Source organism: Phacochoerus africanus, chromosome 2 (genome assembly GCF_016906955.1).
Source record: "Phacochoerus africanus isolate WHEZ1 chromosome 2, ROS_Pafr_v1, whole genome shotgun sequence".
Taxonomy (NCBI): Eukaryota; Metazoa; Chordata; class Mammalia; order Artiodactyla; family Suidae; genus Phacochoerus; species Phacochoerus africanus.
The window spans coordinates 169,147,408-169,202,950 of NC_062545.1; the positions used below are offsets into that span (position 1 = coordinate 169,147,408).

Below are 55,543 nucleotides of genomic sequence, written 5' to 3' on the forward strand. Positions count from 1 at the left end.
AATTCATTTAGGTGGAGGGTTAAGTTGTCAATTTGGGATCTTTCTTCTTTCTTGAGAAAGGCCTGTATTGCAATAAATTTCCCTCTGAGCACTGCTTTTGCAGCATCCCATCGATTTTGAGCGGTTGTGTCTTCATTATCATTTGTTTCAAGGTAGTTTTTAATTTCCTTCTTGATTTCCTCATTGACCCATTGGTTTCTTAGTAGCATGTTGTTTAGTCTCCATGCAGTAGGTTTTTTCTCTTTCCTTTTCCCATGGTTGATTTCTAATTTCATGGCATTGTGGTCAGAGAAGATTCTTGAGATAATTTCTATGCTCCTAAATTTATTGAGGTTAGCTTTGTGTCCCAATATGTGGTCGATTCTTGAGAATGTTCCATGAGCATTTGAGAAGAATGTGTATTCTGATTTTGTTGGATGTAGTGTCCTGAAGATATCAATTAAGTCTAACTTTTCTATTGTTTCCTTTAGGATCTCTGTTGCTTTATTGGTTTTCTGTCTAGAGGATCTGTCCATTGATGTGAGGAGGGTATTAAGGTCTCCTACTATGATTGTATTCTCATCAATATCTCCCTTTATGTCTGTTAATATTTGTTGTATGTATCTGGGTGCTCCTGTATTTGGGGCATATATGTTGACGATAGTAACATCCTCTCCTTGGATGGATCCCTTAATCATTAAGTAGTGTCCTTCTTTGTCTTTCTTTATGTCTTTTGTTTTAAAGTCTATTTTGTCTGATATGAGCGTTGCGACTCCTGCTTTTCTGTCATGTCTATTGGTGTGAAATATTTTTCCCCACCCTTTCACTTTCAATCTATATGTATCTTTTGTCCTAAGGTGAGTTTCTTGTAGGCAGCATATTGAAGGTTTTGCCTTTTTATCCACTCATCCACTCTGTGTCTTTTGATTGGGGCATTCAGTCCATTGACATTTAAGGTGACAATTGATAGATGATTATTTATTGCCCTTTGAACCTCGTGTTCCAGTTGATTCTATGGTTCTCCATTCTTCCTTTCTTTTTTTTTTTTTTTTTGGTTGGATGGTCTCCTGTTATTATCTGCTTGAGTGTATTTTTTTTTCATTTTTTGCAAATGCAATATTTGGTTTTGGCTTGTGGTTGCCCTGTTTTTTAAGTATGCTAACCCCTTCCCATAATTGTGTGTTTTAGCCTGATGGTCCTGTAAGTTCAAACACTTCATTACTATATTAAAATTAAGAAGAGAAACATACAAACAAACAAAAAGGGTTATTTACTTCCTAACATCCCTTGCCCACATTTTATGGTTTTGATGACTCTTTTTTATTTTTTCTTTTTAATTTTATTTTGTTTGAGGCCTGTTCATGATTAAATCTGTATGCTGGCTTATTTGAGTGACTGCTCTCTGATTGCAGTTTCCTCAGTCCTAGTTCTTCCTCTTCTTCTTTTTTTCTTTTCTTTTCTTTTTTCTTCCCTTTCCTTCCTTTCTTTTTGGTTTAGAGAAGCCCTTTCAATATTTCCTTTAACCTGGGTTTTGTGTTGCTGTATTCTTTAAGTTTTTGTTTGTTGGAAAAAATTTTTATTTCCCCTTCTATTTTAAATGATATTCTTGCTGGATAGAGTATTATAGGTTGTATGCTGGCTTATTTAAGTGACTGCTCTCTGATTGTGGTTTCCTCCATCCTAATTCTTCTTTTTCTCTTTTTTCTCTCTATCCTTTTTTTTAAAAAAATGTAGAGAAGCCCTTTCAGTATTTCTTTTAGAATTGGTTTAGTATTGCTGTACTCTTTTAGCTTTTGTTTGTTGGAGAAATTTTTTATTTCCCCTTCTATTTTTTTTTTTTTTTGGTCTTTTTGCCTTTTCTAGGGCCACTTCGGCGGCATATGGAGATTCCCAGGCTAGGGGTCTAATCAGAGCCGTAGCCATTGGCCTACGCCAGAGCCACAGCAAGGAGGGATCCAAGCCGTGTCTGCCACCTATACCACAGCTCATGGCAACGCTGGATCCTTAACCCACTGAGCAAGGCCAGGGATGGAACCCGCAACCTAATGGTTCCTAGTCGGATTCGTTAACCACTGCGCAATGATGGGAACTCCTTCCCTTCTATTTTAAATGATATTCTTGCTGGATAGAGTATTCTAGGTTGCAAGTTTTTCTTTTCAGAACTTTAAATATATCTTGCCACTCCCTTCTGGCCTGTAGTGTTTCTGTAGAGAAATCAGCTGATAATCTTATGGGGTTTCCCTTATAATTAATGCTTTGCTTTTCTCTTGCTGCCTTTAGAATCCTGTCTTTATCTAAATTTTGCAGTTTTTATTATAATATGTCTTGGTGTGGGCCTGTTTGGGTTCAGCTTGTTTGGGGCTCTCTATCCTTCCTGTACCCTGATATCATTATCCTTTAGATTTGGAAAGTTTTCAGCCATAATTTCTGCGGATATATTTTCAATCCCCTTTTCTTTTTCTTCTCCTTCTGAAATTCCTATTATGCATAGATTGGCTGGCTTTATATTATTCCATTAGTCTCTTATATTGCTTTCATGTTTTTTCATTTGGTTTTCTATCTGCTGTCCTGATTGGGTGGTTTCCATTGTTTTATCTTCCACATCACTAATCGTTTCTCTGCATTATTCATTCTGGTTTTTACTGCCCTTAGCTCAATTTGTATCTCTGCAAGTGAATTTTTCTAGTTTTTCTTGGTTCCTCCTCATATTTTCTAGTTCCTTTCTAAAGGAATCTGCATTACTGTTCATATCCTCTCTTAATTCCTTCAGTATTTTCAATACTTCCCTTTTGAACTCAATGTCTCTCAGACTGCAGAGGTCTGTTGCATTGTTGACTGCTTTAGGTGAATTCTCCTGTTACTTTAACTGGGAATGGTTTCTGAGCTTCTTCATCTTGCTTGTGTTTTTATTTTTCTGTGAGTTTGGAGAAGCCAAACTTAGTCTTGTAAGTCTACTTCTATGCAAGAATACCCCTTTGTATTTTTGTGGGGGTTACTATTTATTTTTGGCGTGGGAGTTTGAATATTTGCTGTCTCTTTCTTTGGTGCGAGCAGGCTGTTATCCCCAGGATGCTAAGTGTCTTTTCAGGGGTAAGAAGGCAGAGGGAAGGGCCAGCAGTTAGTGCCTGGCTCTTGGGCTATCAACAGCAGCAAGGACCTGCAGGAAGGTGGCACAGGGTATTCCTAGTTTTAGGGCCCTGGGAATTGATAATAAGCTCTAGGCAGATCTTCAAGGTGACCAGAGCATTTGGCAGTAGCAGCAGCAGGGTGCACGAGTTCCCAGGGAAGTGAGAGAAACAACAGCTTGTGTTCGATTGCAATGCCCTCCTCTGAGGTGATTGGAACCACAGATGGTGCCTGTTCAGGGACTCCTATTGGGAGCAGGCCATGACTATCTCTAGGTCGTGATAACTGCCGTGGTTTGCCCCTGCCACCTGTAGACCATGCATGAAGCAACCCGTTTCACTTAACCCACACATGAGGTGCTATACAGGGTGCTCCTAGTTGCAGGATCCTGGGAAGTGACAGAGATCAGGCATGTGGGTACTGCCAAGAATGTTTGGCAATGGCAGCAGCAGGACGCGTGTGTTCCCAGTGGTGCGAGAGCACCAACAGATGGTGTTTGGTCACAATGCCCTCCTCTGTGGTGCCCTTTAGGTAAATGGGACTGCAAGTGATTTTTGCTCAGGTATCTCCAATGGCAGTGGGCCATGCCCACCTCTGGAATCAGGGATAACTGCAGTGTTTTGCCCCTGCCGACTGCAGACCACGCAAGAAACACCCTGTCCCACTTAGCCCATGCAGGAGGTGCTGATTCAGCTGCTCCTAGTTGTAGGATCTTGGGGAGAGAGAGTGACCAAGTGTCTGGGTGCCACCCAGAGAATTTGGCAGTGGCAGCGGCAGGCGGGTGTGTTCACAGGGGAGTGAGAGCAACAGCGTATGGTGCTTGGTTGCAGTGCTCTCTTTTTTGCCAATCTCTGAGGTGACGAGGGTCGCAGGTGGAGCCCACTCACAGGCCCCCAGTGGTGTTAAGCCATGCCTCCCTCTGGCCTCTGAGATGACCACTGCAGTCTGTCCCTGCCACGTGTAGATTGCACAAGAGGCGCCACAACGCACTTAGCCCCCTGATGCCCTTAGCCCACACAAAAGATGCCTGGCCACCAGTGGCCTGCACATAAAGTGTCTAATCTCCCCCAAACGAGCAAGAGTCTTCTCAAAACCTGTAGCCTCCGCAGACTGCCCTGCCCACTAAGCCCAAGGGCACGTGAATGCTCCTGAGCAGGGAGTTTCCTATTGTGGCCCACCCCTCCTCCTCACCACCCCCCAACAATGGCGCCTTGCCTCTCCTGCGGGTCCAGAACTTCTCCTGGGTTCCCTCTGCAGTGGCGTTCCACTCCTTAGCCCATGGCACACTGCTCCTCATGCCATCCCCAGTCCTCGCCCCGAGACTGACCTCCGGAGTCTGAGTCTCAGTGCCCAGCCCCCACCCAAGCATCTCAGGCCGTGGTGTCCCGGCTGGTGGTTCAGATGGTCTGTGCAGCGATCATTCTGCTTTGCTGTTCTCCGTCCAGCTGCTGTGCTTTTCTCCACGACGTTGAGGTCCTGCCGACTTGGCTGATCTTTCGGCAGTTAGGTGGCTTCGCAGGAGGTGGGTTCCTTTTCTCTTTTCAGCTAGTCCCATCCCAATTCCTTTTCTCTCTCCCTCTTTTTTCTTTTGTTCTACCCAGTTATGTCAAGAGTTTCTTGCCTTTTTTGGAGGTTTAAGTTCTTCTGCTAGCATTCAGTTGATATTCTGTGCAAGTAGTTTTACAGGTAGATGTGTTTTTTTGATGTGTTTGTGAGGGAAGGTGAGCTGACCTCTTACTTCTCTGCCATCTTGCTCCGCCTCCCTGATTTGTTTTTAACTGATGGAGAAGAGAGTGAAATCCATCTGCTTGGTCAACACAGCTAGGGAGCTAGGGACTCTGATGATTTTCTCCAGTAAAGATGTCATATCTGGAATTTCAACAGCAAGTAGCATCACTGTCAGATTAAGTATGTGATTATTTATTGTCATTTTGTTACTTAATGGAAGTCCATGTGCCTGATGCACAGTGAGGCCAAAAATACTATAATGCTGGAGTTTGGAGCAGAGAAAGTTTTGTTGCAGGTCCGTGCAAAGAGACAGGTGGCTTGGATTCTTTGTTCTCTCTCATAGGACTGGAGACTTACCTTCTCATTGTTCTCTCTTCCTGCTCCTCTGTTCACTCAGCTCAAGCTAGCTGGGCTTTCCTGATTTGCTTTTGAATTCCATCCAGACCCACCTTCCTTATCCTTGCCCCACTGCTTTCAAATTCTTAGCTGATCTTTTAACTTTTCTACAGAAACCAGAGTCTTTCTAGCATTTCCGTCTCACTTTAGCAGTGCCCTGTATCTGTTGGTAAGTCTCATTTGGCAGTCCTGGTTCATGGACCTCTGCCTGAGCACGCAGCTGTCTGATGACCTAACAATCTGGCGGAGGGAGTATATTCCTGTTTTCCTCTATTGCACACATGCAAGCCTCCTGCCTCCCATAGCATCCTGCCACATTGCTTATTTCAAGCCAAGATTTCTCCCTTTGAACCTCATTCAATTTGTTTTCCCACTAACCTTGTGTCATTCCAGCAGTGTGATCTTCTGGTCCCTTGATGGCCCTCTGAGTCTCTACAGCTGGTGTGATCTGACCCAGACTTTTGAGGAAGTGAAGCTGCTGCTGGTGCCAAGGGCTAACAGTCAGGGTGCTGCAAGTGGAACTTATGCCTGGGTCACCTCGGTACCATCCCAGAAGATCCCACCAGAGGCTCTGCTCCCTGCCAGTTGCCCTCAGGAGCCCTGGGCAAAGGCTTGAAGAGCAAGGACTATCAGTGTCTGAGTAGGAGGACCAACCATCCCAGCTTGCCTGGGGTAGAGGTTTTTCAGGGCACATGACATTCAGTGCTAAACTGAGAAAATCCTGGTCACCCTGTGTCCTGGACAGTTTGGCCTCAACAGGCCAAAAGAAGGTTCTTTCACTTCCTATTTGGCATCAAGACCCCTCCACTGATTTTGTTCAACTGATGAGAGTGTAAGCAGTGGTTTTGCCTGAACCCAAAACTCTGTCCCTGTCCAAGTGAATGATGATAAGAGGCAGGCTCAGGCAAGCCCATGCTAGCCTTCAGTAGCCTGCCTAATGATAAGGAGACTCATATACGGGAGAATAGGGAAAGAGCACATCTGTTCTAGATAAGATTGCAAAGCTCCATCAGGACAAGAAAAACCCTCGGAAATAATGATACCACCCATTATCAGGTAAGTTTGCTGTCAACCAATGATGCCCACGTATGGGACCCTGAAGAATGCACAAAACAGACCTTTTCTTCAGATGAACACAGTGGGGGAAGGATTTGGAAATATGTTCTAGATGTTTCAATGTGTCTGCTTCTAAGGCTCCCTATTCACCCACCACCACTCCCCGTGCACATGCATATGCCCACAGACATGGCCACATCTCTTCCCTCCTCATGTACATCCCCACAGGCCCTTGACGCTCACTGCTCCTGTGTCCCACACCATGGCCCCCACTGGACTTTCAGATCCACAAAGGGAGCTGAGACGCTTGAGCAATTGCTTTCAAGACCTGATGGCCTCCCTGGCCTCACAGATCTCACAGATGTCCTCTTGTTGCCCTTTGGTGACTGAAGGATTGCTGCATCTATTCCGCTGCCCTAATCATTGCAGGGCCAGGAACTAGCCAGATAGCTTGGACAGCTCCTGTGCCCCAGAGCCTACTAAAATTATTCAAACTAAACAATCCTAGTCCTACTTACCCTTCCTCCGTGGAAACTGCATGGACACTGCAATAAAAGCTCTTGGCCACAGTTTCCTCTGCTCTCTCTGCCTTTTGTTTTCTTTTGTTTGCTTTTTGGGCCACACCCGCAGCATATGGAGGTTCCCAGGCTAGGGGTCGAATCGGAGCTACAGCTGCAGGCCTACACCATAGCCACAGCATCGTGGGATCCGAGTGGCATCTGCAACCTACACTACAGGTCATGGCAATGTTAGATCCTTAACCCACTGAGCAAGGGCAGGGATCAAACTCGCAACCTCATGGTTCCTAGTTGGATTCGTTTCTGTTGTGCCAGGATGGGAACTCCTCTCTCTGCCTTTTGACCGATCCTAGTATTTCTCTGTTTGGGCCTGTGAGGCATGGCACGCCTCTTGTTTCTAGGAATCTTCCTCTGTGACAGTCATTTCTGTATCTGCATGTTTTACCCTACCTGACAAGACAACTAACAGGTACCTTTATTATAGTTAGGCACACACCTAAGCATCACTATACATGGATCATTTTTTTAAACCTCAGCACAATTTGTGAGGTGGGTGCAATTATATTTTGCAGATGAGGAAATAGAGATCTGAATGCATACAATTAAAAGTAACACAGCCAGGATTAAGAATTCAGGCACGTCAATCTGAAAGGCTGCACTCCCAACTTCCACTCTGATCTGTCTCAATTATTACTGGGCAGTAGCCTTATTATTTTTATTATTGCAGTGGCAGGGAAGTCTGGTGTCCCTGTAAGTTCCCATGTGAGAGCAGGGGTCAGGTGGGAGAGCTAAGTCATGTCTCTGGTCCTGGTCCTAAGCAGCCCCTCTTGAGAGCTATATAGGGCCCATGGAGGGGCTGGACACTAGGTGGGAGGCAGTACTCTAGAATACCTTGTCGTGGATTTGAGGCTCCCTGGGGCATCCCCTACTTAGAACTCTATGTCCAGTGACTTATTTACAACTACCTTCTGCTCCCACCATCTGTCAGTCAAGGTTTAGGTTATGAGCAACAGACAACAGTTCTGGGTAACTTAAGCAACACTGATTAGAAGACTATTGGTACATTAAACCAATAGAGAAGAATTGATAGAGAAGTTGGAAAGTCAACATCAGAATCATACCCTACCAGGAGTTCCCATTGTAGCTCAGTGGTTAACGAACCTGACTAGTATCCATGAGGATGCGGGTTTGATTCCTGACCTCACTCAATGGGTTAAGGATCCAGCGTTGCTGTAAGCTGTGGTCTAGATTGCAGACATGGCTTGGATCCCTTGTTGCTGTGGCTGTGGCAGTAGTCCAGCAGCTACAACTCTGATTCGATCCCTCACCTGGGAACCTCTATATGCCGTGGGCGTGGCCCTAAAAAGATAAAAGACCAAAAAAATAAAAGAATGAAATAAAATCATAACCTACCAAAAGAAAATTGGTGGCTAGGAACACAACAAAGTCACCTTCAGGAATAGTGTGATCAGGATGCTACCTGGCACTCCTGTTCCTGGACTCTCATTGTTGCTTATCCCCATGCTGCTGTGTCTTTCTGACACTGACTCAAGATTCAAAATCAGTGGGTACTTTTAGGAATGATGGCTGTGTTCACTGTCCTCGTTGTGGTGGTTTCATGGATATATACATATGTTAAAACATATCAAATTGCACATATTGGTAGTTTATTATACTCTTAACAGCACTTTTTAAATATAGTCTGGAGAGAACCCTGGTGCCTAGAGCTGGGGAGTGGCCAGGAGGGGAGTGGAAGATGAACAGAAAGTTGGGAGTAAAGGTGGAGAAGCCAACCTCATGTTTGGTAGAGGCCAGACTTCCCAGCTCTTGTGGGGGCCCTAGACCACTCACTAGGTCATGGTTTGTCAATAGCAAGTTAACCCTGTAGCTGATCTTATCTTTGATGGTATTCTTCCTCCTTAGGCCTTACTCTCAGCTCCTCTAACCATCTTTCCTGACAGTCCCCTGAGGGAGGCCTCACGGAGCTGTAGCCACCAGCCTATACCAGAGCCATAGCAACGTGGGATCTGAGCTGTGTCTGTGACCCACACCACAGCTCACCACAACGCCAGATCCTTAACCCACTGAGCAAGGCCAGGGATAGAATCCGCAATCTCATGGTTCCTAGTTGGATTAATTAATCACTGAGCCACGACAGGAACTCCAGAAAGATCATTTTTAAAAATGTCCTTCACCCTCTACTTTAATTTGGCTACTAATTTTATCACACTGCTGTTATATTCTGCTTGAGACATATGGGGTATCCACCTGTGAGGCCTGTGGGGTGAGAGGAGGAGCAAGGAGAATGTTGAGGGTGGAGGTCAGTGCCCAGGAAGAGTCAGCTGACTGGTTTTGTGGGCAGGATCGCACTCTGCCTACACAGAACAGAATGTGGGGACTGGGAATGTGAAGATTGTTTAATCCAGGGACCTCATTCTACAGATGGGGAAACTGAGTCTGAGAAAGGAGAGACTCTCCACTCCATTAGCTTATATTTACCCAACATCTCTTTGTGCCAGGGCTTGCACCAGAGCATGGGAACACAATGCCAGGACTCCAACCTTGTTGTTGTTTTGGCTTTTTGCCTTGAAATAATTACAAATTCATAGGAAGTTGCAAATATGGTACAGAAAGGGCTTATGTACCCTTCACACAGTTTTACCCAGTGAGAGCATTTGGAATAAAACTACAGTGTAATATTAAAACCAGGAAACTGACATTGATATAGTCCCATAGTGTTTGCATGTACTACTCATTGTGTGTGTGTGTGTGTGTGTGTGCGCGCGCGCAGTTCTACATATTACTATCACATGTATAGATTTACCACGATTGAGATATGGAGCTTTTCCATCACCACAAAGGAGCCGCTTTTGCATCCCCTTTGTAGTTGTCCCCACTCCCCATTCCTGGGCCACTGCTAAACCACTTTCCATCTCAGACCTTGTATTTGAGAGGCTCACCTGCTAGGAGGGAGAGAGATGCAGATACAAATCTTGGTGATACATGGAATATTAAATGCCTGTATGAGTATAGGAATGAAATTATACCATGACACTTGGGGTGCAGTTAATGTCACACTCCTGAGACTACCTCACTCAGATTGAATCCATCAAAAGGGGGCCAGAAGTGGGGTGGTTTCAGCTACTAAAAAGAATGAGGTGGCATGGAGTGAGCTGACGTAGAACAGTCTTCAAAGCAGATGATGCAAGCAAAGGACAGAACTGTACACTCGGGGCGGGGGTGGGGGGGTGGAGAGAGAGAGCACACGCACGCGCTCTGTAATCAGATGTCCTGTGTACATACACAGACAAACACTGCTAATGGTATCCCCTCTGGAAGGAGAGACCAGGGCTGAAAGAGGGAGGAATACTCTTCTCCTTGTCTGTTCTCTTATGTTATTTCAGCTTTCACTACGTGACTTACTCTGATTAAAAGGAAAGGAAATCATTGTGGACCCTCCTTAAGCAAAGAGGAACATATCCTGTATGTTCTTATCCTCATCCGGTATGTTCTTAACCTCGTGTCATCATATCCTTGCTTTCTTCCCTCCCCTGGGTTTGCAAAAGACCCCCTAGGGATTTAGCAGTTGAAAAAAGGGGTCATGTTGCCTCTAATTGCCATGGTAGCCATAGCTCCTGGTGACAAAAGATGCAGGCCTGGGCTTCCCAGCCCTGTGCATGGGGGGCTTGGACACCCCGATCCTGGGACACTCATACCCCCACACTGACCTGGGTCCTAGATGTTTAAAAGATGATCAGTGCCAAGGAAGTTGGCCTTGTTGTTTTAGAAAAGCAGTATTCTGTGATCTGTGCTGCATGGTACACACTCTTTAAAGACAAAGGTTCTTTACCTAAAACTTTGTTACCCCTGCCTTGGAGCACCAAATCCCCATTCTCCACTCTCTGCCCCTACCCCAGGATAATCTGGTTTAACTGCCTTTATTGGTTTCTAAACACAACGTCCTATTTAGAGGTTGTCTTGCTAGCAGCCCATTCTCATACCAGGGACCCCTCCTAGCCCACCCAACTTCCTCTCTCAGACTCAAAAACAGGAAGAATTGTTTATTGTTCCCTAAGGGGCTGGAAAATCCTTATTGACTGTAGGAAGAAAACTGGGCCACCTTCCAGTGGGTGGAGCTCATATTAAAATGGCTTTTTTTTTTTTTCCTGGTAAGTCAATAAAAGCAATTTATGACAAATTAATTTCTTAACAAATTATTGTGATACATGAAATTCCCAATAGGTTCTTCTCCTTAAATAAGTATGTGTTGCTAGAATAAAAGTAAAGTGCTGTGAGAACTAGAGAATTAAATTAGCTTTCTTGGGGAGGAGGGGCTGGAGAAGGAAACATTTGTGGTGGCCCTTGATGGTTGAATAGGAGTTCACCAGGTGAAGAAATGAGGAGACCTATAATATGCTTGAACTAAAACCAGGGGCCTGACTCTTCTTTTTTCACATTTTCGATAATAAGAAATTGTGTTTCTGAAAAAACTTACAAGAGACTCAGCTCAAATGCAACATCCATTTTCTGAATTTGCTCTTGCCCCAACATCTCTGCATCTCCAGGATCAAAGGAGTAGATTCAGATGAACTCAGAGCCTGGAGAGAAGCCATATGCCTTCTTATCAGCTGGCTAGGACTTGTTCAGTCCAGATGGAGCCTGCAGTACACCAGTGTGCACTGAATTGGCAGATACTCGACTACTCTTATGGAACCACTGTTCTGGGAATAAGCTGGGGCTGCTGCCCTAAGGTAAGGTCTTGTCATTCGTGCTGTGCTTCCTGTGGGTGCAAATATGACAGGGTTAAAGGAAGGAAAGGGAGGGGAAGAAAAGAAAGGCAAGGCAAGTTTGCTTTGGGGAAGGTCTCAGTTCACAACTCATAGTGAGAACCAGAGATGGACAGTCTTCAAGACCTGACATCCAAGGCCCATGTTTCCTTCCTCTTGAACTCCCAAAGCCTGATGATTCTTGGCACCTCTCAAAAACAAAAGGCAAGAATAATATTTTTTATTTCCTCCAACAAAAAGTCTGAGTTAAAGCTACCAGCTTTGTTCTAAGAACCAATTCTTAGGAAAAAGCATTCACATGCTTTCTGGATCAGTCTAAGATTCTTTTCCCACTTAAGCTGCATGTACTCCACCCTGCCTTCCTCTTTGCATCTGAGTTGAAGTGTTCAGCCTAACATTTTCCAGTCACCCCTTCAGTGGTGGAGGCTAGTGGAAAGAGCCTGAATTAGGGGATCAGGGCTCTAGTCCCAGCTTCACCAACTCCTGAGTTACCTCCAGGAAGCCACATCCACTCTGTGGGCTTCAGTTTCTCCATTTAGAAAGGAAAGGCTACACTAGATCTTTCATAGGGAAAAATCTATATGCCCATTTTTGGAGGATTTGGGGAGTAAGTTAAAACCTTACCCATGTAACTAAAAATTAACTTTCACTGTTTGAAAGCCAACAGTATAAATTGTTTTCAATTACCCAGACCTAATTTCTATAGGTCTCTAGACTTTTCCACACTCAAAAGTGTAGGTAGAGTTGGGAGGAGGGAAGTGGATTGGCTTCTGCAGCTGAGTCCCCACAGCAACTCCCCCCCTCAACCATTGACCTCTTCTAAAAAAATGAATGTATTTCACACATGTCACCTGTCTCTTGGGCTGAATGGTGGTGGCAGCAGCAGTTGGCTCTTGCTTCATGTGTTTCTGATGCCTGGAGCAATGAATGGTCCATGCCAAGGCTGCAGAAGAGGGGAGTGGCTGTAGTAGAGGAGGAGAGGTTCTTACCCAGCCTCCAAGCTCTGCCCCACCCTCCCTAGAGAACAGACCCCCCACCCCGACCCCAGGAAGGAGAACGGAGCGGGTAAAGGAGTAGCATGTAGCCAGGAAGACCCACTGGAGTGTGCACTTGCAGGGTCTTAGTGGAGCAACACAACCTCATTGGGGTAACTCAGAAGGTTCCTGAGTCCAAGCTCTCACTGCTTAGTGCACGACAGGCCAGTCAAATGAGAGACGAGAGATGAGTTGTTGGGGCTGGAAGAGCACCTTTGTTCAGAAAGCCAGCAGACAAGGTGGTAGGCTAATGTCCCCAAAGAACTGTCTTGCCTGGGCTTGGCTGTTAGTTTCTTTTATAGAACAGAGGCAGAAGTGAGGAGGTAAAGTAAAAAAGGGAGATAAGTTGTTACAAATATGTCCTGATACCTGCCAGAGGAAATGTACTGCTTCTTTCCTGCAGCAATTCACAAGTGGGCCTGGTTGAGAAGTTTGCTTTGAGCTAATCAAAGGTATTTTAGCTTAACACCTGGTCTTGGGAGGCAGGGTTCTGGGAGATGGGTCATTATGTACACTTTAACTATAGAGGACATCCCTTGGGTGATTAACTTGTAGCAAAAGCAGCAAGGATTAAAGTAAAAGAAACATCCAATATAGTGTCAGATCTGTTTTTCCCTGTTTCAGGGGCAGTCCATTTTTATAGGTAAGAAAATCAAGGAGCAGGGAAAGGAAGCTCATTTACCTCAGGCATCAAATGGTGAGTCCAAAGTGCTGATTCAGAAGGCGGTAGGGTGAATGAAAGCCTCAGGACCATGACCCGTGGGTGGGCAGTTGGGGTCACTTGCACTCAGCTATTTCTGCTTCAAGAAGTCAAGTTAGGGTTCTTTTTCTGGAACTTGGGGAATGAAAGAAGTGGTTGAGAATAATCAAAATGGCCCTCTGAATGAGTGAAAATGAACTGTGTGTTCTAGGCTAGGTGCTTCCTCATTGTATTTCCTTTGATCCTCACAACCATGTGGTCTGGTAGGCAGGACGGGCACATGCCCACTCTACAGAGAACTCCAAAATGGCAGGGGGGCTACCAAGGAGGGCAGGGCTCTAGCCAAGGCCAGCCAGCCTCCCTCCCAACAAGGGGTCCACTGGCCATACTTCCTAAACAGCTGATGGTCCCACGTGTGTTCCTCGAGCACAGTCACCCACTCTCCCTCCCATCCAGGGCCCAGCACTAGGAACAGAGGAGATGCTCAGAACCTGAGCACAAGTGTTTTCCAGTCTATTGTAAAATATTTGAAGCCACTGTTTTAAACTGCCCTCCAAGGCCCCTCTTTCTACCTTGGTGTTCCTGTGTGCCAGAGTTGCTTCTAGCAGCTAAGTGGGAAAACAAGTCTTTCCCTTTAGCAGGAAACTATACCTTGGTGGGGTCTTAGAAGAAGAGCACTACGAGTACAGTACTGGAGCAGCCACAAGCTTGCTGTGTGCCTTAATTTCCCCATCTGTCCCAGATGAGCCTTAAGGCCACCTCAGGACCCATGACTTCTGACCCTTTTATGGGTAGGGCTTCCAGTCTATCCCAAGAGCAAGGCACTGAAGGAATTCCTTTCTAGGCTTGCCATCCAGCAGCAGCCACACACAGACCCTTTCCCTGTCATCCTCCCTGCTTTTCTCCCTAAAAATGTCCTCATTCAGCTTTGACCAGATCAAAGGGACATACATCACTGGAACTTGCTGGCCAGAAGCTGTCACTATTGACTTACCTGCTGGTTACAGGTGGTTTATAGCAGGTCCCATGGGGATATAGAGAATATAAGTCCTGTGAGGACAGGGACCATTGATCATCTATTTATCTCTTGGATGGCATAGAATATTTTTTTTTGTCCTTTTGCCATTTCTTGGGCCGCTCCCACAGCATGTGGAGGTTCCCAGGCTAGGGGTCTAATCGGAGCTGTAGCCGCCGGCCTACACCAGAGCCACAGCAACGCAGGATCCAAGCCACATCTGCAACCTACACCACAGCTCATGGCAATGCCAGCTCTTTAACCCACTGAGCAAGGCCAGGGATCAAACCCGCAACCTCATGGTTCCTAGTCAGATTCGTTAGCCACTGAGCTACGATGGGAACTCCCATGGAATATTTCTTGAAGTGAGAATGAAATAGCGAGTAAGTAAAGGTGGTTCTGTTACCAGCCAGAGTTCTTGGCCTTCCTTAATCAATAGAGATTGATAAGAAGCCAGACAAGTAATTTAGGCAAGACTTTATTCAGATCCCCTGCTGCAGTGGGGAGTGGGGAGGAAACAAAAGCAAGTAACAAGTCCCCTTGCTCGCCCCCCAGGTCGGGAGAGCTGATTCCTTATTTGGGGTAAAGATAGGGATGGGCCCAGGGGTCAGACTAGAGGGGTGGGTTAGGGGGGTTGCCCATTCCCTTGGTGGTGGTGTGTTCAGAGGACATGCCTAACACCCTGCTTTTGCTCCCGGTAACCTGTTTTTGTTTTTTGTTTTTTTTTTGTTTCCAGGTCTTCAGAAGTCCAGGTTGAATTTTTGGTCTTTTTGTATCTTGTCCATAATTTGCCCCAGCTGTGCGTGCATGCAGCTTTTTTTAGTCCCTTATATTTCCTTTGTAATTTGTTGCTAGAAAGGATGTTTGTCCAGGTGCAAACACTGCTGCAAAAGGTCCCAGGTCCCAGCCTGTCTGTTTTTCTACCTAGGCTAGTTGGGGAGAGAAGAGGTACACACACACACAAAGTTAAATAATGACCCAAGTGCCAAGTTACCATACAAAGCAATGATATGAGATGTCACAAGACAGTATATAATTCAGCCAAATTTTGGTAAAGACAGTAAGAGCTGCAGGAATATAGTGTAACTAACTCTGGGCTGGGGATAGAAGAAGAGCTTCCAGGACTTTTCTCTGGCCTTGAGCCCAGTTTGATGGGTGTGAAACCCTCAAAGGCTTGCCCTGAAGAAGACAAGGCAGTGTTGGAAGTGAGTAAAACCTGCTTTCTAACAGAGGCTGCATCTCTGCTATAGAGAGGAGAGACTGGGCAGAACTGGTGGGGCTCAGAGTATGCTGGTCCAGCTTCTGCCTCTCAGTTTGTCTGTCTGACAGATAGAGCTCAGAATGTCAACCTCCATGGGGTCTTGTTGGGATTTCCTGAGATGTATTTGCACAAGCATTTTGCATTCTGAGAAATGTTCTTCAGATACTCATTGTTATCCCAAGGCGAAACCTATCACCCAAGGCAGGCAGGGTGTTTGCTGAGGGACAGCAGCTCAAGGCCCAGGAAATGAACAAGAACCAAAATCAGCAACCGCTAGTGGACCTGCTACTGTGCATAGAGGCCCACAGAGGATACAAAGGAAGAAGACCGGTCCTAGCCTTACAGGGCTTGAAGAGGAGATGAGAAAAACTGATGAAAACTTAATATCCTCTGAGATTTTATGTGTCAATTCAAAATAATAATAGAGCTTTCTAGAGCGATGTTAGGTTTACTTAATTCTGCCCTGTTCTCCAAGAAGGTCATTTCAATCCCAGAGGGGTAAGACTGGGGTGAGGGGAGAGACCATATTCTATCTCATTAGAATCAATGCTAGTGACAGCAGCAGGAAAACTAAGCCTCTTCTTACTTTCCTTGGCCCCAGGGGTACCTAACTTGTGAACAGACCTCCAAGAGGAAAATCCTTCACACCACGTGGCCAGGGAACAGCTCTTTGCAAGCCTCTCTCCCAGAGACAAGGTGCATAATGTGGGTGAGAGCAAATGTGATGGCTTTAGAGCATATATCCCTATGTCTGCTCTTACACGGTATTTTGAGCCAGGGAGAACAGGAGAAAATCTCCATCAGATGGATGAGGGACTGAATCCTGAACAGAGGAGACTTTCCCAGGCCAGGCAGTGAGTAAGGCTGGGCATAGAAGCTCGCTCATCTCCTTAAGGTCTAGAACTGGTTGGCCCTCAGTTCCTGCCACTTGGAACCAGGATTGGGCATTGTGAATGGTTGACTGGAGAGGGAAGATTCCTCTGTAGGATGTTGATGAGGCTAGCCCTCTATAGTCATTCGCTAAATGTTGTGGCTGTTATAGTCCAGACACTGCTCTAGTCCTGAGGTTCATTTGAGAATAAAACACATACAATCCCTGCCCTCATGGAGTTTACCTTCTAATAAGGGAAGGCAGACAGAAAATGATAAATGGAATCAGGAAGCACACTATATAGTACATTAGAAGATGATACATGCCATGGGGAAAAAAAAGAGCATAGAGCAGGGTAATGGGAATCAGTAGTTTGGGGTGGTTGAGACCCAACTTTAAAATAGGCTGCTCAGCTCAGACTTCACTAAGAAGGTGCGAGATAAGTAAAAGCTTGAGGAAAATGAGGGAGTCAGCCAGGTAGATCTCTGGAAGATGAAAGTCCCAGGCAGAGGGAATGTTCAGTGCAAAGGCCCTAGGGCAGACATGGGCCTGGTGTTTTCCAGAAATTCTGAGATCAGTGTGTATGGGGCTGAGTGAGCAAGGAGAAGAGCCTGAGATGAGGGCGCACAGGTCATGGGTCCATGTCATAGAGCGGGGCTTTGTAGTTATTCTAAGTGGGATCAAAAACCATCTGAAGGTTTTAAAAAGGGAGTGATCTCATCTAACTTACATCTGTACAGGATCCTCAGGGTAGCTGGACAGAGAACAGACTATAAGGGGTGAGGTTGAAATAGGATTGAGTTGGGTTAGGGTGAGTTAAGAGGCTGCTGGAGTTGTCCAGGTGAGCGGTAATGGTGCCTGTGGCTAGGATGGGAGCTATAGAGAGGCAGGAGATTCTGTATCTATTTCTAATGTAGAAGTAGAGGCAGCAAGATTTGCTTGTTTGTTGGATGTCAGACATGGGGGAAAGAAAGTAATAGATGAACATTTCATAGTTCTTAGGGGTCATCTACAGAGATGGCAACACCAGGGTGGCTCAGAGTTTGGGACCCCATGAGTCTAGTTTTGGTCATGTTAAGTTTGAGATGAATATTGACATCCAAGTGGAGACGTTAACTGCCAGCTGGATTTATTGGACCACTGTTCAAGGCCAAGGTTGGGGTTAGAGACATGTACTTGTTGATGATGCACTTGAAAACCATGGAGCTAGATTAACTTAATGAGGAAGTTAGTTTAGATAGAAAAGATAGACTAAGCCCAGCTTATAAAGCTCAGATAAAAGGAAAGATCTATCAATAAGTCAGGACACGGAGAAGGAGACAGTGAGTTAGAAGGAAACCAGGAGAGGGTGGGATTCTGGAAATTTTGAGAAGATAGAGTTTCAAGAAGGAAAGAGAACTCAACTTTGTCAAATGCTGCAAAGAGCTGAGCATGATCTCTGGGCTTGGCCATGAGGATGTTGTTGGTAATCTTATTAAGAAAGGTTTCTTTGAGGGATCAGTCTTATTTGAGTGGGTTAAAAAAAAAAAAGGAAATGAGGAAGTGGAGACTGAGTATAAGCAACTCTTTCAGGAAGTTTTGCTTCAGGAAGGAGAAACTGGACAATAACTGGAGAAACAATGATCCAGCCAAGAAGAGGAAAATGATGCAGAAAGCAAGGGAATAATTGCAGGTCAAAATCTTTAAGTGGGTGAGGGTTTGCAGGCTCCAGGGCACAAGCAGCAGGGTGGCCACAGGGAGGACCACAGGAAGATGACCCATCATCTTCCCTACAGAAGGAGGGTGGTGGTAGCAGTGTCCCCGCCCTATAGTAAGCAGAGAAAATCCATGGCCTACAGACCTAGGACTTAGAATCAGGCCCAAGAATTAGTAAATAATCTGTTGTAGGGCTGAAATGAAGACTCATGCCTTTGACAAAAAATGTAGAGGGAAACTGCTTTATGGCAAAATTAACCAGTTGAGAGCATGTTATGTAATAAAGCTCTGTGTTCCATCCACAGTAAAATACTTTACCCAAGAAATGAGGAAGAGAGGTTTTCACCATTTTTCCTTCCATGCTTTGTTACTAATCAGACTGAGGCAAATAAAAGTTGAAAACATCATTTTTTTTTTTGCCAAATGGACAAATATTTTAAAGATTAATTCTTAGTATTCACAAGTGTTTGGTAAAACAGGCATTTTCTTAAAACTTGGGTGGAAACAAAAAATTCATTTAAGAGCTTTGGGAAGTGATTTGGCTATTGGCTATAACTGAAAGACTTAGATAATTTCATACTTCTTGGGCTCAGTAATTCCTCTTTTGGGAATCCAATCTGGAGAAACCATTGGAAACTTGGACAAAGATTTAATAACGAGATTTCTCACAAGTTTGTTTACGGTAATGGAATGAATATGAGACAATTAACTGTCCAAACAGAGACTAGTTTACAACATTTTGACACATTCAATAATTTGGTGAAATGTTTAATATGTGCTGGTAATTGAAAAAAAATTACAAAATTATTCCAAGTGAATTGTTCAGTAGTATCTTAGGGATTGTATATCCTCTCTTCAATTATGTCTAGACTAAAAATTATCCTATTTGTTGAATTATTTTAAAAGTTTAATGACAATATGTTTCTCCATATATCTACGTTAGGTTTTCTTTATACCAATTGGGCTGAATTCATTCCTGCCCATTTTTATTAAAGTTCTTATTCTTTTTTATGAATGTTTTTCTTTCTTTCTTTGAGGATTCTAGATAGACTTAATGTCTATTATTCTCACTTCTTACTGAATGAACTCCCCCTATTATTGGTTTAATTGGCTATCTTCTTAGCAGTCATTCTTTTTGAGTCTTTTGGAATACCATCTTGCTGACTCCTCTTGGGTAGGGGTGTGTGGGTATGTGTGCTGCATTTGTGTTCAGCCTTTCTCTAGAAGCTCTGCAGTTTCTTCCACCCAGCTTCCTGGTCCCCACAGTTCAATACTGGCCTTACCCTGGTGGCCTGGGGCTCCCAGCCTTGAAGAGCTAAAGATATTTTGGGTCCAGTAACCAAGCAGCAGTTGTCATGGTCCAGCTCTTAACTAGGAGGCTATGTTAACTTTTTTCGTAAGTACGAAATTTAAGTCATAGTCCCAGGCATTGGTCAGACACAGCATTTTCCAGCCCTCTCCCATAAGCAGGCCTTCCCCTTATCCCACAAGTTCATCTCCCTTCCCAGCAGTAGAACTCCTAGAAGCCTCTGCTTACCTCAGAACCCAGAGCTGAACAGGACTGGAGCCTCTGTGTTACTTGCCAGGGTATGTTTCTGCTTCATCTCTGGTTAACAGAGGTGTTTATCTTATTTTGAGAGCAGCTGTTTTTTAAATTTTAAAAAGTGTTTTACCTATCATTTTATCTATCATTGCTTTGTTTGTGGTACAGAGGAGGGAGCCTCAAAGAGTGAACATAATGCCATCTTAATCAGAAGTCCCAAGTCATAGCTTTTTGGACTCTGGCACACCCTTCATGATATGAATCCTGCTCCCTGCTCCAATTCTGCTTTCAAGCTTTCTCTCCACATGTCATTGTTTACGCTAAACAATGACCTGCTTATCATTCCCTGAACACAAAATGTATTCCTATCTTTATTTACGCCTTTGTATTTTATCTTCCAGCTGCTCTGAATGTTATTTTTCAGCTGGCAAACTCCTATTCACACTCTAAAACCCATCTCAGATCAGTCACTTAAACCAGGAAGTCCCCGGACATTCTGTTCTTGGCCGTCTCTCTCCAACCTGTAAATACTTTATTATCTGTCTTTATTGTGCTGGATAATTTTACCCATCACTGTAAACCCAGACAGGGGCACATGGTAAGCATTTCATAACTATTGTTGAATTAAGGTAGGTTTATTCATCCCACAAATGTACATGGAGTGCCCACTCTGTACTGAGCACTGTGCTAGTTTCCTGGGATTAGAAATTAATGGGCCACAGACCTTGCCTTTAGCTCACATTCCAATGGGATAGACAGAGAGACACCCACAGATAGTTATAATGACAATGGGATTCAGTCAGCTCTGTCTCACCTCTTCTCATTCTTCCTTTCTCCATTAAGTGGCCATAACTTGAAAGCAGAATTCATATTTTCTGTTTGGCTTATTTCTTCAAAAGATTTTACATTTCCTAAATTAATTTATGAAATCATATAATGTAATTCTTTTCTGTTTTTCTCTTCACTCTGGTATGAGGAAGACTATTTGAACAGTCAAAGTAGCTCCCAGATTGCTGCTTCCCAAGTAAGTAGTCACCCAGTGGCCAAAGGCAGGCAAGTCAGGGTCAGTGACCACTAGTGTGGTTGAGGATGAGTGGATGGGGGTCTGAGCTAAAACAAAAATCGGTTGAATCCTACACTGTTGATGGGAATGTAAATTGGTACAGCCACTATGAAGAACAGTATGGAGGGTCCTTAAAAAACTAAAAATAGAGCTACCATAGGCATATGATCCAGCAGTCCCACTCCTGAGCATATATTCCAAAAATATGAACTCTAATTTGAAAAGTTACATGCACCCCAGTGCTCATAGCATCACTATTTACAATAGCCAAGACATGGAAATAACCCAAGTGCCCATCAACAGAGAGTCGGTTTAAGAAGATGTGATAAACACACACACACACACACACACACACACACAGAGGAATATTACTCTTCCACTTAAAAAAAATGAAATATTGTCATTTGCAGCAAATGGATGGGACCTTAAGAATAGCATGCTAAATGAAGTAAGTCAGATAAAGACAAATATTATATGATGTCACTTATATGTTCGATCTAAAAAATAATACAAATCTATATACAAAACAGGAACAGATTCACGGACATAGAAAACAAACTTATGGTTCCAAAGGGAAAGGTGGGAAAGGAATAAATCAGGAATTTGGAATTAACACATTACTATACATAAAGTAAATAAGCAGCAAGGATTTATTGTATGGCACGGGGAACTATATTCAATATCTTGTAATAATCTATAATGGAAACAATCTGAAAAAATACATGTGTGTGTATATATATACACACAACACAAATATACATATATAGAAAATGAATATATATGTAACTGAATCATTTTCTGTAGGCCTGATTTACAGTATTATAAATCAACTGTACTTCAATATAAATAATTTTTAAAAATTGGTTAAACTCTATGACCCTGAGGTTGTTCCAATCCTGATCCTAAGACAAACAAGTCAAGCATAAACCAAAACCATGAGACTGAATTCCTAAAGTGTTTTCATCATAGCACAAACCCTGAGACAGTCCCTGTTGAAAGAAAACAGATGCTCCCATCTTCTCTGATACTTTGTCTTAAATCATTTGGATCCAATAGATATCTCTTGCTATATCAGAATGGAAGCACTTACAGAGGTCACCAGAATATCATCCCAGTTCTGCAAAACTTATCTTCCCTTGGGACTGACCCAAATGAGAACTCCTGAGCCTGTGAGCAAAGGAACATGTAAGTGACAGCAAAGGGTCTTGGGGGAGCGCTGCTGGTTCAGGGGCTGATGTGACTACCACCCAAGGAACCCTTTAAGTACCCCACCAGGAGCTGCAGAATTGGAGAAATTTCCTTAAAACAAAAGAAAATAATCATTTCCCTAATTTTGAAAATGAATCAGAGACAGTAGGATGTCCAGGGGCATTGTCCCAAGCTGGTCTCTTACCAGGCAGGACAGAAAGTAAAAAAACACTGAGAATTTTAATTGGAGGGTGGCTTTATCTAAGTAACTGTGTAATTTCTCTTAGTGTTTTAACAAATAGAGCTTTCAGATCTCCATTTTTTTCCAGGTCCCTTGGGCAGAAAACTCCTACACATGCCTGTCCAGCATATTTTTACATAGGCTCAGTTGATCTCCTGCAGGGTTAAATGCACAGTGTCCAGAGTCAGCCCTGCATGGGTTGAATTCCTGTCGAGCCACCTGGAGCTGTCACTTCACCTCTCTGTGCTTCACTTTCCTCATCTGCAGAGTGATGGTACTAACCCCCACCAAGCAGGGCTGAGTCACATATTAAATTGAGCAATAGATGTAAAGTCCTTAGCATGGTTGCATGGCTCAATGACGTGCTTTAACATTTTTGTTGGTAACTGACATTATTGTGGTGGACAAAGTCTCATGGAACCTTTTTTTTCACAGTGCATTTCTAGATCTCCCACCTGCCGGAGGGACAAATGGCAGATACTGGGCCAGATGGAAGACAGCCAACATTCTTCCCAGGGAAAGCCTCCACCTCCATTTCCCCACAGCACCAGACCTCCTTGGGATTTCTCTGGACCAAGCTGGCCACCAGCCAGCGCATGGATCCCTGAGGAGCTGTGGGTCTGAGTAGCTTTTTAGGAAAGTCAGGAAGAGGAGGAGCTGGGGAGTGGTGAACTGTGGGCTTCACGACACAGGCTGCTGTCCAGATAGCAATCTTTCTGGGACCTGTGGTCTAGAAGACAGCGGGGAGGATGAGTGTGCCGGGAGACACAGGCCTGCCACCTGAAGGCTGCAGAGGGTGAGTGGCTCATTTGTCTGGCTTTCCATGCTAGCAACAAGAGAAGGGCAGGTGTTCTTTGCCTTTGAGGATCCACAAAGGGTGACTGTGTCTGCCTGAGGCAGGTGTCAGGAGACCAGGGTCTGCTCTTGCCTGGTTACTAGCAAGCTGTGCAATCTTGAGCAAATCACCAGCCCTCTCCGGGCCTGTTTTCTCATCTGTAAAATAAAAAATTGGCCAGGTCAGACTAATAACAGTAGCTTACATTTGTGCAATGCTTGCCAGTTACACTTTCACAAATAGCATCTCATTGGATCCTCCTTGCAACCCTTCGTTAGAGGACTGATAGTCACATTTACAGATGAAGAAACTGTCATGCACTGGGATAAGTTAGTTGGTGCAAAGCAAGGCTGGACCTAAGATCCTGGTCTCCTGGGGACAGTTCTGGCCTCTCATGAGTACCTTGTTCCCCTGGAGCTCTGAAGTCTGAAGATTCCCAATTCCTTGCTGAGCAGTTTCAGTCTCCTTCAGTCCTCTTTCTCCCCTTCTGTCCTCACCCTTCACTTCCTGCTGGCTTCCGGTCTCCTCTCCAGCCCCTTCCCAGAGTTACCTTTCTCTTTCCATAAGCGAGGCACACTAATATTTCTGAGAAGAGGGAGATGAACATCCGATACCCTGTCCCCACCACCCCGGGGTTAGCACTTGCCTGCGCCCATTTCCCACAGTTCTCCCTGCTTTGCAGAATGCCTTCCTGTGAAGTCCCAGGAGGTGAGTTTAATCCTCAGGGCAGTACTTCTCCAGGGGTGAGCCTGGACCACCCAGTGTGGGTCACAGACATCCAGGGTTAAATATGCAGATTCCTGGGCCCCACCCTCAAGGCAGTGAGTCAGAATGTGCCTTTTAGCATGCTCTCCCAGTTTCTGACAGGCCTCTATCAGGGTTTGGGAACCTCTACTCTTTAGGAGGCTGCGCTCTTGGGCTGCAGAGGGCTATTGATAGATTTCATAGTAGTGAGCCATCCTTATATTATGAGAATAAGTCCTTATCGCTAATAAAGGTGGACTCTACTTTTAAAGTAAACTTCACGATTTAACTTGGTTATATTTCAGTTAGAGTTGTGCATCTTTCGAAGTTAAACTTGTCTAGAATGTTTATTTTGGTATGCTATCTTCGTTGGGATTGGGTAATGCTATCTTTGTAAAATAAACTGGGACTCCTACCATCATTTTCTGCAATCTGAGATAGTTTGCCATTGGGCTTATTTTTTGAAGACTAGATAAAACTCAGCTATAAAAACAAGCTGGGCCTGATATTATTTAACCCCCTAATTTCTTAAATGATTATTGGTTTGTTAGTCTGGTTACTTCTTGAAATTAATTCATCTCTCTAAATTCACCAAATGTTTGTACACGATACTCATATTTTTGTAGCTCTTCCTTTTTCTTTATTATACTGCCTTGCTCAATATTAATGTTATATTTTTCCCTTTTTTTCTTTAATCATGATTTTCTACTTAGTCTTTTTCAGGAGCCAACTTGTTTTTTCACTATATGGAGGCATAATTGATGTATAATAATTAAAATGAACAATTTGATGAGTATTGACATATGTATGCATCTGTAAAGCCATCACCATAACCAAAATCAACTTATCATTTTGACCTTTTTTAGTTTTCTAGTTCCTTAATTTTCAGGTTTTATATTGAAGAGTCTATTCTTCTGCTTGTGTATGTGTGTATTTTATTCTTTTTCTAGTTCCTTAAGTGGAAGCCAACTCACTTATTTTTAACCTGTATTTATAAGCACAGTTGGTTCTCATTTTTCATGGTAGATATGTTCCATAAAGTCACCACAAACCTTGAATAAGCAAATTCTGAACCTTTACTCTTAGGGAAAACACAGGGTTTTGTTCCTGCAACCACTGGGCACACATTTTTCGTAAAATGATAAATACACAATTTTGTTTTACATGTGTTTCTATTTAAAGATGCCTTTAAAAGCAGAGGTCATTGATTTGTTAACATAGACATTTTGGTCCAAATAAAGCTTATCCAACTCATGTAGTTTCTCCATAAAGCACATCACAGCCTTTTTGTGCTTAGGAACACTAGACAGTACTTCAACATTACTCCTGGGGGCATTTTCAAGAGCAAAATCACCAGTGAAGAGCACCAAAAATGTGAAACACACAGTGCTACATAGACCATGGGAGGGGCACTTGTTTATGGTCTGAGAGCTGAGACAGCTGGGCAGATCATCACCTCGTTTGACCTCAGCTGTCAACTGGGAACATGCACATTTCCACTTTGCTTGTGTCCACAGTGACCTCAAAAATGTTGCAAGTATAGATTTGGGGGTTACAAATGAATTTTAGCAAGTAGGCAAATTCGTAAGAATGGAACCTGCAAATAATGAGGATTGATTGCAGCTGTCATTTCAGGTTATATTAAACTCATAGGATATAGACAAAAGCCATTCTCTCAGAAGAAATTTATAGAGCAATATGCTGTAAATTCTCACTCATTGCCTCAGGTTTAGATTGCTGGGTCCTGATGCCACAGAAAGTGCTGTCCTCATTTCATCACTAACCTCTGTTCTGATCACAGTATATCTAGCCCATCTGTGAGGGTTTTAGATGGCCAGTGCCCTTGTGACATTGTACAATAGGCCCTGGACCTGGAGAGTCAAGCCCTTAGGTCTCAGTCCTAGTGTGGCTTGTACTTGAAGTGTTCAAGCAGAGGGCAGAGGCTCTGGGATGTGATGGAGAAAACACTAGCCCCAGAGTTGAACTCTGTCTCTGTCTGTCTCTAGCCTGCTGAGTAAATTCTGCTAAATAACTCAAGTGCTTTGAACCTGTAAAATATTATAGGGAAGAAAGAGACTCAGAGAGGTTGAGCAATCTACATTTGGTAACAGAGACCAAATGAAATAATGATGGGAAGTATTTCAAAAACAGCAAAGAGTAGTGTAAAGGTGAGGTGGGAAAGTCACTGTCATCATGTTAATAGCCCTCCTGGAGTGAGCCATTCTCTGACCTCATGCCCACAAGTCTGGGGTCCATCTCATTGGGGTCTTGCCAATCCAGAACCTAAACAGACTTAAGCCTGGGCCAGCCAATGCCAGATGGAAGGAAGAGATGAGGAATTAGAGATGTAAAGAGGCAGCTGTGGGGAAGCACTTCTCCTTCCGCTAAAGCTGGTTCAACTCCATGGGAGGCCCGAGGCCCTAACTGGAGGAAGGCAGAGATCCTGGGACAACTGCGAGGCCTCATGAGCCCTTGGCCACCCCAAACCCACAAACCTTTCTCCTTTGTCTCCCAGCATCATGAGTGCAGAGGAGGACGCCAAGTGGCTTCAGTGGGTGACACACCAGTTTGAGACCATTGCAGGAGAAGATGGGGAGATCAACCTGCAAGAGTTCAAAAGAGCCCTGAATGTGAAAGAGGCAAGTGTCCACTCCAGAGCGGGGCCCTATGTTCATATTTTGTGGAGGAAGAGCAATCTAGTTTGCAGGGAAAAGCTGCTCTCCCAGGTCCTCTAGGCTCAAGGCTCTACTTCTAACCAGGGCCAGAGGAGGTTTCTGTCTCTGCTCTCCATCCATCTCTCTTGGTAGCTGTGGCCTCCTGGGGTCTTCAAAACAACACTTAAAACTGGAAATCAGTAGTTTGTCAAATCAGTTCTTGACCTCACAACTACTGATAGCCTCATGGGTGGAGGTGATGTTATGACTTAAGCCTCCTGCCACAGAATAAACTTTTCCATGGTTTATGTCTATTGAAATCCTATTTGCACTGCCATGCCATACCTAGTCCTCTCTCTTGGTGTCATAGGTCCTCTGCCTATAACAGCCTTTGTGCCCAATAAACAGCAATACTTTGACAGAAAGGTAAAAGGAATATGCCTGCAAATGCCAACCTCTCCCCAGGTATCCTCTAGGCTGGTGTCTGGTGGTGGCCTGTCCTTGATGCGCACAAGCCAATGAGCATTTGAATGCCCCTATTTGGATGGGAGGGCCCCTCACTTCTTGGTACCAGGGATCCTGCTTAGAACTCTAAATGCTCTGCCTCCTTTCATAGTCAATATGGGGAAGGAAAAAAAGACCTCTGCCTAACAGGGGCTATAAAATATCTTTAAGATAAAGGCCACTGGGATGGTAGAGTGATAAAGGCATCATTCAAGGGACCCAGGGGAAAAAGAGTGAAGCCACAGCAGGGTTAACTGCCCACAGTGGACTTCATGCTTGTGAACTTGTGCCTTCTTTGAGTCAGACACTAAAGCCCTGCAGGCTTCTCTCCTGGCCTCAAGGGGAGCATCCAGGCCAGGCAGATCTGTGACACTGACCCACACAGCCTGTCTTCTTAAAATTTCTGTGTTTCCAGTGCCTAACACCAGGCACTGGAATGAGTGAACAAATAAATGGATGAATGGAGAAAACTGGCAGTTGAGTGCCATTAAGAACAAGTCTACACTGAGAACACTTAAATGTAGGTTATATGCAGCCCAAACAGCAAATAAGGGCAAAGACACAGGTATTCAAGTGGAATATACTTTATATGTCCTTCCTGGGTTTACTGTCCCTCAGGGTCACCCTAAGAGGAATGAGACAGAACCTGGGAGGAACCTGCAGGCGGACCCTCTATCTGACCCTTTCCCATGCTAAATAAGGGGCCACCAGAGGTCTAGACCACAAGGCTGATGGTGGTGATGGCGTGAGGGGACAGAGAGCCTATGCAAAGTACCATCCCAGGGGCTACGAGGGGCCTGAGGCCCAGGTACAAGTCCATCCTCACGGCCAGGATCTGAACAATTCTCCTGCCAGAGCCCAAACTTACTCTCAGCTGGCCAGTTGGGCCGTAGACACACGGCGTGCCCTCCAGGGTAGATCACACACTGTATTTAGGCACCTGGGTCCTCCCTGAATCCCAGCATCCCATTGTACATACAACTTACACACAGATGCAGTGAATGAATTCAAAGCCCAGGCCCTGTGGCCACACTTGTGCCCATCTCCTGCCCTCCTCTGGTCACAGTCCTTCTTTGCTGAGAGATTCTTCGCCCTCTTTGACTCGGATGGAAGTGGCACCATCACGCTTCAAGAGCTGCAGGAGGCGCTGACCCTGCTCATCCATGGCAGTCCCACAGACAAACTCAAGTTCCTCTTCCAGGTGTATGACATTGATGGTAAGGGCTCTTTGTGGGGTTGGGGTCGGGGGACTCAGTGGGAAGGGACAAAGGGCATCAGCCCATCTCAGTGACTATCCAGCATGGGGCCATTCTTTCCCCAGGTGAGGCTGATGGTTCTTTCTCTCCCCACCTCCCTGGGTTCCCCGCCTCATCTCTGTTTGGTCCCTGCCTCCCTTTTGTTGGGGGAGAAGATAGAACTCTGGCTAGGAGACAAATGCCTTTTTTTTTTTTTTGTCTTTTTGTCTTTTTGCCTTTTCTAGGGCTGCTCCCGCAGCATATGGAGATTCCCAGGCTAGGGGTCTAATCAGAGCCATAGCCACCGGCCTACACCACAGTCACATCAGTGAGGGATCTGAGCCGCCTCTGCGACCTACACCACAGTTCATGGCAACGCCGGATCCTCGACCCACTGAGCAAGGCCAGGGATCGAACCTGCAACATCATGGTTCCTAGTCGGATTCATTAACCACTGCGCCACGACGGGAACTCTGACAAATGCCCTTGATTCACCTCACCAGAGGCCAGAATTTTCCTTTGTTCTTTTCTGTATTTGAAAAAAGAAAACTTTTTTTTTTTTGCTTTTTATAATAATGGCCCACTCTGAACATGTTAGGCAATACTGAGTGGTTTAAAGAAGAAAGCAAAAAAACCATCCAAGACATTTTTCTATGCTATCTTCTAACTAATCTCTCTCACTCTCTCTCACTCTCTCTCTCTCTCTCTCTCTCTCTCTCTCTCTCTCTCTCTCTCTCTCTCTCTCTCACACACACACACACACACACACACTATGTTTTTTTTTATAGCCGCACCTATGGCATATGGAAGTTCACAGGCTAGGGGTCCAATAGGCACTATAGCTGCCAGTCTACACCACAACCACAGCAATGCCAGATCCAAGTCATACCTGCAACGTACACCACAGCTCATGGCAATGCTAGATCCTTTAACCCACTAAGCATGGACAGGGATTGAACCTACATTCTCATGGATACTAGTCAGATTCTTAACCCGCTGAGCAACAATGGGAACTCCCACATGCTTTTTTAAAAAAACAAAACAGGATCATACTATTCACACTGCCTTTTTCACTAAACGTAAACATTGGCTCATGTAAGACTGTGTTGTTTTATAACTTTTTTATTGTAGTAAAATAGACATAATATTAAATTTACCATTTTAACCAAATTTTAAGTGTATGTTTCAGCAACATTAAGTACATTTACATTGTTGTGCAACCATCACCACCATCCATTTCCAGAACTTTTTCATTTTTCCAAACTGACACTGTACAAACTAAACAATAAATCCCTATCTTCCCCCCTCCTCCAGTCCCTGGCAACCACATTCTTCTTTCTGTCTCTAAGGATTTGACCACTGTAGGTGCCTTATATGAAGTGGAATTGTGTAACAGTAGTCTTTTTGTTACTGGCTTATTTCACTTAGCATAATGTCCTCAAAGTTCACTTGTGTTGTACCGTTGTTGTACCGTGTGGCAGTCTCCTTTTTTTAAGACTGAATGGTATTCCATTGTATGTATATACTACATTTTGTTTTGCTTCTGCCGCTCTATTGTAAATAGTCCTGCTATGAACATGGATGTACAAATCTCTCTTCAAGACCCTACTTTCAATTTTTTGGGCATATACCTAGAAATGGAATTACTGTATCATAGGGCAATTCTCTCTCTCTTTTTTTTTTTTTTTTTTTTTTTTTTTACGGCTGCACCTGCAGCATATGGAAGTTCCTGGGCTAGGGGTAGAATCAGAGCTGCAGCTGTAGCCTATGCCACAGCCACTGCAGCACCATGTCTGAGTCACATCTTTGACCTACACCGTAGCTTGTGGCAATGCCTGATCCTTAACCCACTGAGGGAGGCTGGGGATCAATCCCAAGTCCTCACAGAGACAACATTGGGTCCTTAGCCTACTGAGCCACAATGGGAACTCTGGCAATTTTTTCTTTTTTTTTTTTTGAGGAACTGCCATACTCTTTTCCACAGTGGTTGCACCATTTTGCATGTACACCAGCAATATATAAAGGATCCAAGTTACCCAATATGTGCTATATTCTGTTTTTTTGCAAATAGCTATCCTAGTGGGTATGAGGTGGTAACTCACTGTAGTTATAGCATCATTTTTAGTGGCTGCATCATGTTCCAGTGTATGTATATGATCCTCTGTTCCCTGTAGCACAGTCTAGTGGTTAAGATCTCTTTTTCTGAGGCCAGGTTACAAGTCTAAGCTCCACCAGTTATTAATCATATGACCCTGGGCAATTTACTTAACTTCTCTGTGCCATAATTTCTTCGTGTATCACATAAAAATAATGATCATCATAATAGTACATACTCATGAAGTTGACAGGAGGATTAAATTAGTAAACGTAAACTCAGAACAGTGTCTCATACATGATACCCTCTTTACAGGTGTCAGATGTTATTTATTACCATTTATTCAAACCCCATTTCCAGTATGGAGAATTCCATTGTTCCCTCCTCCTTTTTTTTTTTTTTTTGGCCTTGTAAATGACACTGTAGTGACCATCCTGGTTTTTGCATCATTGGCAATTTTGTGGCTTAAAGTGTCTCTAAAGGCCTGGAATCATCAAAGGAGGAGAGACACCCAATGAGACTGGTGTGGTTGGTGAGATCAGACTGAACAGGCCCCGGAGGGCATGGTTTGAAGTCTCAGTATAATGAGCAAAGGGGAGCTATTGAAGAACATTGCGCAGGGGAGTCACAGGGCTGGATTTGCATCCTGAAAAGCTCAACCTAGCTGCAGATCTGCTCCTGGGCAAGGCCCTCTGACCTATGGGGTTTCTCTAGCTCCCATTCCTGCCTGACTCAGTCTGGAACCCATTTTCCAAGTCAGCCCCACATCACCAAATTTTCAACATGGGCGGTTGAAAATCTCCCTAAGACCCCACCCTAGTCTCCATGGGACCCTCTTCACTGACTGATTTTGGACTGCCATGCTTTGCTTACACCTGGGACTTATCAGTGATCTCCAATGGAGAGGTTGGCCTATGACAGGAGGAAACAGCATACAACCTCCTTCTTGCAGACAGAGTTGGGGAAGAAGACAGAACAGGGCAGGTGAGAGGAGGCTTATAGTTTCATGGCAGGAACTAGAGGGCACTGGCTTTCAGGGGCCCCAGTGTTCTCCAAGAGCCAGGCTGGATGGGCATGGAGATGAGCTCCGAGATGAGTTGCAGTGCTTTCCCGGAGTCATGGAGAACCTGACCATCAGGTACTGCCCTGTCTGTGCAGAGATAATGCCTGGGCCAAGGTTAGACTCCAGGGGGGAAGAGTGGGGTGAACTCACCAATGATCCCTCAGCCTGGTCCTGCCCTGACCAGACTTGCCCCAAATAAGCCCCACCCGGCCCCCATCAGCCCCATCCCGCCTGACTTAGCCCCCTCTTTTCCACTTTCTTTTGGGGAAAAGGTCTATCCTGCAGGGCAGCTGTGGTCATGCTCACATTTTCTAGTGTCCCTTTAGAATCAACTCACAGTATTAAGCACCTACTATGTGCTTTCACCTAGGATCACACAAATAATTAGCAAAGGCTGTTATTTATTCATCTTGGTGGAGCAGCTACTATGTAACTAGCTTTGTTCTCAGTAATGGCAGAGCTCTACTGGAGCTACATTTCGGATTGAGAGATAAGTAATTTTTACCAATGAACAAATACATAAACTTTGTATGTGTAAGTACAAATTTGATAAAAGTTGTGGAGAAGATAATATAAAAAGGGTATCTCCAAGCTCTGAATAGTGCCAGTTCTACAGTCCATTCTTTTTATGTATTAGCTTTCTTGTCTGTTATCACAAAATGTCTCAGATTCTTCCATCCTTTTTGATTACCACCCCCTATCCAATTGGGAAGTAAAGAGAGGTGGTGAAAATAAGCCATGGATGTGGTATCAGATAGACAGAGATTCATCCTAGTTCCACCTAGCTGTGTGACTGTAAGCAAGTCACTTGACCTCTCTGTTTCCTGGTATAGAAAGAAGCTGGCCTGCTTTCCACAAGGCTCCAGGGAGATAATGGGTTACAGAGGGTGTGGGGTCTCTAGGTTCAGACTCCAGTGGTCCCTGCCACATCGCATCCTTCTGAGTGGAGCCTTCTCTCACAGTGCTGTTCACTGGCTGATGCCTCCTGCTGCCCAGCCGGGCCGGCACCGTCCTCGCCTGCTGACCTCTGCCTACTGGCACAACCACCGCAGCCACCTGCTCTGCCTGGCCATCTACGTGGGCCTCCATGTGCTACTCTTTGCGCTGGCAGCAAGTGTACACCGGGCCTTCGGCACCAGCATCATGGTGGCCAAGGGCTGTGGCCAGTGCCTCAACTTTGACTGCAGCTTCATTGTGGTAGGGTTCTGCGGGTACAACCCAAGGAAATGGGCAGAGGGACTAATGTAGGCTCCTTTTAGGCAAAATGGCCAACACATGGACACATGCAGTGCCAGAGTAGGATGGCATCTTGGAAATTAACTGGGCCAACACTCAGGGGTGGAAACTAAGGTTCAGAGAGGGTCAGTGAGGTCTCCATAGTTATACAGCAGGTCACACAGCAGGTAAATTACATAGCTGGCATTGTTGTGTGCTTACTATGTGCCAGTCACAGTGCTAAGCTCTTTCCATATGATCCTCACCATAACCCTATGATGGACCCAAAGAGGCAGGAGTTGGCTTCAGTGCAGGACTCCGACCAAAAAGAACACTTCAAGAGGCCTTGAATGCCAGGCTACGGAGTCAGAATGTGATCCTCTGCACTGGAGACTGAGGTCTCCAAGCGTATTTGACAACACTCCTCCATAACTAGTATGAAACAAAACACAACAAAAAGCCCTCAGAAAACAAAACCCCTTCCTAATTATCCAATATATGCTCACTTGTAATTATATCCATGCCCCATTATCATTAGCCAATACGTTTGTGCACAATATAACTATAAGACAGAGTTCATCCCTAATGATCAGAGATGTACCTCTTTAGTTCAAATACTCTTCTTGACAATAATCAGTTTCTGATTAGAGTGGGGTTTTTTTGTTTGTTTGTTTGTTTGTTTGTTTTGGAGTGGGTTTTATTTTAAACCTCATAACTGGCTACAAAGAATTCACACCAGGAGTGGGAGATATGTGACTCATTTTCATGGTCACTTGCCCTTGCGCTATTCACACGACTTTCAATCTACAACGTCTCTGTAGGGAATCTTTTTAAGCTACTTGTCCTTTCTGAGGGGTTGTTAGCTTACTTAAAACCAGTTTATGTAATCTGCAAGTCCACATATCTGGGCAGGCGTGACTACATTAACACAAATGACCTAGGGAGGGAGCTCTCATCATAAGCCTTCGAAAAGCCCTGTCATCCCTCAGGACATCTCAGAAACCTCGAGCAACATGGTATATGACTAAATGAGGGCACCATGTCTACACTGGTACTACATATTAGTAAAAAGCTTACGTGCTTCTCAAGTATTGAGATAAAAGTAATACCAGCAGACATTCTGTAACATTTTCTCTTCCCTCCCCCATTCTGGAGACCCTACTTTAGAGACCTCGGCCGTGGACCTGGGGGAGCAGCGAAGGCTTGGGAACAGGGGAAGTGGTGATGGGCCCAGATCAGGAAGCACAGCTGCCTGGGGGGAGGCAGGGAGACAATGCTGGGGAGCAGAGAATAGGGGGAGAGCGAGTCAGGTGAGCTCTCTGCCGCTTTGCCTGGCCAGGTACTGATGCTCAGACGCTGCCTCACATGGCTACGGGCTACATGGCTGGCTCAGGTCCTGCCGCTGGACCAGAACATCCAGTTCCACCAGCTTATGGGCTACGTGGCGGTCGGGCTCTCCCTTGTGCACACCGTGGCCCATGTAGTAAACTTTGGTGAGTAGCCTGGGGTTGGGAGTGGGGTGGGGCCTGGGCTTTTTCATTAATGACTCCCAGTGACTCTCTGGACTGGGGGGACCCCAAAGGGAAGGTGCAGTGGGAGAGCTTGTCTTGTGCTTGTCTCCAGCGCTCCAGGCTCAGTCTGAGGCCAGCCCCTTCCAGTTTTGGGAACTGCTGCTCACCACGAGGCCTGGCATTGGCTGGGTCCATGGCTTGGCCTCCCCAACCGGCGTTGCTCTGCTGTTGTTGCTGCTCGTCCAGTTTGCTTGCTCCAGCTCCTGTGTCCGCAGGAGCGGCCACTTTGAGGTGCCCCAGCCCTTGTCCCTTTGCCTATCCCATCCTGGGTTCCCACCTTCATTTCATGCTGTGTCCCCTCTAACTTACTCCAGAGCCCAAGAAGGTCCAGGCTGGTCTGCATATTATGGACGTGTGGTTGGGTGCTGCCATTGGGCTGTGGTTTTTGTCTGCTGAGTGAAAAATGGTCTACTCTGGAAGATTCTGCCTTTTTTGCTGGCTTCTCATCTCACTCTAATTGGATTAAACTGGGCTATGGTTTTTGTCTGCTGAGTGAAAAATGGTCTACTCTGAAAGATTCTGCCTTTTTTGCCTGCTTCTCATCTCACTCTAATTGGATTAAGCTGGGCTCAAGATGGCAGAGGGAGGGGAAGGAACATGGCTCTCCAGAGTTCTAATCCCCACCCCACGACTCATGGGTCACTCATTTTCCTCATCTGTAAAATGGAGCTGTATTTCTCTACCTTTGAAATTATTTTAAGAATTAAATGAGATAATATATAGGAAGGCACCGAAAATGTTAGATCTAGCTTTGCTTTCCTCTCTCTAGCCTTCTCAAGATACAGGAGGTCACAGAGAATTTGGCTTGAAGACCTGGACTGTCCCCTGGGCTGACCTATCACATCAGAAAATATATATAATATATATTTTATTATAATATAATATATTATTGATAATTATTAATAATATATTAATATATTATTATATATTAATATTTATATATATTATATGTGTGTATATATATATACACATATATATATACATATACATATATATATATACATATACATATATATATATATATATATAGGCACCTACTCTGGGCCAGCAACAATCCTTTGCAGTAAGAATCAGTGTGTCCTCAAATGAGGAATCTAACACTCAGAAAAGTAACTTACATGGCCAAGCTCCGCTAGCTAGCAGCAAAGCAGGTATTAAAACTCGGGGCTTTCATCTTTCTTCTCCAGTCCCAGAGAACCATTGCTGTCTTTCCTTCCTTCCTGCTGAGAAAGGGTCAATGAGATGGGATGTTGGTGCTCATGAGCCCATCAGAGGGGGCAGTCTGCTTTGCTCAGAACACCCCCAGCAGATGTTTGCCCCTGGCACCAAGAATCTTCCTATAGACTCTCTGAGCCAAGCCCCCGGATCAGAGAAGCAACAAAGCTTCCTGCCCCCAGCCTCCTAACCAAGCCTGTTCCCAGGAGAGGGTGTGTATGGCCAAGGATCTAGGCACAGTCCTGGCTTTGGGAGGGCTGTGAACCTTGGTTCTGTTCCACCCCCAGTCCTTGACTCTGACCACTTACACCCCAACCCCCACAGGTGTTCTATTGGACCCACCTGTCCTACCTTCCCATGTGGCTCCTGCTCATCCTGCATGGGCCCAACTTCTGGAAGTGGCTGCTCGTCCCTGGCACCTTGTTCTTCATAGAGAAGACTATTGGCCTGGCAGTGTCCCGCATGGAGGCCCAGTGCATTGTGGAAGTCAATCTACTCCCTTCCAAGGTGCAAAGGGGGCCTGAGAAGATAAGGGGAGTCACAGGTGATGGGGTGCAGCGTCTAGGTATCCTGTTAGACACCCAGACTCGGTCCAGCCCTCCAGGAGTGATACCTCTGGAAGGGGAATGACAAGGAGGCAGGGTACCACTCAAGGCTAGGTATGCATAGAACACCTTTAATAAGCATATATTAAGGGTCTATAAGGTGGAAGGCCCTGCACTAGGTGACAAAGGTACTGAGAAGGCTCAGGCACTATCCTTCTCTCCATGGGCACACAGGCTAAGGGGGTGGTTGGCCCTTTCATTACAGTGCAGGGCTGTGTGGGTAAGAGATGAAGAACCTCAGGCAGGATTAAACTCTTTGTCTTTGAGAGATCAGAGAAGCTTCAGAATGAGGGAGGAGCTGCCACATCAGGGTTTTGAGAAATGGGCAGGAGTTTGTTGGATAGACGACAGGAGAAGGAACAGCCTGGGCAAAGGCACAAGAGTTATGAAAGGACATGCTGTACTTAGGGGACCATGGGTAATATGGCACAGCTGGAGCCCAGGTGTCAGAGAGAAGCTGGAAGAGTGGATATGGCCTAATGGTGAGTGGCCTCACTCTGCAGGCCACAGGGACCCCTGAGTGGCTAGGGGAGGGGTAGTGGTATGGAACTGGTTTATACTGCAGCTGGATTTCTTTAGTTGCTCTGTGGAAGATGGATGGGAGCGGACCACTGGGGAGGGTGTTGCACATATGTAGATGGGAGCTCATGAAGGCCTTTACCCTGAACTAGGGTGGTAACTATAGGGTGGCGAAGGGGCCTTTCACAGTAAGACTCAAGCGGTAGCTGGCTGCATTCAGAGTTGAGAGAGAGAAGAGGTCTAGGCTATCTTGCAGGTGTCTGAGTAATTGGGACCATTTTTAGAGAAAAGAAAGGCAGTTCTAAGTGGGCTTTGTTCTGGACAACTTGAGCGGGAGGACACAGAAGCCAAAAAAGAGGCTGAGGTTTTGTGTAGGCTCTGGCATCAGACAGAGTAGTTGGATTCAAATCCCATGGTTTCTTAGCTGCTGACCTTGAGTAAGTCATTTAACTTTTCTGAGCCTCAGCCTCTCCACTGTGAAGTAGAGAAAGAATGACATTTATCTCAGAGAGTTACTGCGAGGGTTAGAGATAATGCTAAGGGGATCCACATAGCTCTGGTACACAGCAAGTGCTAAGTAAACTGAAACCACTGTCTGGGAGGATGTTGTCTCCTGGGGGAGATGCCTATTCATGGTTGGAATACCAGTGAAGTGCCACAGGAGTTCCAAGAAAGGGGCTGGAGCAGTCAGAGGACTTTACAGAAGAGGAGGGCCACTAAAAAGCAACATTTACACCACAGGAAGTGGTATTATACCAGGAGCCCCACTTCAGACACAGCCTGACTCCCCCTTTGCCAATCATCACCCGCCTCCTGGTTGGCAGATGTGCCGTAGGCATGAGTCTCCAATCACCGGCACAGGAGGGTCTTACGTCTGGGGCTGGCCTAGTTTATGATGGAGAAAGATGGCCCAGCTTCTGGCCTCTGGCCTTGGGGCCCCTGGCAGCTCTGGGCCTGCACAAAGGACCCTGGTCTCTCTTTTTTTTTTTTTTCTTTTTCTTTTTCTCTTTCTTTTGTCTTTTTAGGACCCCACCTGCAGTCTATGGAAGGTCCCAGGCTAGGGGTCTAATCAGAGCTGTAGCTGTAGCTAATCAGAGCTGTAGGCCTACCCCACAGCCACAGCAATGCAGGATCCGAGCTGCATCTGCAACTTACACCACAGCTCACAGCCACGCCAGATCCTTAACCCACTGAGCAAGGGCAGGGATCAAACCCGCAACCTCATGCTTCCTAGTCAGATTCGTTAACTGCTGAGACATGACAGGAACTTCAAAAGGACCCTGGTCTCTTTCTTCTCTCTCCAGGTTACTCATCTCCTCATCAAGAGGCCCCCGCTTTTCCACTACAGGCCTGGAGACTACTTGTATCTGAACATCCCCTCCATTGCACACTACGAGTGGCACCCCTTCACCATCAGCAGTGCTCCCGAGCAGAAAGGTAGGCCTGTGCCAGCCCTGCCTGTCACTCAGCAGGTATTACTAAGTCCCTGCCATGCGCCCCAGCAAGACTTGGGAATTAGGAACATAGAGACGAACAAGAGCAGACTTATAAAACTGACCTCCAGAAGCTCCCTCTGGAACAAGGAGGCAGACGTGCAGACACTGAATGGGGTGGTCAGGGCTGTATCAGCTGCCATGGAGGTCGCAGGGCAGGGTCTGGGGGAAGTGGGCAGGTGGCATTTCAGCTGAACTTTGAAGGGTTCATAAGCGTTTACCAGGTAGAAAAGGACACAGGGGAGGAGGCGGAGGGAGAAGCATGAAAACCTGGTCTGATGTCTTTAGACCTTAGAGTCAGGGTGGAGGAAGGAAGTGGGAGTTGGGGGCGGTGGGAAAGAGGGTCAGGGAAGGGACAAAAGGCAGATGACGGTGGCTAGCAAAGTGGATGAGTACCAGGGTGGGACTGGGAAGGACTTTGAATGCAGAATGGAAAGAGGGATGGGGCAGGCAGTTGGGAGCCCACAGAGGTCCTAAGCAGAGGGTAGGAGCTCAGAGGAGGCGGGGCCAGGATATTTTCCAGGGGGCTGTTACAGGAAGCCAGGCTTCTCTACTCCTTGTGGAGCCCCAAGACATCCAAATTCCTCCCTTCCTCCTGCATCCCTGGACTGCCCCCATTCTCTCTGGGTCCCCAGCACCCACAAAACCACTCAGCTGACGCTCCCTTCACTCTGCTGTCCTCTGACCCCCAACCATGTATGTGCCTGCCTTCTGGTCCTGAGCTGTTGGTGGGGCCATGGCCCATGACTTGCTAGCCAGGTCAGGGATTGGTCTTCCCACCTCAAGTGATGCTTCTGATGGGGAAGGCCTTGCTTGCGTGTCCTGTTACAGCGGGATCCTTGCTCAGCTTCATGAGGGATAGAGGCTTCTGGTTGCCACGTTCTCTGACCCATCCCCATTAAAAGCTGTAGCTCCACCGCAGGATATTTCCCATGCCCTGGCCCCGCTGCTATAGCTCGGAGTGTAGAACCAAGGCCAGGTTCCCCACATGAGGTTGCCTACCACTTGCCCTGAAATCTCCTGAGTGGTGGCCTGGATGTCCAGGGAGGTTGGGGGTAGGATTTGGAGAGAGTGGATTATTTTCTTCCTATTTTTCTTTCATTTGCTGTTTTGTAAAGAACAGATAGCTCCCTGAAAATTCAGACAATTAGAAATATGTACTAAAGGAAATTAAAATCTCTCAAATAATTCCAACCAAAGAAAACCATTGTCAATCTTTTCGTGAACAGACTTCCAGATCTTGATATATCTTCATGAATAATCAAATAATTCTGCATACACAGGATCACTGTTTATACTGTTTTGCTGCTTACTTTTTCTCCGTGAATAGTATATCATCAAGATCTTTACATGTCAGTTCTTAAAAAAAAAAAAAACAAAAAAAAAAACAAAAAAAACCTTTCCTTTTTATTGGCTGCATACTATTCTAGTATATCAATACTAGTGATTATAATAATGACTTTATTTTTATGGATGCATCATTTATTTGACCAATTCTTTTGTGTGTGTTTGGCCATATCCTTGGCATACAGAAGTTCCTGGGCAAGGAATTGAATCTGAGCCACAGATGTGACTTATGCCATGGCTGCAGCAACTCGGGATCCTTAACCCACTCTGCCAGGCTTGGATCCAAACCTGTGCCTCCACAGCAGCCTGAGCTGCTGCAGTCTGATTCTTAAACCACTGCACCACAGTGGGAACTCAGGCTGGTTGACTGAATTCAACCATAACTTAAGGAGGTCTCCTCCAGATGAGTCACTGTGTGGCAGTTCAGGGTGCATTTGTGCAGACAAGGCATAGCCCAGCCTTCCTGCCCCTTGTACACTGAAAGGGGAGGAAACATCAGGGAGGCCATGGGCGCAGGGATCCAAGGACCTGACTTTCGGTCCCCTTCTTACAAAGCTGTGACACCTCAGCTCTCTGGGCCTCTGTCAACACAGGGTTGAATCGGTTCATTCAAAAACTTGGATGGGCAAAAAAAGTGACAACTTTGTTTTCATTAACCTCTAACTGAAATTTTGCATTTTCTTCCATTATGAATTCAAGCACCAAACCACAGTAGCATTTACAATACCTGTGACTTTTTTTGAAATAAAAACCATGAATTCTTCATATCACATTTTAATAGCTGTCCATACCTCGGAATGTCATTCATGCTCATCACTACTTCACATTTCCAATGGCCATGTGACTCCTGCTGCATCTCGGTATTTCATGTATTAACAAAGAGGCACGTGTAGTCTTAAAGTTGAAAAAAATATTTCAGTAACTATCTGTCATTTTAATTGGCTTCATTTATGATTTCTACACATGTTATTCAATGCATTTAAAAACCTTATTCTGAGGAGTCTATCCATGGCCTTCACAGGACTGCCAAAAGAGACCATGGTTTAAAATAAAAGAAAAAGGATGAGAACCCCCGACCAGGAGATTTCTTAGGGGCCTCCATCCTCTAACATGGGTCCTTTCTGCTGCCCCTCACCAGAGGGGTAGCCCCCCATGCGACCTTTCCACCAGTCATCCACTCAATAGGGACCTAGTAAACACCCACTGCATCCTAGGCACTGGGTGCAATGAAGCTGTTGGTCCCACCATCAGTTGAGCACCTACTGTGTGCAGAGTCATTGACAAGCACCTGATTAAATGTGGGAAGGAGATAGTCCCCCCTAGGAGAGACCCTGGCTTGATGGAAGAGTCAGGGCCCCCACCCTGGGGAGCTCCCAGTTGTGCTCAGGGCCACTCTGACTCCTACCTTGGCAGAGGAGACTCAGCCCTTAGGTTGACTTCACTGAGAAAGCTTGCAAAGTCTGCACTAGAGGGAGGGATCAGAGCTCCAAGTCCCATGGCTATGGCTGCTAGTTTAGACCTGTTCTAATGAGGACTCAGGGGCTGACACTCAGTCTCAATCCCTGCAGTGAGACAGGCCTGCTTCTGGCTGGAGACCAGCACTAACCCCTTTCCTTCCAACTTGACTCTTGCTTAGACACCATCTGGCTGCACATCCGGTCCCAGGGCCAGTGGACAAACAGGCTGTATGAGTCCTTCAAGAAATCAGACCCCATGGGCGATGGTTGCAAGAGTCTCTCGAGGAGTTTGAAAATGAGAAGGAGTCAGAGGAAGGCTCAGGTAAGTGGCTGCAGGTGAGAAAGGGATCACTGTGGTGACAAAACTATGGGGCCCAAGTTGTTTTCTTCTCGGTTGGCAGTCACTGAGCAGCTACTATGTACACTTGCTGGATGGCAGCACAGTGGGTGAGACAACTACAGACTGTGTGGTTCAAGAGCCTCCCCAAAGCCTGACCACCCCAGGTCCTCCCCAGTCCAATGTGCTCCATTAGAAGACAGGAGAAAATGCAAAGATAGGGAAATGGAGATCAGAAAAACTCACCTCCACATCTTTGCTTCGGTAACTCCTTGGTGTATGATCTTGGGCACATCTTTTAGCATTGCGGAGCCTCAGGTTGTTCATCTATGAACGGAGGTGGTTACCATTGTTGGCTTTCCTTTCTCACATTATTCTTTTAAGGACCAATGGAATGAACGATGTAAAGTATTGAGTGAACTGGGCAGCATGTTCCAGGTGAACCATTCATCACCACCACCATCACCATCATCTTCATCTTTACCACCATCATCAGCACCATCATCAGAATTATTATCTTTTGAGCCCTGATGAAACCCACAAAGTTGACAAGCTGCCAGTGCCTGGAGTAAATACAGGCTCTGGAAGGTTTGGGAGGAATATAGAGAGATCAGAGTTACACCTGAGGAAGCAGGAATAGATGAAGGAGGCTAAGGGTGCCTGAACATTTTCGTAGGCTGTACCACCAGGCTGGGAGACAGGTTAATATGTGCAAACCCTGTTGAAGATCAAAGGAAGAAAATCCCCAAGCATGGCCCAACCCTGCCTTGCCCTTGTGGAATTTAAAGTCCAGGGGAGCAAACCAGGTGGAATCCTGCCTGGCCAGACTAGAGGTCCCTTCTAGAACAGTGCAAAGAGCAAAGCTTTGGGAAATGTGGGAACAGGCAGAATGTTCTCTCCTATTAATTAGGGGAAACTTCATGAAAGAGGAAGCTGAGTTCCAAACTGGGCAAGTCATGGCACACTGGAACTTGGTGGGCAGATACATTAAAAGCTGTGCTTCCTTGGAGCCTTAGGCCCTGCTGCCAAAGAATAAATTGGTGCAGTCTTTTTGGTGGGCAGTCTGGCTATATGTGTCAGCATCTTAAATATGTATACTGAATGGCCTAGCAATGCCATTTTTAGGGATTTATCCTAAAAAGCGAATTGGACATATATACACAAGAAGTACATTAACCACCTCGTTCATTCATTCACTTAGCAAATATTTATTAAGCACAGGATCTGCTGTTTCCAAGTACTATTCTAGATGCTGGAGATATGTCAATAAGCAAAAGAACCACGGTCACTGTTGCCCTCCTGAAGGAGGAATAGACAGTAAACAAATATATAATGTGATAATAACTGCTGTGAAGAAAATAAATCCGGGTAAAGGGATAGAGATGTGAAAGAGCTATTTTTATACTGTGGTTGTTAACAATAATGAGAAAATAAGCATAATCAAAATGCCCAATAATAGGGAAGCAGCTAAATAAATTAGTGATCACCCTTATAATGGAATAGCAAGTCACCTAAAAATTATATAAATGTATATGAATTAGCATGTAAAGCTAGTCAAGATGTAGTAAGTAGAAGAGCCAGGTTACAAAGCAATATGTTCCACTTATACAAATGTGTGTGTGTGTTTATGTGTCTCTGTGGGTGTGGGTGTGAGTGTGAAAAAGTTTGGAAGGACAGAGAAAGTGTTTGGGGAAGTTGTATCTTCTCATTTGGGGTCTTTTTTTATCTTATTCTTTGAAGTTCTGTAATACTTGAATCTTTAAAAAAAACTAGAGCTCCCATCACGGCTCAGTGGTTAACTAACTCGAATAGCATCCATGAGGACGCGGGTTTGATCCCTGGCCTTGCTCATTGGGTTAAGGATCCAGCGTTGCCGTGAGCTATGGTGTAGGTCGCAGACGTGCCTTAGATCTGGCATTGCTGTGGCTCTGGCATAAGCCAGCAGGTACAGCTCAATTAGACCCCTCGCCTGGGAACCTCCTTATGCCACTGGTGTGGCCCTAAAAAGACAAAAGACTTAAAAAAAAAAAAAAACTAATGTATTGATTTTTTGATTTAAATAATAAAATAATTTCCTGTATTGATTTTTTGATTTAAATACTGACGCAGTATCTCTTTGAAACCAAATGGTTTGCAGCCCCAGCCCATCTGTTTTGGAGTCTCAGCACAGGGAGCAGTGGCCTCCAACAAGGACATTGCCGTGGAGCTGACATCGTACAGGCCTGAGGAAGCTCCATGGCAGGGAGATGAAGGCCCGGTGTCTACTGGGACAAAGGATGAGACTCAGGCACAGTGGGAAGCTGCAACTGGAGATGGGGGCCTGGTAAGGTTGGGGAAACTGGGGCTGGAGGCTGGAGAGCCAGTGGTTTTTCTCCCCAGGAAGGATAGATAGATGGGTCCTTGGAACGTGGAAGCAAGGGCCTCAAGGGCAGGCCACGTTCAGGAAGCACCACGCAGTGTGTGGGGTTTCTGCAGCCAGTCACCGGCAAACCACCTTCATAACTTTGGCCACATTTACTTCCCACAGGTAGCATTTCCTACTGAATATTCTTTCTTATATCCCAACATTACTTTAAACATAATTGTGTTTTAAAAGGACTCTTTCGATTTCTGTGTTTAATGGAAAATAAATATCATGCGCCATAAACAGAAGATAACTCTAGGAGTTCCCGTCGTGGTGCAGTGGAAACGAATCAGACTAGGAACCATGAGGTTGCGGGTTCGATCCTTGGCCTCACTCAGTGGGTTAAGGATCTGGCGTTGCTGTGAGCTGTGGTGTAGGCTGGCGGCTACAGCTTCAATTAGATCCCTGGCCTGGGAACCTCCATGTGCCACAGGTGTGGCCCTAAAAAGATAAATAAATAAATAAATAAATAAATAAATAAATAAATAAATAAATAAACTCTAGAAGCAAAACCAGTGTTATTAAATCCTTGCTAGATGTTTCTGCCGTCTAAGTGAGGTTCTGAGCCTAAAGCTGCACTCTGCTGCTGGTTCCCTCTCTCTCTTTGTTGTGTCCTTGATCTCTTTCTCGCTCACCTTGTTAAAAGAAAAAAAAAAAAAAAAAAAAAGAGGATGGCTTAGCAAATGTTAGAGAGATGTTAAAGATAGAGTGACCATAATGTAAAGCTTTCTCCTTGCAATCAGAAGGATTTTTGGAGAGGAGTAGTCTCTCACAGTGCACCTCGTAAAATAATCATCACAAGTAGTTCAAGTCCAGCTCTGTGGAAGACACAGAATTCAGTGGCCCTCAGACAAAGAAGCAACACGCTATGACGTGGTAAGCACAGGGTGGACTGCCAGAGACACCACCAGCGCTCTGCAGGAACTTGGGCGAGTCATTTCTAGGGTCTCAGCTTCTGCTTCTCTTCTGTGAAACGAGGGGTCATCCTGGATGATTGTGAAGGTCAGTCCTAAACCTGCCTTCCAGCTCCAAAGAGGAACTACCAAAAGCCCCTGCAGCCCTTTCAGAGTCTGCTCCCTTCATCTGGAGGAAGGAAGCCCATTGACCTGGAGGAATATGGTCTGACTGCTGTGTGTGATTAGGCCTGGAGGAGTCGGGCAGAGCCAGCGGAGGTCAGCTCCCCATGAGCAAGTCCAGAGCAGGGTCCAAGGGTTGGGGCAAGCTGTGAGCCTGGCCAGCACCTGGCTTTTCTGCCTGGAGCAGCTGGGCAAAGCTTTCAGGGGGAGCAGACCCTCCAGATGAGCTGGACACTGAAGGATGCACAGGAGTTTGCTATCTGGGGAAGAGAACAGCATGCTCTGGCACAGGGCAAGAATGTTCAAGGCCAGGGGTGTGTCTGGAAAAATTACGCTAATGGGAATGACTGGAGACCAAGCCCAGGGGGCCACTGGGGTGAGTGTTCTCCTGTCACACCCTGAAATGATTTGTAGTGGACCACAAGAGCAGTTGTTAAATTTGGCGGAGTTCTGAGAGCCAGTTATTAAACACAGTCATTGAGGGACCCAGGATGGCAGTATTTACACCCAGAAATGCACAGACGCTAACAATTCCAAATTTGTCAGTGGTGCTGCTGCTCTCTCATTCTGAAGAGCAAGTTTACCACATGCACCCCATGCTCACTGGAATGCTTTGGGCAGAAAAGCCAATTCCCTTCTTGTCACGCTGCTCAGACTGGCAAGGGCTAGGAGGCCTCTGAGAAATGCCTGACCCACCCATTCCCTGAGACCCACTGTCTCTGCTTTATTCCCCAAAGGTCTCCGAGGTGTCCTCTGAGAACCACCAATTCTGTAACATCAAGGTAAGATGCTCTAGGGGTTGCCATAACCAAGAGCCCCTGCCCCCAGCCGAGCAATCTAAGCCTCTGCCCTTGGGGGGAGTTGGGGTTGGGGTTGCTATGCTCTTGGTACACAGGTTCCTAAGTCCCCACAGCCTGACTCCTAGATCTGTAGATGATGGAAGCAAATCCCTGCCCTTGCAGGGCACCTGGGGCATATGCTGGTTGGGCCCCTGTCCCCACCCGCTCTGCATTCGAACATTCTAGGGCTCTCCTAGACTTTCGTGCTCAGAGCACAACACGTGGAAAACCCTCTGAGTGGGAGCCTCTTAGACCTAGGTTTCAGCCCAGGAGATGACTGCCTGCATGTAAAGGGGGTCTTAAAGCCTTGGGTCTAGCTCTCTCCCACCCACTCAACCCTCTGTCTCCTCTAACCCCCCACTCCCATGTGCAGTGCTACATCGATGGCCCTTACGGGACTCCCACCCGCAGGATCTTTGCCTCCGAGCACGCCGTGCTGATCGGTGCAGGCATTGGCATCACCCCCTTTGCCTCCATCCTGCAGAGCATCTTGTACAGGTGGGTAGACAGGCTGTGGCCCTGCCTGCATCCGGGGCAGAGTCCTGAGAGATACCCTTCCCCCTTTCTCCCTCCATTTCCCTGTCTCCCTTTCCCCTTTCTTTCTTCTCCTGCCCCTCCTCCTGCTCTTTCTTGGGTTTCATCCCTTCGCTTCCTTATGGGGTTGGTCCTGCCACCACACCCTCCCTTCCTGTCCCCTGCACTGTCCTCTGGGGTCCTGGGAAATCTCTTACTCACTCCAAACTCAAAACCTCCTTCTCTCACCTCTCCTCAGGCACCAGAAGAGAAAGCACGTCTGCCCCAGCTGTCAGCACTCCTGGTTAGAGAGCATCCAGGTTGATGACATGAAACTCCGTAAGGTGACGAGCCCCACCTCCTGCAGGCAGGCCTCCAGAGCCTCTCCCCAGATGCTGGAGCTGGCTCCACTGTGCAGAGACAGGGGAGGGATGGATGGCCTTCTTGGATCCACTGGTCTCTATGCTTCCCCCGGTGCCTTGAGTTCTCCTTATGCCTCCCAAGTGTCCAGGGTTCCCCGGTCACCTTGGAGAGACATTCTGGGCCCTGCAGGTGGGCATCTCATTAAATAACATGGAACCTGAAAGTCAGACAGCAAGGATTCAGTTGCAACCATGATGCCTGCTGGCCATGACCTGGTGGTGGTCTTAAAAAGGAAAATGTTTACCTTTGGAAAATTCATTAATCTTTGTAGGACACTTAAAAGAGTTTCTCAAATAATAATAATAATAAGTAATGTTTTTCTGGCTGTCCTAAGTTTAAGACTTCAGAATACTACTTGCTAGAAACAGTAGATTATTAGAGAAAATCCTGACCTTGCAGTCAGGAACCCCGGTTCTGGTCCCATGGCGGTCTGTGGCCTGGGCAAGATTCCTCAGCTCTGTAAGCCTTGTTTTCCCTCCATTAAGTAGGGGTGATGGCCTGTGCCCTGCTCACAGCAGGGTGGTCACGTGGAATGGGGTGGAGCGGGGGAGTGGAGGCCCCTCCCTCTGAACTGGGCCCTTCTCCCTAGGTGGACTTCATCTGGATCAACAGAGACCAGTGGTCTTTCGAGTGGTTTGTGAGCCTGCTGACCAAACTGGAGATGGACCAGGCCAAGGAGCCTCAAGAGGGTAATAGAGGGATGGGGCTTGGGGAGGATGGATGTGGAGCAGCAGAGTTCAGGGTCCCTTTAAGAAAGTGTTTAAATTATTCTATTTCTATCAAAAATGTGAGGGAGGAGTTCCCGTCGTGGTGCAGGGGTTAACAAATCCAACTAGGAACCATGAGGTCTCTGGTTCGATCCCTGGCCTTGCTCAGTGGGTTAAGGATCTGGTGTTGCCGCGAAGTGTGGTGTAAGTTGCAGATGCGGCTCAGATCCTGCATTGCTGTGGCTCTGGTGTAGGCCAGAGGCTATAGCTCTGATTGGACCCCTAGCCTGGGAACCTCCATATGCCACGGGAGCAGCCCTAGAAAGGCAAAAAAGACAAAAAAAAAATGTGAGGGAGAGGGGGCTGCTTCCCCTCTCCCAGTAAAATGTAATATTTTGTGAAACTTAAAGAGAAAAAAAAGTAATAATTCCATCCAGTTATCCAGGCATTTTGAAGGATTTCCTTGACATTTTTTTCTTATTCACATTTTTATAAAAATGTATAGGCTTTTACCCCTTAATTCCTCTTTTTTATGTCATTTCTTTTCATTTTCAAAATGAACTCTTGTGGAGTTCCCTGTGTGGCTCAGCAGTAACGGACTCTACCAATAACCATAAGGATGTGGATTCGATCCCTGGCCTTGCTCAGTGGGCTAAGGATCTGGTGTTGCTGTGGCTGTGGTATAGGTCAGCAGCTGCAGCTCTGATTGGACCCCTAGCCTGGGAACTTCCAAATGCTGCAGGTGTTGCTCTAAAAAGAAAAAAAAAAAAAGCATTTGTTAAAAAAGTTAGATTCCCTGACCTCCTCCAGGTCACATTCCCTGGGAATAGGCTGGGAAAGTACGCTTTAACATGCTTCTCGGAAGATTTGTACTCACACTTTTTTTTTTAGTATCTTTTGTGGAGGGATATTTTGCATGTACTAAAATTCACCACTTTGTGTCCAGTAAATCCAGTGACATCTTGACAAATGTGTACAGTTGTGTAACCATCACCACAATCAGAGCATGGAATGTTTCTACTACCCCCAAAAGTCCCCTCACCCCACTTTGCATCAATACCCTCTCCTGCTTGCAGCCTCTAAAAACTACTGGTCCACTTTCTATCATTGCAGCTTTGCCTTTTGTAGAATTTCATATTTATGGAATCATATAATATGTACATAGTCTTTTCTAATTTCTTTCACTTAACATAATAACCTTGCAATTTATCCATGCCTGTTTCAATAAGTAGTTAATTCCTTTTTATTGCTGATTAGTGTTCTATTTTATGGATACACCACAATCTGTTTTTCTACTCAGTTGCTGATAGATATTAGGGTTCTTTCCACCATGTTAGAAATTTTTGGCTATAAAGGTCTTTGTGTGGACATATGTTTCTATTTCTCATAGGTAAGTACTTAAAAGTGGGACTGCTGGGGAGCACAGTATGTGCTAGATTTTATTTCATAGGAAATTGTCAAGTGGTTTTTCCCAAGTGACTGGACCATTTTGTATTTCTGTCAGCAGTGGGTGAGAGTTCCAGTTGTTCCAAAACCTTGTCAATGTTTGATATTCACAGTCTTTAATTTTAGCCATTCTAATTGAGCGTATAAGAGAATCTCAAAATGCCCTTAATTTGTATTTCCCTAATGACAAATGATGTTGAAGATACTACCTTCAAGGTCTTATTTGCTGTTTGTATGCTTCTTTGTAAAACGTCTGTTCAAATATTTTGTCCACTCTTTTTTTTTTTTTTTGGCCATGACTGCAGTGTGAGGAAGTTCCTGGGTCAGAGATAGAACCCATGTCACAGCAGTGACAATACTTGATCCTTAACCCACTAAGCCACCAGGGAACTCCTATTTTGTCTACCCTTTAAATCCAGATGTTTGTCTTCTTTTTATTAGGTTGTAAGAATTCTTCATGTATTCTGGAAATGGGCCCATTACTAGGTGTACATTTTATAAATATATTCTTCTAGTCTGTGGTTTGTCTTTTCACTTTCCTAAACTGTCTTTTGAAGGACAGAATTTAAAAATTTTATTGATGTCCAGTTTATCAGATTTTTATTTTATTCTTCATGCTTTTTTGTGTCCTATCTAAAATCTTTGCCTTACACACGGTCACAAGTATTTATTCTCATGTTTTCTCCCAGAAGTTTTATAGTTTTAGCTCTTTATTTAGATCAGTCTCATAGTGCGTTCAACAAGGTCCAGGATATAAGGCCTATATACAAAAATCAATTCTATTTCTATTTACAAGCAAAAAATAATTAGTAATTAAAAATATTTAAATAAAATTTTAAAAACCATGCAATACTTAAGGATAAATTTAGCAAAATATGGACATAACTTGTATACTGAAAACATAACATTTCTGAGAAATGGTTTTCTTTATCTTTATTATACTTGGAATTCATTGAACTTCTCGGACATATGGGCTTATAGTTTTCATCAAAGTTGGATAAATGTGAGCCTTTCTTTCTTTACATATTTTTTTTTCTGTCTGTCTCCCCTTCCCCTTCCTGGCACTTCAGTTACACAGACATTAGACTATTTGACATATCACAGGTCATTGAGAGTCTGTAGTTTGGTTTTTTCCCTATCATTCCATGCTTCATTTTAGATAGTTTTTCTTGCTGTGTTTTCAAGTTCATTCATCTTTTCTTCCCATCATAACAAAAAATTCCAGCAGGTTTTTAGAAATAAGATATCGAGAAGCCAAGTCTAAAATTCATACGAAAAACCAAAGGATATAGAATTGCTTTTAATCCTATCCCTTGTATTTTTCATTTCTATTGTTGTATTTTTCTTCTCTAGAGGTTCCATTTGAGGATCTTTTATGTCTTCCATTTTTCTCCTCATCATGACTGCTTTGTTTTGTTTTTACATTCTCAAGCACCTTTATGATATTTGCTGTAACATCTTTGCCTAAGTCCATCATCTCTGTCATTTCTGAATCTGTTTCTGACGACTAGTTTTCTCTTAGATATGCATTATATTTTCCTCCCTCTTTGCATGCCTCATAAATTTTTACTGGATGCCGGGCATTATGAATTGCACGTTGCTGAGTTCTGGATTTTGTGGTATTTCTTTAAATAGTACTGTACTTTGTTCTGGTACACAGTTAGGTTATTTAGGATGATATGGATATTTTCAAGACTTTTAACTTTTGTTGAAGTGAATCCAGAATAGTCTTTATTGTGGAGCTAAATCAGCCCCAGGGATAGGGTACGGCACTTCTGAGGACTCATCCCACTGCCTTATGTATTCCAAGGTCTCAGTGCTCTCGATGATGAAAACACAAACTATTCCCAGCTGTCTGAACTCCAAGTTCTGTTCGGTGTCAAGTTTTCTGGTCATTTTCTTTCACACGTGTACAGATTAACACTCAGCCAGGGACTGAGGGGGAACTTTAGCAGATTTCCAGAGCTGGTGAGCCTGCATCCTCCCTCTTTCTCTTCTTCCTTCCCTCTCTCTCTCTTCGGCTCCCTTTTTTCTAGCTTTGTACCTGGTGCATTTGAGCTGTCAAGAAGACTCCAATTTCTGTCTCTTTGGCTCAGTGAGGCCAACACTAGGCAATTATAAGGCTCACTTCATTGTTGCCTCCATCAGCAACAGCAGTCCTGCACTACCTGTTGACCAATGTCTAGAAACCATTGTTTTACATATTCTGTTCATTTTTATAGTTGTTCAAAGTGAAAGAGGAATATGGTTCCTTTTACTTCAGTGTAAATTTTTAATGTGTGTAATCTGTAAGTAGAGAGAAACATGTGACCAAGCATATATATTTATTGGGAGTGAATGCTCGACATTTTTCCTGGGGAAGTAGCAATCAAAAAGTCGAGAGAGTGGCATAAGATAAAGATTAAACACCTTAGCATGTATGAATTCTTTTGCTGCTTGCTCCCTTCTTTTATAGGTGCATCAAAATGGAATGTTTAAACATCTTCCCCCCAGCCCCTGCAGTCTCCCCTCCCCGCCCAGCAAGTGTTGAATCCTGTATTTTTTTTACTAAGCATTGTACAATGACATGTTTCTCTGAGTTGCATCATAGTCCTCATGGGATATCTTTGTGGAATGCTAAAGTTTAATACTGTTGAAAGTTAACCTGTTGGTCTTTTGTTATGTTTTACTTATGAAAGATCTTATATAAGGAGGAATATCTTTAGATATGTTTCTAACTTCACGAGAATTGGTGTGGTTGTTTATATTGGTTGAGTTCACTGGTACTAGATCTTATTTGGCTTCTTAATTATCACAAGGTTGTTGTGAGTAAATTCAAATTCCTTTGATAAACATAGTTTATAAGTTTGAGTAATCAAACACAGTTTTCTACCAAAAGATATTCAAACACATGTAGTTTACTGTAACAAATATCCAGAGCCTTAAAGCACAAGTCAACAATCTTTGGAAGAGAACAATAAAACCTTAAAATGTTGCAGTAAAGCTTCTTGCCCTTCTTGTAAATAAAAATTAAAGCAAATATTTGTATAGCATTGAATTTGTTCTAAATGCTTTTAAGTATATTAATTCATAAACTTGCTTTTATGATGACAACCTAGGGGAACAGTTTAGATTTAATTTAAATTGTCTAGTTACTGGTGTATAAATATTTGCTGTTTGCTTCTTCCTAAGTTATGTAAGCAAAGGGTAACAGCTAACCCAGAGCTTTGCATTCTCAAAGCCACTTGAGTCAACAACTTTGTTACTTCAGATTTCTTCCCAGGTTTCTCATTAATTGCAGAGTCTCTGATTTCAACTTTAATTATTTACTTTATTTATTTTTTGCTTTTTAGGACCGTACCCATGGCTTATGGATGTTCCCAGGCTAGGGGTTGAATCAGAGCTGTAGCCGCAGGCCTACCCCACAGCCACAGCAATGCAGGATCCCTGGTGCCTGCTCCCCTCCTCTCTTGTTGCCTGTGGGGTGGGGTGGCTCTGGGGTGGGAGGAAGGGCCAGGGCTCTCTTAGGTGGGCATCCCTTATGGTATCTCCCCTTCCCTCCCTCACCACCAGGCCTGCTCAAGTTCAGTGATGTGTGAAATTCAATGTGGTATCCCTCCTGGGGCCATTTGCATTTTGACGGTGGCTGAGACCTTACAGTGGCTTATGAAACAATAGAGAGTGAGTTGGGTGGACTGAATCCTTTAAGAAGAGGGGAGAAGGATGAAGGATCATCAGCTCACAAATCCAGCATCAGATCTCAGGCCCTGCTACTTCCAGCCTGCACCATGGCACAGGTCTAGAACAGTGCTTGCCAGTCTTCTCCCCATTGTGGCACACAGGGAAAATGACAATGTTTGTTTGCCACCTCTGGGAGAACAAACAAAGCTCTTTGAGCACAGAGGTACCCACCTGGGAGTGCCTATTACTCTGAGAGCTGGTGGGATCAACATCTCAAAAACCTGTCCCACTGTAGGCTCAGAGCTATGGACGCTCAAGCCTCCTAGGTCTCCTTGATGCCAGTCTCTTCCCTGTCCCTTCAGTCCTCTGACTCTGCTCCCCGAAATGTTCTTTTCTTCCCATCATGCCTTGCTCCAGCACCCTCTCCCTGCCCCCATCTCCTAGCTGGGGATTCCAGACCTTTGCATTCTGGCCTCAATATGTGTCCAGTCCCATCTACTCTCATCCCCGTTCAAGGATTCTTTGTTCCAGCCGAACAGTCACATCAAGGCTCACAGACACCAGCCTCTCGCCCTTGGCTCACGCTGACCCTTCTTAGAGTGACTTCCTTTCGCCTCCCCTTTGAATCTAGCCCCTTTCCTAAGACCTTGCCCAGTCCCCACCCTCCCAGGAAGCAGTTCTGTCTGCTCCAGCCCTTCCCTGTACATCAGTAGCATTTGCCATCTGATCTACTCACTCAACCCTTGACCCTCTGGTCTCAGTTGCCTTTTTGTGTGTGCATGGCTTGAAAGGATGCCAAGGGTAGCCAAGCTGCCCTAGGATTTATTTGCCTTCTACAAATATAAGGTCCAGCTCCTGGGGTGGTTGTGAGGCTCACATTGGACAATGGCTATAAAGTAAGTGTATGCTGTACACGGGATAGGCCCAACTCAAGCAGTGCGCCATCTTTCCTTACTGCAGCACTGGTCAGATATGGGTCCTGGGTGAACACACTTGGCTGAAGGTATGAGCCCCCCTCCAAGCCCCAGGACAAGGTGGCTGGCATCACTGTCCCCTTTGCTGGCCCCTCAGCCTTCTCCTCCCACCACATAGGCCGCTTCCTGGAGCTGCACATGTACATGACCTCTGCGCTGGGCAAGAATGACATGAAGGCCATTGGCCTGCAGATGGCCCTTGACCTCCTGGCCAAGAAGGAGAAGAAAGATTCCATCACGGGCCTCCAGACACGCACCCAGCCTGGGCGGCCTGATTGGAACAAGGTAAAGCCCCTCTGGAGTCCCGAAGCCTGCAGGGACTAGTGAGGCTGAGAGCCTGAGGCAGTGACTGGAGAGATTAGGGCTAAGCAACCAGGGACTAAGCATGAGGCCAGCATCCAGGGTCCAGGCAGGATCTCACAGGTAGAACGGGAGGCAGAGTACCTACGTTCTGGCTCCATCACTAGCTCAATTTGTTCCACCATTAGCCTCTGTTTCCCCCTCTGATCACAGAGGAAATTAGCCCGTATGACCTCCAAGGCCTCTCCCGGCCCCAACTCCCTGTAAACCAGCGTCCACAGAAGCATCAAGGACAGAGTCCTGGGGAAGCATCAAGTCTTAGGCCTTCCTGGTACAAATGGGGAAACTGAGGCCCAGAGCCACTAAATAGTTTTCAGTCTATTTTATTCCCCATATTGGTTTTATTATTATTTTTCCTCCCTCAGCACTTACCAATTGGGGTGTAGAGTTGGCCTGAAGTGACCAGAAGGTATTGTTTTTCAAACTGCTATAGATGATCCTTTAGATAAGGGGAGCTGGAGAGAGCTGGGTTGGAACAGGATGCCAGCAGGGCACCAAGAGGGTTTAGGCAAAGGCAACTCCTTTTTTTAACTGAAGTATAGCTAATTTACAATGTTAGTTTCTGGGGTACAGCAAAATGATTCAGGTATATATATATTCTTTTTCATATTCTGTTCCATTACAGCTTATTACAAAGCAAAGGCAATTCTTAAGCAGAACTTGGGGTAGAAAAGGGGTCTCCCGGGGGGAGAAAGCCTGACTTCAGGAAAGAGGCGTTTTGATGGAGGCACCAGGGCTAGCATGAGGTTGGGACATTGGAGCTCCACATGCCTCGTGGACTCTGCCATCACCCTCCAACACTTGAGGGTGATTTAGTGAGCTGATTTAGTGCTCATCTGCCCTGCAGATGCAGCTCCTTGGAGGGAGGGCCTTAGCCTTATTTCTTTCTGTCCAAGCCCCTCCCCAAGGTCTAGGTCAGGTTATATGTTGAGCAAATGGCCTCTAAACTGATGGCTAAAGCTAAGAAGTTGTGCCTTGGCTGGAGCTCCTCCTGGGCAGGACAGCCACCCTGGCCCGCTATGTCCTGAGCCCCACTGGGTGTGTCACTGGGAGGGTCCTTAGGCCCCCTCTTCCCCCTTTGCTCTTCCTTACCCCCGTGGACTCTAGGTGTTCCAGAAGGTGGCAGCGGAGAAGAAGGGCAAGGTGCAGGTCTTCTTCTGTGGCTCCCCAGCTCTGGCCAAGGTGCTCAAGGGCCACTGTGAGCAGTTCAGCTTCAAATTTTTCCAAGAGAACTTCTAGCTCCACCTCTCCAAGCTCTGCCCACACCTGCCAACCTGAGTGCTACCACTGTCCTGCAAGGACTGGCCTCAGAAGACCCCCAAATCCTCTTCCACACACATGACAGGATGCCCTAGGGGACAGATGAACTTCCTTCAGAGCCCAGGGAGAAGGGCAGGGCTTCGTGTGGCGCTGCTGTGAGTTCTGGGATTGCTATGGGCCTGATCAGCCCTGGGGGGCAGGGGAGGTGCTGGGGGGGGGGGGTGGCTTCCCAGGACAACTGCTCCTCCAGCATCTTCTGAGGGTGCCTCCCCTCCAACTACAGCAGTCCAGACCTGCCTCATCATCACAAGCATCTGGGAACTTACACACACACACACATAGCATTTTACTATGACAATTTTTAAACATACAGAAAGTTAAAAGAATTGTGCGTGAACAGTGTTACCCACTTTCCAGATTCCTCAGTTAACATTTTGCTGTATTTACTTTATTGCATATTATCCATCTATCCCTCCCTCTATCTATCCATCAATCTACCCAATTTTTCTGATGCATTTCAGAGGAGCTTTCTTTAAATGCAGATTCCTGGGTCCCACTCCAAGAAGTTCTGGTTCTGAGGAATGGGGCATGAGACCTGGAATGTATATTTTATCCAAAAGCCACTCCCATAGGGAGCAGGAAGAAGCATATTTTCCCACTTCTTTCTATGCCATTGTCCTCCTGTCTTTCTGTTTCTCTCCATCCCTTTCCTTTCTTTCTGCCCCCATTTCTCTCCCCTGTGCCTGTCCCTCCCTGTCCCCCCTTGCTCTGCATGAGAGTTTTCCCTTCTC

The 55,543-nt window shown here is 45.4% G+C and overlaps 1 protein-coding gene across 1 annotated transcript; it reads left to right on the forward strand.

The window, feature by feature from the left end:
• Positions 1 to 32,302: 32,302 nt before the first annotated feature.
• On the forward strand, positions 32,303 to 54,938 carry NOX5 (NADPH oxidase 5). The gene is made up of 13 exons (XM_047769496.1): positions 32,303 to 32,528; positions 33,886 to 34,039; positions 34,170 to 34,348; positions 35,657 to 35,839; positions 37,761 to 37,893; positions 40,933 to 41,075; positions 43,228 to 43,413; positions 45,308 to 45,352; positions 45,783 to 45,907; positions 46,182 to 46,266; positions 46,935 to 47,034; positions 53,251 to 53,417; positions 54,600 to 54,938. Exons 1-13 carry the CDS (start codon positions 32,310 to 32,312, stop codon positions 54,729 to 54,731), a joined length of 1,851 nt encoding a protein of 616 aa, XP_047625452.1. The 5' UTR covers positions 32,303 to 32,309; the 3' UTR covers positions 54,732 to 54,938.
• Positions 54,939 to 55,543: the final 605 nt, after the last annotated feature.

What these genes read in the sequence shown, in the direction of transcription:
- NOX5 (XM_047769496.1), top strand. Translation starts at nt 32,310, where the DNA reads ATGCCTCCTGCTGCCCAGCCGGGCCGGCACCGTCCTCGCCTGCTGACC. An exon ending in CAACTGGAGATGGGGGCCTG is followed by an intron (nt 43,414 to 45,307) that starts GTAAGGTTGGGG and finishes TATTCCCCAAAG; the next exon opens with GTCTCCGAGGTGTCCTCTGA. An exon ending in ATGACATGAAACTCCGTAAG is followed by an intron (nt 46,267 to 46,934) that starts GTGACGAGCCCC and finishes CCTTCTCCCTAG; the next exon opens with GTGGACTTCATCTGGATCAA.